At 27.0% G+C, this 72089-nt stretch overlaps 3 protein-coding genes and 1 long non-coding RNA gene across 4 annotated transcripts in view; 1 reads left to right on the top strand and 3 right to left on the bottom strand.

Annotated features, from left to right (window-relative positions):
- Window positions 1-329, bottom strand: part of LOC136075107 (uncharacterized) — a 3468-nt gene extending 3139 nt beyond the window's left edge. The window contains exon 1 of the long non-coding RNA XR_010635684.1: window positions 1-329. This exon is cut by the window's left edge and continues 1367 nt beyond it. This is a non-coding gene — a long non-coding RNA (uncharacterized LOC136075107).
- Window positions 330-22469: 22140 nt separating this feature from the next.
- Window positions 22470-23607, top strand: LOC136071666 (probable oxidoreductase). The gene has a single exon (XM_065787378.1). The coding sequence runs from the start codon at window positions 22522-22524 to the stop codon at window positions 23503-23505; it is 984 nt and encodes a 327-aa protein (XP_065643450.1). The 5' UTR covers window positions 22470-22521; the 3' UTR covers window positions 23506-23607.
- A 16168-nt stretch (window positions 23608-39775) lies between these two features.
- Window positions 39776-41230, bottom strand: LOC136074096 (uncharacterized). Its single transcript, XM_065786395.1, has one exon. The coding sequence runs from the start codon at window positions 41228-41230 to the stop codon at window positions 39776-39778; it is 1455 nt and encodes a 484-aa protein (XP_065642467.1).
- A 26918-nt stretch (window positions 41231-68148) lies between these two features.
- Window positions 68149-69251, bottom strand: LOC136074097 (uncharacterized). Its single transcript, XM_065786396.1, has 2 exons — window positions 69024-69251; window positions 68149-68922 (listed from the first exon to the last, which is right to left on the bottom strand). Exons 1-2 carry the CDS (start codon window positions 69249-69251, stop codon window positions 68149-68151), a joined length of 1002 nt encoding a protein of 333 aa, XP_065642468.1.
- Window positions 69252-72089: the final 2838 nt, after the last annotated feature.

The raw sequence follows: 72089 nt of genomic DNA on the forward strand, positions 1-72089 counted from the left end.
AAATTTTTTAAGAGTACAAAATAAAGGTACTGGCATTACAGAAATGTTAATAAAATAATAATCAACATAATAAAATATGCAAGGAATGAAATGATAGGATTTATAATATATTTGAATTATATTAATTTAGGACTTCATAAAACTAAATAAATTTAAAAGTAGTAATAAATATTTTTATGATACAGTTTCAGTAACTCTTTTAGTACAAAAAAGTACTGTAACTGTATTGGAGATATGCGATACTGCTTTAGCAGAACGATATCTCTTCATACAACTTTTTATGTATTCCTGACTATTTCTTTTCAGTCCAGACACAAACTTTTTACTAACTTTCTCAAGAGAAAACTTTTTTAAAAAGTTTAAAAAGTATAATTTAAGTTAAAAAGTTTTTAACTTAAATTATACTTTCGCAATTTCAGTTTAAGCATGCGCTTTAAAGCAAAGATTTTCGTTTTTCCGTTACATGTTGATATTTGATCAAAATCGGGTACTATATCGTATCTTATTTTGATCAAATATTAAATAATACGTATTTTTGATAAATAAGTGGTATTGAACTCGAATTCGAAACTTAAAACTAAATGCGTATTTTTCTGGTATCAACGGCGGTATATTATACGTGATCAATACTCCGAGTATTTACAATACTAGATATGCCGACTGGGAACTTGGAAAATAATTTTTATTTGCTAATAAAATACCCATTTTTTAAATAAAAATTGCTTTTGAGCCCAATTATCACAAAACATTTTGAATCAATAGACTTTAAAACATGATAATGTAAAAAATTGTCTTTATTTTTTAAATTTTAGTATAAATATTATGACAAGAAGATCATCTAATATAAAGTTAAAATTAAATTATTAGAACAATCAATTTAGCCACAATCAACAATATACTTAAAGTTGTATTTCTGATCAAATTTTAGCTGTAACTACTTAGGGTATTAGTGTCAATTTGAGCAACTGGTAAATTTTTTTACTTTAAATTACTCTTTTCAATGGTTTTTTTAAACCCATTAAAGTTTTCAAGGGGAATAATATTTTGATTAAGTAATAAAAACCTATTCCAGATATGAGGTGCACAATAAGTAATTTTATAATTCCCAAGCTTAGTTTTGCATAAAGGCTCTAAAAGGGTAATATTTGTGCACAACAGTTATTTATACTCTGGGTTTTCTTTATAATGACTATAGAAAATTGAAGGAGTTTTGGCATTTTACTATTATATATAAGACTTAGAACATTATAAATATTTAGATTTGTTTGATACGGGGTTCTTAATAAATTCTTGAATGTGCCTCTGTACTTGTGGAAGGTCTAGACAAATGGCTTGAAGTGCTTGAGTACATGGTTCCAGGAGAGCTGAGTAAAATGAAATGATAATTAGTCCAAACAAAAAAGTTGTTTAGCTGGATGCTAACAACACTTGATGTGCCAATTGACGTGTGTTTCCGTTTGCTTCGTTAGATAACACATCCAACTGGGTAAATATTTGGTCAAAATTATCACAAACACTTGTATGCTCTTATACTTTGCAGTCCATTGAGTCTTGCAGAGAAGAGGAACGTTGGGTATCATTGACCTTCTCTCAGGACTTTCACGGATAAACGCAATAATTGACTCGATAGTACCAATTGTATTGCGAATTTGCGGAAGTGCACTTAGATCATTTACAACCAAATTCAGCAATGTACAAAAGCCGCCTTTGGATATTTCATTCTGATTCTTGATTGGACGCCGTTATCTGTTCCTGCCATGGTTGAGCAATCATTGTATCGTTGACCCAACAAACGATCTAAATTGAGACCTAATGATAAACACTTGCCTAATATAGCGTCGGAAATTGAAGCTGCAGGCACGTCGTTCAGTGGAACAAATCCAAGGAATTCTTCCCGAATCATTTGCTCTTTTGTTGGGTTGATAAAGCGTATTCCAATGAATAATTGTTCTGTCCCTGAAATATTGGCTGTTTCATCAGCTAATACTGAGAATCCAATGGAGTTATTTGCAGCTGACACAATATGATTTACCAGAATCTGTTCGGATATTTTGATCAATTTATTTTTGGTTTGACTTGATGTATATTTTGCATTCTTTGCTGCAGTATCAAGGTGATTTATAATAATTTTATCATCAGCCTCAATTCAAAAGTTCAATTGCTGATGCAATTGAACTTTTGAATTGAGGCTGATCCTTTACTTCCTTCCCTCGCAGAGCCAAGTCATTTGTTCCACACAACAAAATTATTAAAAGGATAGAAAAGAGCTTCTGTTTGTTTGCTTCAATAGAAGCAAACAAACAGAAGTTTTATAGAATCTTCAAGCTGACATACAATTTCCTTGATTGAATTACTTCTCACTGCCATGAAGTTTTCAGCATCTTGTTGAGAACACATATGCCATGACGATGACATGTGATTTCGAGCACATTCGTTAAAATCCTTATATTTTTTAAAGGCTGTAGTAATAAATGCACTTTGAAAACCTCGATGTACTTTTTGTGGGAAAAGAATACAATATATACAAACAGCACTTTTTTGTTTTGAAGAGTACACCAGCCGAGGAGCATATTGAACCAACCATGCATGTCTAAACCGTCACTTTCCAGCTTTATGTTCTGGCACATCTTTTTTGAAATCATAAGTTTCAATGGGCATGAATGGTTCGGTTAGTACTTGAGATCATCATTTATTCCAACTGTCACCTGAATAAAGTCCAACATCGAAAACTGAGTTATCGTTATTATTTTTACATTCTGATGATTTATCATAACTTCTAACGTTTTCTGCATGTTTTCGTTCCATGCATCAACATCTTGTTGCTGTCTTGCATCACGATGGCTTTCACATGGTGCCACTACCGATTAAGGAAGAGTAATGTGCTCCTGTAATTTTTCGGAATCATCTGTAGTTGCAACACGTTTAAAATTGAAGTAATCCAAAATATTACTACTTTGTCGTTTTTTAGACATTTTTTTCAGTATTCTGAAAAAAAAATATTGTAAAAATCTAAATTTAGAACAGTCCACAAAACTAAATAAATTGAAGAAACTTTTTTGCAAAAATTTTTTTATTATATCAATCATATATATTTCTGAATAAAGATTTTACATTCATGGTTGTTCACAATTAGTTAAAAACTAATGTGAAGTTAAAAAACATTAAATGATTTATTAAATACAAATTAGACATGTTCCAATTAACAAAATAAAAATTAAAATAGAGCAGGTTAATGCAAGTTAATCATATTAAATATATATATAACTATAAAAATCAACATTTAGCTAGCAAAAAGCACAAGGTAATAGTATTATTAAAATGAATATAACACAACAAATTGGAAAAAACTAAATTGAAATACAATACAAATAAGAAACATTTTGCTAACAAACAAAAAGACAACAGCATAAAAAAGTAAATAAAACTTTCACATGAAAAAATAACTTAAAAAACTTGATCACTGTATCCAAGTTTATTTGTTTGCGTAAGAACTTTGTTATAGTAAATCGATTTCTTGTTTTTTTATTATTATTATTTCCTTTATTTTCCTTTTTTTTTTTCCTCTCTTCTTTTTGGTTTCTATACTTTTACTTTATCTATTGTTTTTTTCTTTTTATTCCTTTTTTATTTTTCTATTATCTATTTCTATCATATCTTTTTTAAAACTTTTATTCAAACATCTTTTTTTTTAAATATAAAATATGCCTTTATAAAAAAGCTTCCACCATCGTGGAAGCCATTGCATTTGATAGTAATATTTCATTTAAACTGTAGTCATTTAAATTACGGTGAGTAAACTATAAATGGATTAAATTGATGAGATATCGAAATAAAATATTTTAACAGTTAAAAGAAATTTTGTGAATATTAAAAATTGTTATTTTGCTTTTCAAGGAGGAGTTATTTATATATCAGGGGGAGGGGGCAACTGCCCCCCTCTCTTCCTCCTTGCCCTTGCCTGCCGGCTCCCATGATAAGCTCTGTTTTATTCTAAATTGTAACAACTTTTATGTTGTCCTGATATATAAATATAAGCTCTGTTTTATTCTAAATTGTGTATAACTGTTTTGTTATTAATAAATGTATAACTTTTGTAAATTGAAAAAAATTGTATTTGAACAAACAAACATTTCTTTTATAAAAAACATTGACTACATATTCTTCCACATGTTAACTTAAAACATAAAGTACTTATAAGAAGAAAAAAAAGTTATTTGTAAAGTATTGATTTTGTAACTAATTTAAACTTTTCTACGAATACCTAACTTTGCTTTTCAGAAATTAGGTAACCATAGAAACCAAATATAAAAAACCATATAAATGCAATTGCCAAATATAGTGAACAAATCACAAGTAAAAAAACTACCAAAAATACGTTGTAGCTATAAAAAGTTAGGTATCCATAGCAACCAAAATGAAAAGTATCGTTTTCATAGGAATCAAAAACCTCATATTTATCGCAAATTTTGTAAATGTAGCTCTAATAGAAAATCAATAACTTCCTTAAAAAAAGGCTGAGTTGCAGTGCAAAATTATCAATAGTAACTATATGTAATAAATATCCCTATAGTAGCTAAATATAATAAATCTCCCCTTAAAAAAAAGCGCAGACGTTATTTTGGCCAGTATGTGGTTTATGCTTATTGTTAAAGTGATATTTTTTATATTCAGTTGCTAGTTTTTATGTTCAGCCATTTTATATTTTTATATTCAATAGCAATTTTGAGACAAAATTTAGATTCTACCGTGGTACTCATGTGCCAATTATAAATAAATTACTATTTTGTCACAAAATTGACTATCCAATTTGCTCCTATCCTGTGGGAAGGAGCAAATTGTTTCTTATATTATTTATCAAAAAAAAGTTAATGATAATAAAAAGTATTAATGATAATTTATAAAAAAAGTTAATGAAGTTAAAAAAGTTAAAAAGTTAATACTTCATAAAAAGATTTTAATTTTAAAAGTTGTGGTGTTGTTTAAACTTCAATAGGCTTTTTGAATTTATTATATGGTTAGTTATTTTTGTTTAAACGCAGGTAAAATGTTTAAGAAAAATTTTTCTGGTTGCGCTTTCAAGCAGAGAATGTAAGCTAAACGTTCAAACAATAAGAAAATGTATCAATAAATAAAGCTCTCAAAAATAAATAGAGCTCTCAAACGCTCAAAGAAAACGACGCTTCCACTTTGGTGTGAATAAATATTGTGTTTTTGACTTACTTTTATAGTATACACATACCTCATTAAACACTTTTTAGTATACACATGTCTCATTTAACATTTAAAACTAAAAGCTTTTAGGTAACATGAATAATGTTACTGCAATTTCATAAAAAATAGTTAAAGCAGATATCAATAAATAGTTAAAGCAAATATCAATTAAAAACAATTTTTATTTCTTGTTCCTAGTCATAAAAAATAGTTAAAAAATAGTAAAAAAATAATTCTTGCTCCTAGTCATAATAAATTTCTTGCTCCTAATCATAAAAAATAGTTAAAGCAGATACCAATTAAAAACTATTTTTATTTGTTGCTCCTAGACACTCTTGAAGTGGAATTATTTGAAGCTTTAATAATAAACTTCAACCAATTAAAATCAGATACATCGGAGTCCTTAAAAAAACTTAACATTCCAACATTTTCAGCGTAAAGAATGCTAATCTTCTTTTTTTTTTGACTCCTTAAATTAAAATTAACCAACTACCATTACAAAATTTATTCACAAAAAGTAGACTTGTGCATTATTACTCCACTAAAAATATATACAATTGAAAACTAAATATATCATCTTTAAAATCCAGAAGTATAGTAAACATTCTATTGTTTATCAGTGCGTCTGTGAAAGGAACAGGACCATAATATGCGTTTTAAATGATTCTAAAAAACTACATCCCAAAACACTTTTTCTCTATAATAAACAAAATCAATTTATAAATTTCTGGAAAACGTTTTATTCCAACTTTTAGCCATTATTATTCATGCTATTAAAATATTTTTTTGATATTCTTTTTGTTGTTATTACAATTATTATCAGTACTTTTTGTTCGTTTATTTATTTATTTTTTATTATTATAACCTGCAAGTTCTATGTGCTTTAATATATGTTCTTACCGTCCACGTTTTTCAATGTATGTCTTTGCATATTATTACTTACATTACGTCTAAAATTTGGTGCTACTCCTTCATCAGATCAGATTTCTGTATGCGTAACATCATCCTAATAAATCATTAACTTATTATTTTAAAATAATTTATTTCATTGTAGTTATTGTTACTTATTGTTTTTATTACTATAAATTGTATTAATTTTGTTATCTTATAATATTATTATATATGTTATTGTTATATTAAAAATGGTTTACGGAAAAAAATAACTTGTTGTTGTTGTTTTTGTTGATGTTGTATTATGAATGAAGCAGAACAAGAGGTTACAGCTAAAGCTGATACTTAATCACAAAGTATCACGACAAAACACTACAGTTAATAAACTTTGGTTTGTTAGAAGTCCAGCTGGTCTTATTTTTGCTGCAAAAAAGAAAAAAGGGAAACATGTTATAAAATCATAAGAGAAAACTATAAATGCGTCACTACACATACTCTAGTTTTATTTTTAGGTAACTGACGTTACCTTAAAATGATGTTAGAAATAATAGTCTTTACATTCATTTCTGATTTTTACCCAATGATATTATTTACAACCTGATTAAATTATGACAACGGCATGTCTACGTACCTAGACGGCTCTGTAGTCATTAGGTTATTTAGTGCCGTAACCACATTCAGCGGGATGGCCTAATATCTCTTTTGTTTTTTTGTCCACATTGGAAGAAGCCAAGGCTCACCAGCAACAAAGAATATATTGATGAGGTTATGTTTTAAGTCACTTTTTTGAGAAATATTTATAACAGAGATAAAAGGGTGGTTTAGACTCATGGCAAAAAACAGTAATGTTTATAACAGCTTTTACAGAAAATAGTTTATTTAAACGTAAAGTTATTGAACATGAAAGTGATGAGGGTTCTAGCAGTTAGAACGAAATACCAAAAAATTTTGCTGACATTTCACAAGTTTATATCCCAGCAACTTGTAGAATAGAATTTCGAGTATACCTTCGTGAATATGAAGCAAAAATATTTTGGTATATATGCTAAGTTATAAGTCTTCTCAAAAGGTCTTCTTAACACAAATTTTCAAATTGAAAAACAGAAAAATACACTAATGCGGCGTTTGGGATTTAGAAAGCTAAGTTTGAAAACTTTATAATTGGCTAAATGCAGTAGGAGCGTTAGGAGCAGGAGGAGTGGTTATTTTTGACGATCAAACTTATCAAGACCATTGAAAGCAAAATATTTTTGGAGTACAAAATTTGTTTTATAATAAATATTTTTTTAAAGAAATATTTCTAAAAATATTCATAATTTATCAGCATTTTTAATGACATTAAGTAATTAGAGTAACTTATTTCGTCCGTCACTCAATCTCGCCGACTATCATTTATTGATTAAAACTCAGTGAACACACCACGACATCAATACAAAAACGTTTATTTAGACCAGCGAACCAGTCTTTATCAAAATCAAACAACCTTGACCTCAAAAAAAATTAAAGAAATATCTATCAAAGAAATTTTGTTGATTTTTAGTAAACTTTTTGGTTTTTAATTTGCCGATTTCAAGCTTGCAAATCCAAATTAACAAGTATAATAAAGTTAACTTTGTTTGAAATGGTAAGTTATGCTTAAAATTGTTTTCTGCCCAAACTACTCAAAGAAACTCGATCTCGCCCACAGATTGAATATGAGATATTACCTGCACCTAGGATAAGGGTTAGGTTACAAATATTAATATATGGTTTTTACCATATGTTCATATTTGTAGCTTTTATAAACTTTGAACATTTTATTAAACTAATATGACATTTTGTACTATAAAGTTATTTATCTAGGTCCTAGAGGATGTAAAAGTAAGTGTGTTGGAAAAAATGGTTTAAAAAAAGGAGTTTTAAAAAGTTATATTGCAACTTATATTTATGATAATGTATTTCCTTCAACTTCCAATAGTAGTGCACATGACATTTGTCAAATCAAATAGTTACAAACACATAATATTTCTTTAATTTGTATTTATAATACTACTCATTTAAATGATCTGTCAGTCGCTGTTAAGAAAAGGGTCAAAATCATGAAATGGAGTAAAGAAAATATGATGAGTGCAATTAACTATGTTAGATCAAAGTCAAAATTTTTAGTGCGTAAGACAGCTATTTGTACAATTTACCATGTACAAATAGCTGAGAGATGCTTAACGGGAAAATTGCTATTGGAGCAAAGTCAGGAAGAAAACCTACTTTAGCATTTGCTCTGGAAGAAAAGTTATTGATTATGCATGCAACTGGGCAAAGTTTGGGATAACTTTTGAAAAGTCTCACTTCTTAAATTATACCGAGAAACTTGCTAGAAAGCATAAATGAAACTTTAAGAAGAAACATTCAAGCAATTTGCAGTAGTTTTTGAATAAATGCCGGCATGTGCATAGGTTTACTCTGCAACATTCTGAGGGAGCAGCCTCAGTACGTCATCAGCGCATAAATAAAAGTGTCAAACTATTTTAGTGTCTTGAATGGTGTCGTGGTAAAAAATACTTTGTATGGGAAACCAGAATCCATTACACACATCAAATTGGCTTCAAACACTTTGTTGCACAAGGCATTATGAGTCAATTTCCAAAAGTTAGCAGTTGAATTTGCTTCAGCATATGAAAAAGCAATGGCTCAATAAACACCTAGGTTCAGGTTGTAAAGAATTTATCCATTCGATCCTCAGGCTATTCCAAACGATGCATATTTGTGAAAAAACTCAGTTGAGGATATTTTAGCTGATTCAACCTTTTATGAGATTTCAACAACTAACGGAACAAATGAGTCATTGATTAGCATAAATGAAAATGAAAATTTGAAAGTACATGAGAATGCAATAGAAAGAGGTCTACTTATCAACTTGAATGATGTAATGATCCCATTTCCATCATAATTCATACGATTAATGGAAACAGAAATGAAATTTGCTCAGTTTACAAAGTAAAGCTATCTGTTGAAAACGGTTTTGATCTTATTTGCGACAACGGATTTATTTTCTGGTGAGAACTGAAACGTTTAGTTGTAAACAGCATGTCTAAAAATATGTCTGAATATCATCAAATCAAGCATTTGCAAGAGAAATGGAAACTACCAAAGTCAATAATTTCACGGTTGGTTTTAGCTTATTGTGTTTCTGCTAATACTAAAATAAAACAAAAACTTTATCTTAAATTTCAACTAGCAACTTTGATATTCTTATTTTATGTACTTTTTGATATTAAATTCTGAAATAAACTTTACTTACTTGTATTTAAATAGAATTGATAATTAATTTCTGAGGAATTTTAATCATTCACAAAAAATACGTTTTTCAAAAGATAAAAGCTTTATTGTATTTGATATAGAATTTAATGCTTCACTGGATTCTGGAATAATTGGTCTTTTAGAACAAATCGACACGGAAAATGATGGCGCAAATCACTCTTTGTGACCTAGTAACGCTTCTATTTTAGAAACAGAAGTTGTTGTTACAGATAATCACTCCGTACCTATGGTCAGGAATTCACTAGCAAAAAATGAAGATGCTTTGAATAATTATACCAATTATACCAATACGTGAATAATTATACCAATTTTACTAAGCTAAAAGAAAATGAGATATTAGATAGAAATCCATCAAATGCATAATTTTAAAAAAATGCTGTGTAGGTGATGGAGGTCTTGGCATATCCTGTAATTTTTTGTGAAAATAAAAGTGAAAAAACTTGATTTAATGCCAGGAATGCTATAAATGTTACCACTATGCGTATTAGGATTTGGAAGAGGTTCCATCAAACTTTTTTGTTTATCTTACTTGTGAGAACGATTCTGACTAATATGTACTCAATTTTTTGTTAAAAAAAATTTTTGTTTTTTTTGTTTTTAATACATGTTTATTTTACAACTACAAAGTATTTACAAGTAACCAATCACAGATTGGTGGTATTGATATACTAATATAAACCATAAATATAAAGTTCGAAATATACGAAGTAAATAAAATATAGTTGCATACAACTCCGGGACATTATTAAAATAAATATCAATTACACCAATATAATAACGTGTACGTAAAAATAATCCGAGAAATATTAGTCTATATTATTCCAATTAAAGTAAAAAATACAATAAATAAAAAAATGAATCTGCTGATTTTTCGGAGGAATGTTAAGATGTTTCACTATAAGTTTATTTAACACATTTCAATTGTTAGTGTATAAATATGATAAAAACAAAAGTTGTGTAAGATTGATAAAAAGAATTACTTATTAGTAGTTATAGGAAGCTCGCAGAAGACTTAAGTTTGTCTTGTCATCGAGTTCCTTTTTCTGAGACCTGTAGTACACATAAAAAATCAGTTGCATACAAGGTACAAGGTATACAAGGTAATATACAAGGTATATATGTAACACATACACATATATCACATATGTGTATGTGTTACATATATACTTTGTTATTAATATTATTTTTTAAATCGATTTATATTAAAAGTTAAGTTACATTTATTTATTTTTTTATTCAAATTTAAAAAAATTCCTTATAGTTGTTTAATTTGATTAATGTAGTTTTTAGCTTTCTTTTCAGAGAGTGTTCGTTGTTTAAGTTTAATAGTGAAACGTTTCTGGAAACTAATTTGTTAAATAACCACGATATGTAATTGAGAATTTTGAGAGTCTTGTTGTTTCAAAAGGTATCTTAAAGTTGCCCGATGCTCTTTTATTGTATTTATTTATAGTGTTTTTAAAAAGTGTGTTGTGAAATGTTCTTGAAACAGACTTTTTATTCATGTTTATATTTAAACATGAAAAGGATATTTTAAAAAATATTTATTTGAAATATATTTAGTGAATTGATTTGATTTGTTAAATTTGTTTTTGTTGTATACTAGTCTTGAAGCGTGTTTTTGACGTAAGTAAAGTGGTTCTCATTTAAATTTGTGGGTACTGCCCCATGCTATATTGGCATACATGAGATAAGTTTGTATCGTCGGCAAACATTATAGTTTTAAAGATATTAGAGGAGTTTGGAAGATCGTTTATATAAATAAGAAACAAAAGAGGAGCAAGAATGGAACCTTGGGGAACACCACATCTTGTTTTTAGTAAATTTGATTTGCTTTTTCTGTCTATAATAACACACTGTTGTCAGTTATTAAGGTAGTTTTTAAACCAATTTAAAGCTTGATTTTTTATTTTTGTTAGTAAAATCTCATGGTTGACGGTGTCAAATGCTTTTGACAAATCAATAAAGATCCCTAATGTGAATTTTTTCTTTAAATGATCTACTTATCCTATTTGAGAGGTCAAGGATTACATACTCAGTTGAGTGTAGCTTTTGAAAACCAAATTGATCTTTATTGATAATTTCGTTAGTTTTTAAATATTAATTTAATCTATTATAGATTATTCGTTCTAGAAGTTTTGAGAATACCGAAAGGATTTAGATTGGTCTATAATTGTTTAAAGATTAAGTTTCTCCTGATTTATAGATTGGTATAATTTTAGAGATATTTAGTTTATCAGGTACAATACCTGTTGTAACTGATGAATTAAATACTTGGTAAATTGGATTACGTATCTCCTCAAAAATATCTGACACTACTTTGCAAGAGATATCATCGATTTCTGAGGACTTAATTTTAAGTGATTCAATAGCTATTTCAAGTTCGTCTTGATTTGTCTCATTTAAATTTAAAGAGCAGTGTGAGCCTGTTAAGTAACTTTTAAATGTATTATTTGGGCATTGAATTTTTGATGCAAGATCAGCATGTTGGAAAAGTAGTTATTAAATTGTTGTTTGATTCACTTTCATTAATTATTAGTCTAGAAGACATTTTGTTAAAGTTAGATTTAGTTCTACCATTTATTTCCTTCATAATGCCCCATGTCGTTTTTGAGTCTATATTAAATTTTTTTATTTGATTAGGATTATATAAAATTTTATGTTGTTTTTTTTATTTTTTCAAATAGGTTTTTAAATTGCTTGCAGAGAGACAGTTTCGCCTCGCTTCTATTTTTATTCTATAAGTATTTTACGTAGAGTTTTTGTTTTGAGGATTTTCTTATTTCTTTTGTTATCCATGGACAATTTAAATATTTTGTTTTTATTTCTTTTTCTTGAATTGGAAAACTTTTATTATATTGTAAGATAAATAAATTTATAAAGTTAATGTACGCAGAGTTTGTGTTTCCTAGGTTACATTCTTGGTAGAAGTTTTGCCATTTTGTTGCCAATACCAAGTCCATAAATTTTTTAGTAGACGTTTAATCGATAATTCTTTTATAACATAACATTTTTGAATGATTAATTTTTGTGGAATTTTGTGACAAAAAGGAGCATATTGGAAAGTGATCTGAGATATCTGTTTTTATTATTCCTGATTTTAGAGAAGGATCTTGTATTGAATTTGTTAAAATATTGTCAATAGCAGTAATAGATTTAGAAGTTACCCTGGTTTGTTGATAATGGGGAAGATATTAAGTTGAAACATGTCGTCAAAAATTTTTTAGTAATTGCATGCTTGTTGTTCATTAAAATATTTATGTTTATATTTCCAATAATGAATAACTTTTTCTGCTCTCTATTTTTTGTAATTATATGTTTCATATAATTCAAGAATTTACAATTATCACAATCAGGTGGTCTGTAGCACGTAGAAACTAGAAAGTTATCTGAGACAGTGTTAATAACTTCCATTGTAAGGACCTCATTATCGTCATCAGAGTTTGAAAGATCATTTCTTATCCTAATGTTTAGATCATTTTGTATATAAATCACAATTTTTTCCTCATCTTTTGCTAGCTGATCTCTCTTTAAAAAATATATTAGTGTTTGGAATTTTGAGATCAGAGTTTGTTTCTGCTGCATCATCAGAGCAACATGTCTCTGGAAGGCAGATCATACTGAAAATATGTTTGCATTCAAGGAGAAATTTTTTTGATTTGTCTATATAAATATTTAAAATATATTTAAATATATTTAAATTTTATATATTTAAAATTTTGTATATCAAAATATGCAGAATCGGAGAACTTTTCGTTTAAAAAGCTACAGTCGTCATAATGATTGTGTGGTAAAGATTTATTAGCAGTTTCAAAAATATTCAAACGCAGTTTTTCAAAGTCTATTGTTTCATTAGCCATAATGATTTAAAAAAATTAAAACTTGATATTTTTTAAAATCTTTAAAGCTGTTTATTTTTTTAAATCTGTACAATCAATTTTATCAAATTTAATAATGGCGTACTTACCAGCTTTACGAAGTCGTTTAACTTCCTCCCATAGCTTCTTTCGATGTTCTATTGTTTCTTTCGCGCAGTCTGCGATTATATATAGGTCAGTCTCTCTTAATTTTTTTGTGTTGTTAAGAACTTTTGTTTCATCTAAACAATTCAGCAGTTTGAAGATTATTGTTCTTAGTAACTAATCATTTCTTGCATTTCCAATTCAATGGGGTCTTTCAATTTTAATTTCGTCAGATATGTTAAGTTTATTTTTAATTATATCTTTTACCGAGTTTTTACAATCATCCCAGCTTTCACCTTCTTTTTCCTTTACGTCATCAATCCTTAAACTGTTTCTGCGTGAGCGGTTTTTTTAGCCCTCTGTTTTTTTTACTACTTAATTTATATCATACCCCAAAACTTGTTGTGACTTTTTCCTTTTTTTACTTATATTTTCTTCCTTAAAGTTCAAGCTCTCTTTAATTTCGTAAATTTCTCTTTCAATGATAGCATCTTTTGAACTGCTTTCTTTTGCTTCATATTCAAGTTGTTTTTTTGTTTTTTTATTTACACTTTGCCGATAAAAAAAAAATTTACAGTCGTAACTTATAAAAAAATAATTACATGACCGGGGCTAGAAGAAGACAAATTTAGTCTTATCATTAAGTTTGTCGAGTCGTTCTGCGAGAATTTTTAAGTTTACACTTATTATAAAGTTTTGTTCTTGTTCTTTTAATAGTTTGCTTGTTTCTGATAGTATAAAAGTTTTTTGTTCTTCAAGCTTTGTTGTTATCAACTTTTCGATATTTTTTAACGTTAAATCCATATTTTAATTTTTTAATAAGATTGATTTAAAAAATGTTCGTTCACAAACACGTCCGTTCACGAAAAAGATATATATGATATCCAAACTACCTATATTCTTTTTATATCTAATACTTCTATTAATATATTTCTTTCTAAAGTTATTTGTTTCTAAAGTTGGTGTGTGTATTATCTTAATAAAATATATCTTCAAATATATTACTAAATATTACTTTTTAAATGACGTACTTATTGATTATGATTTATTAGAACATATACTTTCGAGTTCGTTTAAATTTTTACTTGTGAGTTAATATTTTGCATCGATTACTTTATTTCGTTTTTATTTTACCTTAAGTCTATGTAAAGTCATTATAAAGTCTGTATAAAGTCTATATTAAGTCTATATTATTCAATGCTAAGTTTATATGTATGTGAAAGTAAATGTTTAACTAAGATATTTTATTTATCTTAATTATGACTAATCATTATTATTGGCATTTACAATAAATTTTCATTAAAACTCATGTTGACTTCTTAATAGTTCATTTTTATATTGCTGATTACAAAATGAATTTAAAATAAGGTATATACAACTGCATCAGACGTCACACAAGTAAAAGCAGTCATCCATTTAATGTAAGTTCGCATCGCCCAAGCAGTGAAATGTCACACATTTAAAGTATTATAGCGCATTTTTATTCCTAGCTAATGAAATGTTCGATATACATTACATAAAATTTTTTTGTAATCGTATTTTATATTTGCTCCATATTTGGCTTCTTGTGTATTTCCGTTTTAAAAATTTTATTTTTTTGAACACCCCTGATAAATATAAAGGCCTCGACTATGGCAAAGTGGCTTCGGCAAATTCTTGGTTTCGGTACATCACTACTAATAGGCACAACAAAAAAGATAAAAGTTCTTTACATTTACACAACAAAAAAGATAAAAAATTCATTCAAAAGTGCTCAATTAAGAGAAAACGTAGAAAGATATGTCATTCATATTCATATATTCAAAGTAGTTTCTAATGCTATTACATAAATTAATGAATGTTTCAAAATATTGAAACATTCATTAATTTAATTTAAGTATTAGAAACTACTTTGGCATAATTTGGCCATACAGACACAAAACATTTATTAAATTCTTCCACATTCTCTCATTTATCAAATAAAACGCCATTATTAAGTACAACTGAGGCAAAAAGTGAAGCGAAAACTTTGCTGCCAGTATTGTATTAAATATCTTGTATTAAAAATCAACTGCGTCTTAAATATCTAGTATTAAAAATCAAACTTGTGAAATAGATTTTTATTGCTTGTATTAAATATCTTGTATTAAAAATCAAACTTGTGAAATAGATTTTTATTGCTTGTATTAAATATCTTGTATTAAAAATCAAACTTGTGAAGTAGATGCTTTTTGCTTTTTCTTGAGGCGGGTAAAAAGTTTAGCGATTTGATTTAAGTAGAAACTAGATTAAATAGACAACCCCACCTCAAATTAAATAAAAATGGAAAAAAACATCATCATTTTTCCCTTTTTTTTTAAGTAATTAAAGTTATTAAAAATAGTAATACTGTTGACGTCAACTTTTCTTGACCTCCCCTACCCTTTGTCAATAATTGAACTGGTGAGAAGAAGAACAGTACTAGTCCATTTTTTGTTATTTGTACTTTTTTTCAAAATTTCATTTAACTTATGTTGAATTCTCTGTGTACTACAAAAATAATAATACACCTTTTTCAAGATGTAATTGCGAACTTGAAAGTTGTAATTAAGAAACGTAAGATGTAATTTAGAAGATAAAGTCGTAATTGAGAAACGTAAGGTGTAATTTAGAACACGAAAGTTGTAAAGAAGAGTTTGTAAGATGTAATTGAGAAGATAAAAGTTGTAACTGAGAAAAGTATAAAGAATACAAATTCCTTTGTATTTTGAATTTTGTAGTCCTAATATACTTTGTAATTTAAGATTGTAAATAATAATATAATATCAATAAATTATAATAAGTCATGGAAAAGCATTTGAGGTTTAGTTAACTGGAATAATCCTATTGGGTGTCAATTAAAACTTTCTTTTATGTTTGTTTGTGAAAAATTTAATTGAGATTTCAGATAAATAATAAATAAAACACAAATAATTTATGTACTTAAAAATCTAAAATTTAAATTTAAAAAATATTATATATCTTAAAAGTTATTGCAATATCCAGTTAAGCACCAACATGGACGACTTCCATATTTAAAATCGCTGCGTAATGCGTGGTCGTGTGTTGTACAGCGCGTGTACAATCTCCTCTCATTATAATATATTTTGCCACAGTAACAATTCTTACTAAATACTGAATTCGTTGTTCCATAATCCCAGCACAAAATTCAGGTGAAATGCGATTAACATTTTCAACGCTTATTTTTATTTTGAACTTGATAGCTACCACTGGGTTTAACATTGGGCTCTAGGGTCCTAATCGTAACAACCGAGCCGGTGAATTTTCAAACACCCTTTCCGAACGAGCGTGACATGGAGTATTGTCTAATATGACCACCAAATCCTCTAAACGATTTCTGGAGGTAACTTACTAGTTAAACCAAGCCTACATCCACTCGTTACAAAAATGTTCTTTAAATGATCCTCTTCCAGTTTCCATCATGACGAAGTTTTTTTATTGATATAGTTGCAACCAAACGTATGTTTGCAACTTTTAAAGAAGGTATTTTTGTTATTGCTCTTTTCCCCTGTTTGGCACGACCTTGCCTTTTTGTACAAAAAATATTATAATTTGTTTCATCTAACCAAACTATCTGATGACGATTTGGTATCTGTTTGCTATTATTCCTAACACATTTAGGTCTTTTTCGTTTGTTTTCATTATTATTTATGGTCGCAGGCTACTTGTGCACCTTTTTAAATGAAAATAGTCTTCCTTCGAGGTAATTGGCAATTGGGGTTGTGCTGACGCTAATATTAAATTGTCTTCATATCAATGTTTTAATGGCCACCAATGTCAACTGACTGGCAGTTTCAATCCATGTAAGTGTTTCTTCGATTTGATTATCAGTTGTTTTTTTTGGTTTAAAACCACCTCTTACAATAAAATTTAAGTTTCCGCTGTGGACCCATTTGTATGCTGGCTTATATTTGACACGTAAAGTTTGCGAAAGAGTCACCCAATTGCCGTTTCGCTTAACACATTCAATTGCTCTTTTTCTATCATTCGATGAAGATAAAAGATAATTTTTTCTTTTAACTTGTTTAGTTGTATGTATTTCATGTCAACAAATTGGACAACGTGGTTCTGGTTGTTCCAGAAGTGATTGTAAACAAGTTTGATAAAATAAATGTTTGCACGAATTCAATTTAATGACAGACTTTCTATTCATAGTGTATTGAAAAATACGATCTTTCAATTCAATTACTGTATTACTGTACTGCTGGAGCATACGAATGCCAAATTTGATATTATCAACTTATTAAAATGCATGTTCAAGATGATCTTTCATAATGACTTTTAAACTAACATTGAATTCGCAATTACAAATAATGTATTCTCGTTTACATAATACAATTTCTGAATTAAAACTTTTGTTTTTCAAATTACATATTGCGATTTCTTGTTTACGTGTTGGGTTTCTCTGTTACTTTTTAAAATTTTGTAATTACATGTTGTGTTTCTTAACCACATATTGCGACTTCTAAATTACATGTTGTATTTCTCAATTATATATTACCTTTCTTAATTACAACTTTCAAGTTCTCAATAACATCTTGAAAAGGTGTTATATGAGTAATTGGCAATTATAGTTTGAGTAATTGGTAATTGTTTCTTTAGAATTCGTACACCGTATAGTTGGTCTTGGTAATATATGATCTTGATAAATTACTTCCGTAGAGGAGTTTTAAACTAGCGCAACAAAATAAAAGTTTTGGATTCAATATATTTTTAAATAAAAATTGAAAGCTTTAATTTTCAAGAACGTTTTTGGCTGATAATTTAACTTAAAATAATTAACTCAAATTAGACTCGTAAAAAAGCGAAGATTGTTTTCTGCAAAAGTTTCTTGTCAAAAACAGACTGCCAAATATCTTGGTTAATAATGCTGCAGTTTTGGTGTGTCTTATATCTTTTACTAAAAATGGATTTGAGACTAAATTTTGTGTTAATTATCTAGGGCATTTTGTTTTGATTAGACTTTTACCCGCGTTGAAAGAGGGCGCAAAACTTATGAGTAATAAATTTAGACTAATCAATGTCAGTTCAACAGGGCATGCGTTTCAGAACGTTGATTTTAATGACATTCATTTCACAAAAGGTGGGCAGTATGAAAACGTTATATCATATGGACAATCAAAAATATTCAATTGTTTGCTTTAATTGGCATTGACAAAAAGATTTTTAAAAGAAGGCATTGCTTCAAAATTCAGTTATGCCTGGATTTATAATGACCAACATTTGGAGACATACAAGTAAAGAGTTACTAATTGAAAATGGACTGATCGATGTCAACAGTAAATCGTTGATAAAAATGAAATCAATAGAGACGGGAGCTTCAACCTCAGTTTGGGCTGCAGTTCCTTTAGAGTTAGAAGGAAAATCTGGACTGTATTTAGAGATAATAGATAGTATTGGCAAGGAAGAATTAGATATCGAAAAGGTACGGGCAGAAATTTTTGGCTATGCACCAAATATTATGGATAATACAGCAGCTGATAAACTTTGGAACATTTCAGAAGAGCTATTGAAAAAAAACCCATTTAACAGCATTGGTTTTGTCTGATAGCCTTCATTTATATTCAATTTTTTTTATAATTAGAAGTAAAAAGTAGATAAAAGGTAATGTTTCATTTTGTTCCTTTTTTTAATGTTTTTCTTTCAAGAAATGTTTAATTTTTATTCATATGAAGCTTGAAATAAAATTTAAGTCCATTTAAAATCTATTCTAAAAATGATTTAAAATAGTTTGTAATAAGCGGTCTAACTCAAGCTAAATCTTTGATGCAACTCAAAGTTAATAGTAATATAACTTATCAATAAATGAAAAAGCTTATTTGAATTTGTTTGAAAAGATATTATCTAAAGTTTTTTGACCTTTTCAACCTGAATCAAACATTTAAGTTGAGAAGTTTGAAATCTTTAGGGGGAGGGGGGTCTTAAACTTAGTAGCCGTGGCTAGTAAGTTTAAGTCCCCCACCCTCAACTATTTCAATAGCAGTTGAGCAGCTGCACATAGGGGTACATTTATAACAAAACGGCTTAAAGTTACTTTTAGCTTTTTTTTCAAATTATAGTTTAAAACAGTATTTTATCAAAATTATTTTAAAAAATTTCAGAAAAAAATAGTTTTATGAAGTTTAATCAAAGTTTGCCAATTATTGTTAAGTTTTTTCATTCCTCATTTTTATTTATATTTTTTCACTATTGCTTTTAGCCAGGGGTTCAAAATATTTTAATTGAAATAGATTTTAGCGGTGTCAGTATCTGTAATATTTTTAAATTTAAGGTATTAAAACCATATATATATATATATATATATCTATCTATATATATATATATATATATATATATATATATATATATATATATATATATATATATATATATATATATATATATATATATATATATATATATATATATATATGTATATATATATATGTATATATATATATATATATATATATATATATATATTTTCTTCTGAACATTTTATTACAACCTCAGAGAAATAATTATATAGGACCAATGTGGTGTGATCATGTAATTTTTGAAGTTGAATTTCAACTGTAACTTCGGTAACTTGTATCAATTCCTCCTAGCAAACATTGTTTTTGTCAATTTGCAATGGACCATTGTTGTAGTAGATTTGCAGGTATTTTGATTGATTAATTGGAGTTTCGCTTATCGGTTACTTTGTAGACCATTAGAGGCACCCACTACTAGTGCCCAGCCAATAATTTTACAAAATGTGAAATAATGATTAGTCATCGACTGGAATTAAATGACCTACTATTATAGGTTTGTGCATTATATTAAATTTATTATCATTTATATAAAAAGAAGTTTCTCATTTTTAATATGTAAACGGATTAAGTTGTCGGAACCACCCTCCAAATATGTGTCCGATACCACCCGATCATACCTCATTCACAAATACTAGTTTAAAAACCATTGAAAAAAAGCATTAAACGAAGTTTTTTTTAAATACCTATTGCAATTAAAAAACTAGGTATATTAATATGTGAACCAAATATGATGATACATTGTCCTCCTGGTGGTGGGAAACAATATCTTGTCAGTAATAATCTTAAATGACTCATGAAATTTTTGAAAGAATCACATTTTTTTGAGCTTTAAGAAATCTAAAAAGACTGGTTTTCAGTCCGTTAAGCAGGTTAGCATTGCTGGAGTCGTAATGAATAAAACATTCACGTGATTTTTACAAAATTTCGAACATAAATCATGTGCAGTGTCTTTGGGTATTTTAGAAAAACAAAATGTGATTGAAAAAAGGTTTGTGATGAATGATGATGAAATGAAGGCTTAAAATAAAACTTTATTTATATAAAACTCGATTTAAGAAAAAAAACGCAGCTTCAGAGAGTTTGTTTAAATTTGTACTTGCGAGTTAAATATTTAAATATTTTAAATATGTTAATATTTTATTTTGAATTAAGTATTAGGTTTATATTAGTTTTATGTTAAGTTTTTATTTATGTGAATATTTAGCCAAGCTATTTTGTCTACTTTAGTTATAGTTAACTCTCTGAAGCTTTGTATATCGATACTTCCAAATAGTTTACAGTAAAACAAATGTTGACTTTTCAATAGTTCATTTTTATATTGCGGATTATGAAATAGATTTAAAAAAAGGCATACAACTGCATCAGGCGTCACACAAGTTATCATTTAATGTTTACCTTAGAAAAAAAGAATTATGAATGATTATAAAACGATTCTAATCCATTGTAATATTCTCAACGGCACCCAATACAAAACAAAAAAACTTGATTAATTTATAATTTTACTTATTTACTAAACATAACCTTGGTATTACGTAACATAAGTTTCACGTAACATAACATAAATAATACGTAACATAAGTATTACTTATGTTAAGTAATTAATGCCTATGTTGTTTATTTTGATGTGATTTTGAATATAGAAAAACGTTAAATATTTTAAATTGTTCTTATTTATTATAAAATATGGCAAAAATAGAGATACAATTGGAAGTAAATTAGATTCGTAGCTGTAATAAAATGGCAGGTTTTTTTCACATAAAAATAATTTGTTGTTAGTGCTAACTACAAAATTTTGTTCAAAATGATACGAATCGAATTCAGTTTACTAACTTAAATTATGTATAATAAAAATTACAAATTTCAAATCTACATAATTGTAAAAAAATAATAACTAGTTTTAGCAAACAACCTTTCACATAAAAAAATATTTATGAATATCAAAATAAGGTTTATCAAAGAGAGTGTTCAAGCTATAAAAGGTTTCGTAGAGGAGTTTCAAGCAAGAGTGTCAAAAATGTTCGTTAAATTAATTAAATTTAACGTGGCAAACTCCATATTTTCTTGATCAGCGTACGATGTATGCCGGCACAAAACAGACAATATAAAAATGATTAAAATTGTCAAAATGCGATAAAAAACGTTTGAAAATATTATTTTCAACTTTTTCTTTTTTATTATTTTTTTATACTATTATTTGTTGCCTAAAATATATAATGTATATAATATATAAAGTATATGTTTTTTATTGTTGTTGTTTTTATTAATATTGCTTTTGTTCTAGTCGTTGACGATGATGTTGATGTCATTATAATGATGATATTGTCATTACAATGATGTCGTTGTCATTGATACTATTGTTGATGCCGTTGTCGTTGGTTTTATTAGCATTAAATTAACATGTGGCCTATAATAGTTGTTTCCTTATTTATATCAAAATCACTAACAGTTTATGTAAATATTTCTTTGTGTGCAATAAAATACCTATGATAAACCTATGGTGGATCCCACCAGGAGTCCAAGAGAAAAAGCGTAATAAAAGACGTAATAATAGAGAAAAAGCGTAATAAAAGTAGAAAAACAAAATAATTTATTGACTGACAAAAGCAATTTTACTAAGGAGTTGGTGGGAGGAGGGTGTGTTCCACACTCCCAAAGAAGATGATTTTTTTTTGGGAAGCCAATCAGGACTTTTAAAAGACTCACCTCCTTCCATCATTTTTTTTTACTTTTTTTACATTTTTTAAATTTGTTTTTTGTAAAATTATTTAACTTAAACTCTTGTAATATTATTTAAGAAAATTTTTTTTTTAATTTTAGTTTATCAAGTAATAAAAAATAAAACTTGAACAATGAGTAGCAAGTTTGGAGAAAACTCAACTGCCATGGAGGTTGTGGAAGACATTCGTTTGAAAGGTTATGAGGTAGTTGTTACTGGTGGAAATTCTGGAATTGGTGTTGAAACTCTGAGAGCGTTAGCAAAAGCTGGTGCTAGATGTATTCTTTGTACAAGAGATTTGGAAAAAGGACACCAAGTTGCTAAAGAACTAATTGCTTCTACGGGGAACGATCAGATCGAAGTGGAGCTACTTGAATTGGAATCGTTAGAAAGTGTAGATTGTTTTGTGCAAAGATTTTTTGTTAAAAACCGACCGTTAAATATCTTGGTTAATAATGCTGGAGTTTTGGCGTGTCCCATATCTTTTACTAAAAATGGATTTGAGACTCAATTTAGTGTTTATTATCTGGGGCATTATGCTTTGACCATTGGACTACTACCGGCGTTAAAAGAGGGCGCTAAACTTATGGGTAATAAATCTAGAGTTATCAATGTCAGTTCATCTGCTCATGCGTTTCAGAACGTTGATTTCAATGATATTCATTTTACAAAAGGTAGGAAGTATGAAGCAACTATATCATATGGACAATCAAAAACATGCAATTGTTTGTTTTCATTGGCCTTGACAAAAAGATTTTTTAACGAAGGTATTGCTTCAAATTCAGTTATGCCTGGATTAATAATGACCAACATATTTAGACATGCAACTAAAGAGTCAATGATTGAAAAGGGATTGATTGATGCAAACGGTAGATATTTGAGAAAAATGAAATCAATAGAGGCGGGAGCCTCAACCTCAGTTTGGGCTGCAGTATCTCCAGAATTAGAAGGAAAATCTGGACTGTATTTGGAGAATTGCTCAATTGGCAAGAAAGAACTAGATATTGAAAAGATAGCTGCAGACTTTTTTGGTTATGCACCGTATATTATGGATGATGAAGCTGCTGACAAACTTTGGAAAATTTCAGAAGAGCTTCTAAGAAAACGATCCATTTAACATGACGGCTTTGTTTTATTTAGCTTTTATTTATATTCAAATTTTGTTTTAGAATTCAGAATGTAGATCAAAAATAAATTTTGTTCAATTTAATTTTTTTTTGTTAGCATTTTTTATTTTTAAAAATATTTAATTGTATTACTTATTAAATCTAAAACAAAATTTAACTATTTTCAAAATCTAATTAAAAATGATTTAAAAAAGTAATAATACGAAGTCTGACGAATAGACATGTAACAATTAGAGATAGTAAATTATTTGTCAACAAAAAAAAATTTTGTTTGAATTTGTTTGAGAAGGTATTGTTTAAAGTTTTGCAAGCTTTTCAACCTGAATAAAGATTTAGGTTGTACGCAGAGGTACATTTATAACAAAACCGCTCAAAGTTACTTTTAGCTTTTTTTTGAATTTTTTAGTTTAAAAAATGTTCTATCAAAATTAAAGGTTTACGGTAAAAAAATTTTAAAGTAATTTTTTATTAAGAAGTTTAATCAAAATTTGCTATTTATTGTTAAGGTTTTATCCTCATTTTCATTTATGTTTTTTGACTATTGCTTTTAGCTTGGGGTAAAGGTAGACTATTTCTGATAATTATACTGATTGCATCTTGAAAAATGCAAAGTTTTTTTTGCGATTTTAATCTACTTATGTATGCATATGAACTTAATACTTCTGTAGCAGTCAACTTAATACTTCTGTATTGCAATCGATACGAGAAAATATTTTAATTAATTTTGTACTGCGGAAAATTTTTGTTTTAGGCTTCAGCTGCCTTTTCAGATGCGTACCAATAGGGAGAACTGAATTAACTATTACAATGGAAATATGCCCCCAAACGTATGAGTTATTACAAATTCTGATTGAAATTAATTTTATCTGTGCCATTAGTAATAGGATGTAACACTGTTTTAGGAACATCAAGTGGTAACTCTATATGTTTTTAAATGGTTTTTGTACTTTCTCTTTATAATCAGAGTGAGTTTGAAACTTTTTCAGAGACATTTTAGGTGCTAAATAAAAAACCTAGTAGACAAAGGAATCGCATGAACCATTGTTTGAAAAATAGAGAGTCAAAATAATAACAGAAATAAGGGTGTTTCTGTATTAATTTATTTCTCTAAATCTCGTTTTTTTTCCTGTTTTATTTCCTCAATTGTTATGTCTTTTTTTTCACTAATAAAACGTATTTTTATGGATTTGCAATACCTTGAAAAAGAGATGGCTGACTTTTGTTATATATTATTTTCCAGTTCACTTCTAACAATTAGTTAGTCAAAAGTCAAAACAGAGAAACTAAAGAACTTTAAAAAATTTTTGTTTTAATGTCGGTATTATTTTTAAGTTTTGTTGCAAACCATCCCAAGCCTTTTATGGTATCAAAACCATAGTTTTTTTTCTAAACACTTTTCTGTAACCTTTGAGAAATAATTATATTTCCCCAATGTGGTGTAATCATGTAATGGTTGCAGTTGAATTTTAGCTGTAGTTTTGGTAACTTATACTAGTTTTTTATGAGTGTAAATTTTTTTTTTTACATTAATGAGTAACAGGGAAAGATACTTTTTGGTAAATTTGTACTTTAAAAACAGTGCAAGTGCCTTTTTCAAGTTTAAATTTTATGACCGTTACTTCTTTTAAAGCAGAACTACATAGGAGAAATCTGGAAGCATCTTAAGAGTTGTGAAAACCACTTTCATATAGTGGAACAGTTGATATATATTACAATTATATCCTTTAACATCATTAGGCCTCCGAGGAATCGAAATTTGTGTTTTCTTAGTGACAAAGTAAGTTATTATTTTTAAAGCTCATAAGTTTTAAAGTATCTGATTCAATATGTCTATCATACAATCCATAAGTTTTTTACTTCATTAAACAAAACCATTGCAAAATAAGTTGATACTAAAAATAAAACGATTGCTTTCTATTAGCAAGTAGGGGTAACTTAACACAGCATTTGTGGGGGGCCCTAAAACTGTGGAATAGTACTTCACTCTGTCATAAACAATTTTAAAAATCATTTCTTTTAATATTTTTAGATAATTTTAAAAAGATTTTTGTAAATATGATACATGGAGATCCCAATTTCAATACAAAGCCGTTATTTATTAAGGCTTAAGAATGGCTTAAAACAATATAATATTATTTGGTCTTCTGAAATATGATTTAAACAATTGGATGCATCATTTCGGTTAAAAATAATAATTTTTTTAAATTTCAAATAAATATCTGCCTTTTCTCTATGTTTCATACTTTTTATTTACTTTTTTAATGTTGCATGTAGTGTGTATCAAGGTACCCCACGGGTGGAGTACCTTGATGAACAAGAAGTGTTCAAGACGTTTAAAAGACATGTTAAAACTTATATTATAAAATACGTCTTTTGTTAAAAATTTTGTTAAAATGTAACAAAAAGTAATTTTAACTTTAAGTTTTTTTAGTATACCCTTGAGACAACTTTTTTACTTTTACTTTTACAAGTCTTACAAGTTATATTTTGATAATTTATAGATTTTATTTTGTGGCTATGAGTTTATCTTAAAGCATTTTAAAAAAATTGTTACGAAGCAAAAACCGAAAGTGTGTCAGGGTGCCCCACTCTCCACTATATATTGGTATTTCTTGTTCTAAGGGTGTAGTAGTATTTTTTTATTACTTAAACTACATCAGTGTTTTCTAATATGCTTTGACTTACTATGTTGCCAACTTATTAACAGGTACCTGCTCACCAGATCCTTAAACTTTTTGCTTTTAATTTATTTACTAAGCTCTGAATGTATTATGCATAATAACAAGAGAACTATGTAAACAATATATTTCAAAGTATAGTGTATACTTTCCTTTCTAATAATTAAAATTTTACATTTTAAAACTGTGCAATACAAAAACAATAGCATAAATAATAAATGTCACTATAAAAGTGTTGAAAACAATGACCTGCAGTTCATTACGGCGTTCCGTCTAAAATTGAAAAAAAGAAAGGAAGAGGGCAGTTTTTTGTGTGACGTTACCTAATGAAGAAGTTGTTTCTAGTTTTGAGCTTGAAAAATTATAATGTTAAAAAGAGTTTATTGATACTTTAACTTTTATGCAGTTTTGTTATACAAATACTCTTATGTGAGCTGTGTGGGGAAAGTAAAGTTATAAACAAACTAATGCATATGCTTATGCACGGTATGGAATTTGAATTTTTCAACAAAATTAGTGATGACATTGCTTCTGCCTATACTTTTTGAACAATTTTATTTAAACATATATATGACTTAAATAAAAGTTAAGTATTAAGTTATTAAACACATATTAGCAAGGTTTTAAGCAACTATAGTTGATTTGAAAGCCCAGTTTATTAATGACTAGTTTAAAAATTAAAATCCCATTATGAACAAGAAGTGTTCAAGACGTTTAAAAGACGTGTTTAAACTTATATTCTAAAATACGTCTTTTGCGCATTGGGATTAGACACTTATATGTTCTATATTTTTATATTTAACAAAGTTTAAGACGATTACTTAACAAAGTTATTTTTTTATGAAAAATTCTGCAATACGTTTTTCAATCTTGCTCAACCCTGATTGGATAAGACTTGGATGAGGTCAAACGCAAATTAAGTTATAAAGAGTTCTGTAAGATAAAGATTTCAAGAGTTTTAGATTTAAGACTTAACGCAAAACTACGTGTTATAGTTTATTTAATTATTTAATAAACATAACTTTTACATATAATAAAAATAATAAAAGATAAAATGTTTACAATCAACTAAAAATTTAATGAAAAATATTTTTTACTTTTATACCTAGCTTTATTAAAATTTAATAAAAAATAGAAACTAATTAATAGAAACTACTTAAAAACTAAGAAATGGTGTGTTTTACAGAATACAGAACCGTCTTTAACAACACGAACATTAGGCGTAACTATGCGCACTATTCATTAGCGTATTAATATTTAGATAAAAACATTTTATTTACTTTCATACCTAGAAGAAAGTGCTGACTGCACGGTAATTCTGCAAACTTTTTATTGTCCTGCGTTGTTATTTTAATTCTTTATATTTTATATATTTAATGCTATGTCATGCAATTTTTTGCTTTTATGTTTAATTGCCATTTTTCTCAATGAACCCCCCCTCCTCTACACCCCTCCCATCCTCCCTACACTAAAATTTCCCTGAATGTGTAGTTCTAAAGCAATCAATAAACTCATTTTATATGAATGAAACTAAATCAAAATCAAATATTTTTTTTATAATACAACGATGATAAAAAAAATTATAATGCAGAATAGTGCCAAAACAGTATTTTCGTAAAGAATTCGGTGAGTATTTGAAATTTAATATAATATAATAAAAATTTTATTATAGGTTATGAATTAATTAAATTATGAAGTTACAGCTTTTTTTTATTAAAACCATTGTAATATGTAACCATTGTAATTTATATGTGTGTGTGTACAGTCTATAAAGTTAAGTGTGTTGATTTAAACTAGTTCTATGTTATATGTTATAAGTTTTATATTTTAGTTATATGTTGACTAAAGCTATCTTGTAAAAATCAACTTGATATAAGGTTTTTAAAACAAAAAATTAAATAGGGAAGAGTGGGGCACTATGATACCTGGGGCACCATAAAACATTGTAATTGTGGAGGCATCTTAAGAGTTGTGAAAACCACTTTTATATAGCAAAACAGTTACTACATAGCAAACTCTTCATGCAGGTCCATGCATAGTTATTATTGGATCAAGATTTGCACCACTGACCGCGCCAGTGGTGCTAACCATGTACCAATGATTTCCAAGATCATTTTACAATTGGCATCACTGTGCCAATTTTTCCGACCTTGCCAATTTTTCGCCAGTCTTAACCATGTTCGCAATAATAAAAAGTACACAGTTGTGCACGCGTACCTTTTTTTTAAGTTTGCTTTATACATATCGTCAGTTTCCTTATAATTTATGAAGATTTAACTACAGGTTATTAAATATATTTTCGGTAAGCAGTCGTATTTGTATGATATAAATAATGAAGGAGGATTATAATAAAAAAAAGATAGAGTTATAGTTAATATAACCAACTGTACTAAATATTATTTTTATCTTAACTATATTACTAAAAATAGAATTTTCAAAATATAATAAAAATAAAACAATTATAAAAAAAATAAAATACAATCTTTATAGTATTATTTTAACTATTAATTTAAGTTATTTTATAATATTTTCATGGTATATATTTAATTATAATGTATTTTAATTACATAAACAAACAAAATGCATTGCGTTACTGCAGTTGCTCTCCCCCTCCCCCTCCCCCCTCACTCCCTTCCTTTCTATTATTATTTATTATGATAGACACTTTTATGCTGATTAAGAATTGTATAAAAACATAGGTCTGAAAATCATCAAAAAGTGCTCTAATTTAATGTTGAAGTTTAAAAAAATACACTAAAAATGCTGATATCTTTTCCATATTCGGTTATTATTACTGATGTACGGGATTGGAGATTTGGAAATCCGACCGGAACCGGATTTGCCAGAATTGTTAATAAAATTCCAGCCGGAATTCCGGCCAGAATTTTATTAACAATTCTAAATTTTGTGGCACGCTTTTTACAGTATTTTTAAGAGTGGCATAGTATGAATATGTTTTGCTGCGTTGTTTTTTTAGAAATTTGTATCAACATAGATTTTTTAAATACTAGAATAGTTTATCTTTAATTCTGCATAAAATCTTTTTTGTAAAATTTTGGTTAAAATAAATTTATTGTTGTTTAAAACTTCCTTTTGTTTGTGCAGCAGGTATGTATTAAAGAAATGCTGAGACATTTTTCTAATATATTTAGACTTCTGAAAAAACCTTTTTTCTTGCTACCTGCCAAATTTTATGAAAAAAAAGCTCACCCAGACACCTTACTAACTCAACCAAAAAAGTTGACAATCTTTGACTTAAGTTCAGCTGTACACCCGGGTAGCCGGGGAGGGCGTATCATAATAAACGTTGAACATTAATAATGTTTAAATGTATATTATTATATAAAACAGCATTGAATAGTATGTGTAAAGTATATAAGATATAAAAAATATTTAAAAAGTTTCCATTAAAAAAAATTAAAGTTTTCTTTAAAAAAAATCTAGGTTTTGAATATATTAAAGGGTGTTATAGACGCTCTTTTAACACCCCTTATACGTTTTTGATACCAAGATTTCTGAATTGTGATAAAAATTGACAAAGTTATGACAAGTTAAGAAAAACTCTAAATTTGGACACCGTTTCTTCAACAAATCCATTTACCAAAAGTTCGACATTTAAAATGCTGTAACTTTTTTGTAGAATTATTCCATTTTAATAATTTTTTCACCTTTAGAATACTGTAATAAAGCACTTTCCAATGATATATAACAATCTAGTTTAGTTATTTGATTATTTTAAAAATTGTATGTCACATACAGCACTAAATGTAAAATGTGTTAATTATGAACATTATTCCTACCTATATGAATAAGGAAATATGATCCAATTTTAATAATCTGATACTAACACTTAATCTTTCTAGTTAAATCTTCCTTATTTTTCTCAGGCTATTACGGCTCAAAGTGTTCCAACCAGTACACGAACCTTGTTTGTGTACAACATTATACAAACAAAAGCTTCATTCACTACAAAACAACTAACTATTTTTAAAGTTTTTATTATAATTATTAAAAGAGTTTTAAGTGTCATGTACGATACTTGTAATTTTTAAGTTAATGCTAAAATGTAACTATAGTTACAGATTTACACACAAATTAACAATAAAAATTGTCATAAAAAGTTAATTAAAAAAGTATTAAAAAAAACACCCGTTTATTTGATACATTAATTTATTAATGTGTCAAATAAACGGTATACAGGGGCGGATCTAGGATTTATTTGTCCTTTGGCGAAATTTTTTTGTGCAAATTTCAAACCTCCCTCCCCCTACCCTAATCAGTCTCACAACCCCATCCCTATAGCTAAGAATTTTTACTTGCTATTTTAATCCTTTTAGCACAACTTCTGTCAGGTGCCAAAAAAACACTCCCTACCAATCATCAGTTGTGAATTTTTTCCCATCTACCCTGCTCGTATTCATATTTTAAAAAAATTCTCACTTCACCTTATTTTTATGACCTCCCTCCCTATTTACTTTGCACGCTAGAGTTTTATGACTGAGTCAAATTTTTTAAAATTATGTATGTTAAAAATCCCTACTAAATTGAGGTCATTATTTTTGCATAAAAATATCAATAAATTAAAATTGAAATTATACCTATATCTCATATTTGATATCTGAACACAAATGGTACAGTCAAATTTCTGTTTATTGAGTATAAACTAAACTCAGAATATTTGCTGATGCTCCACCTCCACAATATAAAGACTGAAAGAGTATCTGTCTGGAAGGTATTTGTTTAAATTACATGAACCCCGTCAAAGTTCCTTCCTATGCATGTGTACGATATTTTATGCAGAACGAATGAAGGCAAATGACAGAAAAATACACCATTAATTAGCAAACTGCTTTTCCCTGCACATTTTTATTCCTTGATTACATATAAAATATAACATTTTAAGGCGAAGTGTAGAAGTGAATCTAGGCTTTTTGAGCCCAGTGCTGTTTTACATAAAGAAGCCTCTTTCCATGATAAATCAAAAAAATTTATTTCCAGATTTTTTTTAAAAAACATATTTTTTTATGAACAGTTACATGATTTGATCTAAAATAAATTCAAGTAATACAAACAAAACATTTAAAAACAAACTTTACAATCCTTTAGATTTTTTTTTTCAATAAATAAAGGTAACTTGCAGGTAACACATTACGAATAACTGAACCAATAAAAAACACAACTCTTAAACGGTGCTTAAAACTTCTAAATTTTGGCACCAACCATAAACTGTATAAATTTAAATAAAATAAGGCTGATTAATAAGAAATAAATATAACTGACAGTTATTTTAAGGCATCAAGCTTTAGGCAACATCAATCAGTTGTATTTATTCTGGAGAAAGCGTAACTTATATCATAATTGACATCATACAAAACCTATATTTAAAAATAATATGTTTACATATAAAAACATCACAACAGCAATATTAAAAAGCTATGCTAGCAGCTTGTACTTTACTAAGATAAGCATATGTTTTTAAAATAACATTATAAAAACGTATGCATGTCTTGGTAAATAACAAACTGCGAGCGCAGTTTTTTTATATAGCTGCTGTGATGTATATGCATATATTTTTTATATTGTTATATATATTTTATATTTTATTAATATATAAAAAATATATATCTATATAAAAAATATATTTATGTTTACATATACAAACATTATCACAAAACTATGCTAGCAGTTTGTAATTCACTAAGCCAAGCATATATTGTTATGTTACAAAAAGAGAAAACAAAATATTATTTACTTTTTGCAGTTTCATAAAACTGCAGATAAAGCAACAAGTTACCTTCACTGAACATAATTGTTGCTTTATTGCATAATAGCATAAAGTAAATAAATCATTATAAACAGTTAATAGCTTAACAAGTTTATCCCATTTCGAGCTTTTATTGTTTGCTTCTGAAAACAAATTTTGTTTAAGATAAATGCAGGGTTTTTTTTACAGAAAGCATACAGAAATTACTTCATAAGACAACATCTTGAAAATTTCATTTAATAAAACTACATCGCTTTGCTCGAAATCCATTCGTACATATTAACAAATGCCAGACATCATAAATAAGGCACTTTAAGAACTTTACCTATGCTAACTGCAAAACATTGAGTAATTCATCGACTTATTTATCTACTTTTTTCAAGTCGCACAATTAGTTTCCAGACTTTTTGTCTAGATCCAGATCAGATTAGGTGGATTGACCTCTTAGTTTCATACTAATTTTTGGCATAATTCAACTTTCGTTAGTTAAAGTGATTAAAAATACACACCTCGTACGGGATTAGATTAGGCAAAACTTATTTCACCTAATGCATGAAAAAGCCACTTGCCTAATCAAAGTTTGTAACTCTCCCGCGCTTATCGTAGTTAAGTTACTCTTCAGCATTGCCAAAACTATGAATAATAAAAAATGCCCGTTTGAACCATAAAGTAGAAAGTAATTTATTAAATCTTAATTTACATCTTAATTGATATATAATATTTCTCCTTTGGAGGTCGCCTAATATGCCGTACCTTAGATCCGCCCCTGGTATCTACATTATGATATTGTTTAAATTAAATTTAAAATATTATATGCATTAAATTATTATTTAAAATAAATCTAAAATAAAATTCAAGTGCAGTCTACTCTTATTACTATCAAAACTTGATCAACTCGGTTATGACAATATTTCCGCTTTTTTCTGAGTTCTAGGCAAATGCGGTAGTGGTGTAGTGGTAAAGCGCTCGCTGTATAAGCGAGAGGTTCCGAGTTTGATCCCCACCACGTCCCTGGTAGTAGCGCGCTCAACTTGTTTCTCCGCGCAGCGGCCTTGTTCGTCGAGGTTCGTGTTTCGGATTTATAGAGTTGAGAGAGGGTTATAACCACTATTAAGTAGCCTCCTCATCTGTAGTGGCCTTCTTCGCCTTGAGGAGGTTAATAAAAAAAAAAAAAAAAAAAAAAAAAAAAAAACTCAAACACTATTTATCAATTTTTCAAAGTTTCATTACATTGCTTGTAAAATGATTTGGAAAAGTTTCACAATTACACCTTTAATGCTATTGTTGGCGTTGAAAAGGTTATACATATTTACTATTTTTTTACACTTTTAAACTTATTTTTTAAGATGATTTACTGCAATAGGTGTTAGTAATAACAAAATGCTACTAAATATATTGGTCTGAGTAATATTTAATAGGAAAAAAAGTTTCACTAGTCTGTTAACTGTCCCCGTTATTATGTTGACATTTAAAAATTTTTTCTGATAACTGTACATTTTAAAATTTCAAAACCACAACGGTGTCGTGGTTTTGAAAATGCGAAACGTTTCTGGTGGAACTTTTTTTTTTCTAACAATTTATTTTTGCTACAATATGATCAAGATCAAAAGTTGGATAATTATTTTTTTTTTTTTTTTTATTTTTTTTTAAATGTGGCGCCCCATAACTAAAGAACTCGCGCATGGAATAAGTACTGACAGGTTTTAGAGTAAAAGTACGTTAGAACTTTTACTCTAAAACGACTCAGGATAAATTATTTTTCCTTATATACACAAAACACAAAATAGTAAGTACATACAGCTCGTATATATTTAAAAATAAACTTTATAATTAATTAAAGTTTATAAATCATTAGAAGAAAATAGTTGTTTTTTAAAAGCTCCAATGTTTATTGAATATTTATGAATGATTTTTAATTTTTTTTTTAAATGCTCTAAAATGTTATGTTTCTGAACATAATAAAGTCAAATACCCCGCTAAGTTAAATGGCTTTGTATATACAATTTATATATGTACAAAATAGTATATGGTTAAGTATCCGTAATATAATTACGGATCTTGCATTATGCTTATATCAGAGGTGCTTTTACAAAGGGGGTAGGGATGGTTCAACCCCCCTCCCTCCATAAGGAAGGTAATAGTCAGTTTTTTTACGAATTAAGTAGGCTAGTCGGTTATTTGACACAATTCAGAGGGGCAAATTTTAGTTTTTAAGACCTTTTTTTTAAAAAAAAAAAACGCTAGTTGGTACATTTCACCCCTCCCCCCATCCCTTCCGCCTTATTTTATTCGTAGAATCGCCTCTGCTTATAGATCTATGTTTATTTGATTTCATTCTTATATATTGTTAGTTGAGACCTAGTTGAGAACTTAAAAAAATATATGATAAATATATTTCTTTTCTATACATCATATTTTAAAAGTACACAAAAACTGATATTTTGTTCATTTCAATTTTACAGTTTAGTTGTTACATTGTTGTTGTAAAATAAATTCTTAAAAACAGTTGCCTATCTGGAACGCCAACAGAACTAACCCTTTAATTTGTTAGGTACTTTACGAGATGGAAGTTTTTAATAATGATAAAAAATTGTAGAATACCAAAAGCTTTGAATAATATAAAAATGAACAAAAAAACATATTTTTACGTACTTTTGAAAAAATCCAGACAAACTTCAATTTATATATTTTAAAATGTTTTATAATTTTATAATCCTACCTACTATTTAGTAAATTTATTCCTCTACAATAATCCATAGTTCTTTTTTTTCAGAACCTAATAAAACACGTCTAAAAGATCGAATAATCAAGAGGCACTCCGTAAACAAGTATACGTTTTTTTGGATTTGCACCTAAAAGAAAAAACAATATAGTTATGGTTAATTATTTTCGCATTGAAAACATCCACATATCAACCATGTACTGTACCGAAATAAGATCAATATAGGACCAGAACGAAAAGTTAGAAGTGCTCAGAATGCAAAAAAAATGCCTATCAAAAAATAAAATGACTGAAAAAAGCGAATTATAAGAAAGACATTGTTTCGCAGCGTAGCTAAGCCAAAGATTCAATATTTCCCAGCAGTATATATACAAAATTATCAACAAAAAGACCACAAATCAATATCGGAAAAAAAAATAATCGTAAAAAAGAACATTGGCTTAGAAAACAGCAGTGCGCCTTTGGAGCCAAAATTGGTTGCATTTTTCAGGAAAATAATTTATTATAACTGACGACAAATGGTAATTTCCTTTGTACAACACAGAGATTTCTGGTAACGCTGGATAGTATATTACTGATGCCAATGCAACTCCTAATGAGGTCAAGATCAAAAGTAAAAGCAAACATGAGCCACAATTATTAGTTTGCCCATAATAATTATTGGTATTAGTTTTAATTATTAGCCTATTCTGAGAAAGGAGTCTCACAGCATTACATTGCAACTTCGGATAAAGCAGTCAATAAGGATGTGTGCACTTCCAAATGCCTGGTTGAATTAAAAAAGTTTATCAATGAGGTTATTTAAAGCAACGATATAGTGTTCTAGCCTCATCTAGCCACCGCATACAATTCAGACATAGTACAAGTTTAACTAAAGACGAACATATCGATTTTGTGCATTGAGATATGAACCCTGCTTATATGCACAAATTGCGTCAAATCGAGGATTTAGAATTGAAATTAAAAGATTGGTGAATAAAAAAAATTTGATCAAAATTGCGTACATAGGCTTGGGGAGAGCATCTTTATAAGAGTTTCCTCCAACTTTATGAAAATTTTCGTTAATAACCTTTATAAGAGTTTCCGCAAGCTTTATAAAAATTTCCGCCAACTATGAAATTGCATAGAGTTGTGTATTAAAAAAAATTGATCAAAATTGCGTACATAGGCTTGGGGAGAGCACCTCTATAAGAGTTGATCGTGTTCGGCGAAATGGACTGATAAAAAAATAATATTTTTTTATTTTGTTAAATATGTTATTATAATATTATTTATGTTCGAAGATTGTCCGGATTTTTAGTTGTAACATGTTAATAAATAAACAAGCAACCTCCCAACCATATACTTTTTCTCTATTTTTAGGTCTCAACTAGCTAATATATAATAATAAAATCACCATGTCAAAGTATTGGCATTGGTCTAATTTCAAGTTTGAAAATGGGTTTGACACCATTTGGTCAATAATTCTAAAAGAGTTTGTCTAACTTTTCAATCCAATATCTTGAAATCAAATTAACTTTATAATAAAGATTAAGTGTAATCTTTTTGTATGAGTAGCTACAGCATATTAAAAAAATACAAAAAAGCCTAAAATAGTCTTACTAAAGAGCTCTGTCTGATTCTTACAGATGGCGGTTCCTAATTATATATATACATATTATATATATATGTATATATATATTATAAATGTAATATTCATTTTTGAAATGTGTGTTACCATAGAACCATAGAAGCATTTAAACATGGAAGTACTAAAGATTATCTTTAGTAAGTCAACATTTCACTGTCAATTATATTTTTTAAATTAGTTACTATTAAATTGGGCTTAAAAAAAACAACCGAAGAAACTTTTTTAATACGTAATTATTTTATAATCTCTTTTTAATTTATTAAACGTTTAAGTTATTAGAATAAATAAACTGAAAAGTTTAAAAGTGTTTGACACGCTTCTGTTAGCAACAGTTTTGCTTAAGATTTATGTGAATTCTATATAAATGAGCTTGTTTGTAACTCAACTTAACCTTTTCGTAACGAGTGACCCGTATGGTGGTTCATAAATTTGTTTCTAAATGACGAGTGACCCGCATGGCGGTTCATAAACAATTGTGAACCGCCATGCGGTTATAATATTTCAAATCATCTATGGCTATTGGGGAAATCTTTTTACTTATCTTTGAAATGTGAAAATTTCTAAAGTTAATGCTTCAAACCGTTTGTTAATTGCATTTATAGGTTGCTCAAAAATCAATTTTAAAAAATGACAAAAATAGATAATAAATATACTGTCATAAATGAGATCCTTGATTTTTTTTCAATGATAGTGATGAAAATTTTTTTCGTTTGATCACCACTATAAATGTCTCATTTATTTAATATCAAAAACTGTTTACGTAATATGTTTACGTATTTCTTCTTTACTTGTTTAAGGTTACATAGAGAAACTATATATTTTTGTTAATTTCAACATCTTATATTTTGATCACGTTACTAAGATAATAAAAAAATTTTTTAAGTTTTTTAATTTACTGAAAGGAAATTCTTTGCCAAAAAAAACAAGGTTTTTTTTGCAAAATTCTGACTTGTAGTTTTCATTTTATACTCTTTTAATTGATCATGATCCTAGATCGTTATTTTACGCCAGTCATATAACTGTTTTTAACTCAGTCGCGAAAGGGTTAAACCACACGGCTCTTAAAACTACCTTATAATTATTTTGTTATGTTTACTTTAAAACTAATTGAATTTTATTTTAGATTTCATAAAAAGTCTAATAAAAATCTTAACATTCTCATATTTATCTAACTTTTACAATAAAGTTTACAATCTTTTTTATAAAATAAGTTTGGCATAAATATGTAGCCTACAACACAGCTGTCCATTTTTATTTGAAACCGATATTAAAGACTTTTTTTATTGTTGTACCTTTTTTGATATATTTTAGATATTTTATAAATGTTATAAGCTTTTATTTAAACATCGAAAACTTTTCATTAATTTTTTGATATTTGAAATACTTTATCATTTCATAAAACTCTTTTGATTGAATAACTTGAAGACGTCAGACACATCTTCAAGATAAATAATAAAACATGTTGAGTAAAATCGTAGCAAAAGATCTGCAAAAAAAGGAAGCAATAAAAAAACTAAAACATTGCTATTAGGACATTTTATAATTTGAAGTCAATATTAAATACTTAAGTAAGTCATTGTAAAAGCGTTTTATTTTATGCCTAATAACAACAAAATTACACAGATAATATAGTTCAAATCATTGAGTAAATTTTCCTCTTAATACATTAAACATAACATTGTTTAAACTTAAGGATCTGACAAACAGGCACCGGTTGAGAAGTTGGCGAATGCAACCAGAGTAAGTCAGCGCACATTAGAAAACATATTTTTAGTGTCGTTGACTAATGAAGCAACTATTTCTAGTTTCTAGCTTGAAACATAATAATGTTAATAAAAGTTTCACGCCAGCTTGATATTTTAACTTTTGAGCAGTTTTTTTATACAAATACTTTAATGTGAGTTGTGTAGGGTAAGTAAAGCTATAAACAAAGTAATCATATGCATGGTATTGATTTTAGATCAGTCTTTAACAAAATTACTGCTAACATTAATTCTGGCTATATCTTGCAAACAATTTTTTTTTAAATTTATCTTTATAACTATAATAACAATTAAGTTATCAAATACATACTAATAATACTTTAGGCAACTATCGTTGATTTAAAAGCCTAGTTTATTATTGACTAGTTTAAAAGTATACATCTCAGTTGGCACAAGACGTATTTAATACGTTTAAACCACATGTTAAAACGTATTTTCTAAAATACGTCTTATGCTTATTGGAAATGGACGTTTATATTATATATATTTATATGTAGCAAATTAAAGATGATTACGTAACAAAGATATTTTTTTATGTGTAAGAGTACAATTTTTTTTCAATCTTGTATAACCCTAATTGGGTAAGGTCAAACACAAGTTATAAATAGTACTGTGAGATCGAGGTTTTAAAAGACTTTTTAAGATTTACAACTCAGGATAAAACTACATGTCTTAGTTTGTTTATTTATTTAATAAACATAACAAAGTATGAAAGTTTAAAAAATTATAAAGGTTTAATAAATAAAAGATAAAATAATTACACTTATCTAAAAGTTAAATAAAAAAATTTTGTTTGCATACAGAAATACACATACACACCTTCATACACTCACATAGACTTAATCTATGTGAGTGTATGTAAATGTCCTATTGTATTGTTATACAGACACTTACATAGACTTAGTCAATGTGATTGTATGTATAACAATACAATAGGACAATACAATGTTTGTATTGTTCTGTAACATTAATAATATATATATATATATATATATATATATATATATATATATATATATATATATATATATATATATATATATATATATATATATATATATATATATATATGTATGTATATATTTATATATTAATAAGAAAACTTCAAACAATATGAATTCTCTTTATACAAATAATAATTTATTTTGAGAAATTTTCAGTGGGTTATGAATACCAGCATCATCAGCTCGTAAAATATTACAAAATTTTTTGAACGTTAAAACACAGTTTAATAAAAAAAAAAAAAATTTAACTGACGTCAGCAGTTGAATGGCTTCTTTTCTCGTTACGCAAGAATATAAAAATGGAGTCCAAAATTTAGTTTTAACAAATTGCCCATTATCGAGATTTATTCCGCCATTCGATGGGAAACATTGGTGCCTCTGTTTTTCGAGTGCTTCTCGTACTTTACGGTCGATTTTTTTTGTTTCAACTTTAAGAGTTTTAATTTTCTCCGAATTTATTTTTTCAGAGCAAAACTTGCTATGTGTTGCAATTGCTGACTGATGATGTTTGCCATCATTTAAACTTTTTTGGTGTTGTTGAATTCTTGTTTTAATTTGTAATTTTGTTTCTCCTACATATTTTTTCGAGCAATTGCATTCAACTAAATATGTACCAGGCTGGCTATTTAGGGGCAATCTAGATTTGTTTTTACATGTTAATATTGTTCTTAAATTAGGATTTGATTTAAAATCTACTCTTTAGCCAACTTTTCTAAATTTTATCCTTAACTTTAGTGATAGTGAAGGTATCCACGGTAATGATACTGTTGGGAAAGCATTGTTCTCGGATTGAATTTCATTGTTCTTTACGTAGCGTTTTTTCCTAATTTGATTTGCAATACTTTTTAGTTGGCTTTCGGTGAACCCATTTTCATTAAAAACTTGAATAAGAAAGTTTATCTCATTTTTTAAATGTGTAACACTGCATATGGAGTATGCCCTGTGAACATAACCTTTGGATATTGCGCATAAAATTTTGGGGTCGTGATTCGAGTGCGGTTTTATTTGAATATTTGTAATGGCTTCTTTTCTGTAGACTTTAAACTCATACTTACCTTTGCTGTTATTTATTATTGTTATATTTAGGAAATTCAGAGTTTTGTTATGGTTTTCTGTCTCAATTGTGTATTGTATTGCAGGGTGTTGTTTATTTAAAATTATTTTGAATTTCTCTGCTTCTTGGATGTTTGAAAATCTAGCATGGCTATCATCGACGTATCTTAGATAGGATTTTAAGTCAAGAGGAGGATTCTTTGCAATTTTGAAGGCATTTTCTTCGTGATGTTGCAGAAAAGATTCTGCCAATACAACCATGAATGAAAGACCAATAGGACCAGAATTCTCCAATTCATGGATCTCGTTGTTCCACAAAAAATAGCAACGATGTAAACAAAGCTCTATAAGTGTTTTTGTTTCTGATATAGTAAGCTTGGTAGAACATCTGTAGGAATCATCTTTATTTAATTGATCTATAAGAATTAAAGTAGCTTCTTTAAGTGGAATTGATGGATAAAGGTTTATTACATCGAATGAAACTTGAACTTCGTTTTCGTCTACATTCCATGAGTCTGCTTTGTTAATAAAATCAAAAGAATTTTTCAAACGTGTTTTATTTTTATTTAAGATAGGTTGTATTGCTTTAACTAAGTAGTTAGATATTCCATAATTAGGTGTGCCGATAGTTGATACAACTATTCTCATAGGGTAAGCTTTTTCAGGCTTATTAGCCTTAATTAGACCATACATACGAGGTGGGATTGGATCACTTGGATATATACTGTCATATTCTGTTTTTGAAAATCTTTGTTTTTTATTAAGTTGTGAGATATAGGTTTTAATTTTTATAGCATAACTAGAAGTAGGATCTTCACTTAAAACCTTTGTTTGACCAATTTGATCGCGAATTCTTTCTAAAGCCTTTTCGTGTTCAATTCTCACAAACCCATTACCCTTATCAAACAGATATATATCGACAAGTTTGTTTTCCTTAATTTCCTTAAGAGCTTTTCTTTGCTCTCTTGTTAAGTTTTGACTAATTTTTTTACCCATTTTAAGCTCTTTTAAAACATTTTTTCTCAAATCCTGCGCATTTTCAATTCTGTTGTTGTTTTCTTGCTTTAAAGAAAACGACTCTGTTGTGGCGATAATATCCATATAAGGGATATGTTTTAAAGAAGGTACAAAGTTTGGACCAAGATTAAGAAGATCATTTTGGTTATTATGTATATATATATATATATATATATATATATATATATATATATATATATATATATATATATATATATATATATACATATACATATATATATATATATGTATATATATATGTATATATATATATATATATATATTGCTGTTGTATGATCTAGTATTAAAAATGCTAAACTCTTGATTGTTGTAAAGTGCTCAATATTTAAGAAAAAATATATTTTTTCAAAAACAGAGCGTTTTATAATTAAATTTTAGAAAAAACAACTTTTAATGGAACTTAAAGTTTCATGCCTATCGTCAATCATCAGCCATGAAGTACCATTGAGTACCATGAAGTACTTCATGGCTGATGATTGCCGATAGGCATGAAACTTTAAGTTCCATTAAAAGTTGTTTTTTCTAAAATTTAATTATATATATATATATATATATATATATATATATATATATATATATATATATATATATATATATATATATATATATATATATAAATTAGTAAAAAACACTTATCTAACTTTCATCTTCTACTTGAAGTTTCACCATTGCTGGATCATCAGGAAGAGTATATACACACACACACATATATATATATATATATATATATATATATATATATATGTATATATATATATGTATATATATATATATATATATATATATATATATATATTTTTGAAACGTCCTGTACAATATCAAATCAATTTTTTTTTTATTTATTTATTTATTTTTTTATTTTTTTTTTCAGCTTGCTGCGGCCATATGCTACTTTTACAGTATAGTTTATCAATTTATATAAATTGGTTCTTATTCTGCAGGTGCTTTTAGTGTTGCATTATAAAGCTAAAATTTAATTTAATTTGAGCATTAAATTATATTATTTTCCTTGGACAAAATTAAAAATTTTAAAATTTGCATCAGAGGGTACCTTAATGTGTACGCTGTCACCCCATATAGTTAGTGCTCTTGGGTCAGCTAGGTTGGGTTTATCAGTATCCGTGCTAATTGTAGACATCAAAGTCAGCCAAAACAGTTTAATTAGTTTTGAATGCATATAAAGTAAAAAAAAAATTAGTACAACGAAAGCACAAATTTAAAAAAAGCATTAAAATGTGTGTTTATTTTTATATTTATTTTTATGTTTTATATTTTTTTTGTTATCCAATGTTATTTTTTATTTTATTATTTCTTTTTTTTTTTTTGAATAATCATTAAAAAATCTTGCAGCGGACTATACGTACATTCACTAAAACAGTTTGAGCATTCAAAGAAGTGTACATACATAGACTTAAAAGCATATATTGAAACTGAATTTGCAACGAGTGTCGCTATATATAGCGACACTCGATGCAAATTCAGTCGGCATATCTAGATATGCCGACTAGGTATAGACTCAAGGTTTATTTCAAAAGAAGATTAGTTGAACTCTTTTGAAGTTTTTGTTACACAGCGGGCACGCATCGTCCTTGGTACGTCTGTCAGACGTCTGTCGGATGTCTGTCGGACGTCTTACGGTCGTCTTATGGTCGTCTAGATGTCTGTAAGTCGTCCAATGAACGTCCCCAAGACGACGCATTATCAATGGGTATATTGATAAGTTTTTTTAAACATTCAATATATACTTGTTTTGAAGACATGCTAGGTTTCAAATTTTTCTATGAACATGCCTAAATTCATTAAATTAATTATCATATTCAAACTATCACCAAATTATTAAATACATAATTATATGCAAAAGCCTATTTTGACCACCTCATATAGTAAACATAAATTAAAATTTTTCATAAGTTTTTGCATCCCAGACACAAAAATTAGAGACACAATAACGATCTGAGCTGAAGATTTTAATAAAAGAAATAATGTCAATGCTTTATTCGATTAAATAACTAAGCTCTTTAACAACATTAAGTATGTTAACAGAGGCCTTAAAAGTATTTATTGTTTTTACCAAGATAGATTAATTTTTGATTGTTTAAATTTACTTGCACTAAAAAAGCTAAGCTTGTTCCACCTTAGTACTTAGTATTTTTGTTTTGAGTTGTTTGTTCAGTATTTTGTCATCAAGACGTTAGTTTTTGTTCTTTAACAATTATTGTATGTAAATGGATGTTTTCCATTTACATATAATAATTGTTTTAACAATTTAAATTGTCTTTCTCTAGCATTTAAATATGATGTCTATGAATTATGTTGATAACTTTATTTTTTTTAATTGAACCGGTAAAACTTTATCACCGATAACAAACTTTTATTTAATACTCTAGCTTTAGCTCAGTTCAATATTTAAAACATTTTAAAAGAAACAAAAAGTAAAATAAAGTTAGAAGATTTGTTGAGATATAGATAATTTTTAACTTTATTATTATATAATTATTACTTATTAATTTATTATTAACATTTTAGATTTTTCATTTCAAACATTGAACAAAGTATAGAGATTGATTAAAAATCACCAATAAATCAAAAATAAAGAAATGCTCAAAAATTTACCAGCTATCATTGACTGAAGTATTAAGATAAATCATAAAAGTTTCTTGTATATAATAAATATAAATGCCATTAAAAAAAAAAACTTAACAAATAATTTGGTTGTAAAATTTTTCAGTATTGTAAGTTTTTACCATTAAAACAGTATATAAAATAAAAACGTGAAAAGTTTCAGTTATACTATCTATATTATCAAAACTTATGTATATTATCAAAGAGCTACTTATCTATATTATTAAAGCTTATCTTTTATTACTTATCTATATTATCTATATTATCAATAAAAACCACGGCAAAAGAGCATTTAAAATGAAGTTCACGTTTTCTTTCTTACCGATATCATAAACTTGCCCAGAGGTGGCATTAAAACAAGGATCTCTAGCTTCTGAGGCAAACACGCTAGCCACTGCTCTATTAACCGTTAAAATATTTAAAACCATTTCATAAAACTATTTTTATAAGTGTGAATGCGTGTTTGCGTGTTTGCATGTGTGTTTGTGTTTGTGTGTTATTGAATACACATTACAAGTATTTAAAACTATAATATCTGTTAATAAATTATTGAACCAATCACACACAAATAATTGTTTGTTTAATATAATAGTTTATACATATTGTTGTGTATATATATATATATATATATATATATATATATATATATATATATATATATATATATATATATATATATATATATATATATATATATAATATGATAAAATATAATATAATATAACATAATATAATATAGTATAATAGCGCTGAACACTTCAAAAGTGATGAGTGCAAACTGCGTAGAGTTTATACTTTAAGGTGGCTACCCACTAATAACAGTCTAAAAAAAAAAAAAATTTTCTTTCTATTTTTTGGAAGTTTTAACCTTTATAAACAATAAAATATATGACAATGGAAGAAAATTTATAAGTTTGCCCTCATTTTGTTCCTTAAAAAGGGGCAAACATCCAAAAGTTCCTTAGCAACGGCCTTAGTGACAGTTAGAACTTTTTTCCTCCAGAACTAATATGCACTTTTTCTCCATATTTTTACTATACCTTTAACCAAGTTCTTATCTACACAGTTAAGTTATTCCCGAGCTAAGTGACATTAGTCAAAAGTATTAAAATCAGACCATATTTGAATTTGGAGCATTTTATTTTCGAAATTTTTTTTCCAATGCGTTTTTCTCCATTTAAAGATTTTCTACCTTCTAACAAAGATATCTTTGGTTTTGTTCAATATTTTTGTTTGAAATTTTTTACAGAGGTAAAACTTAGTTAAAAGAATTTGATGAGCCAAAAATATATATATTATGGTATCCCATTCAAATTAAAATTTGGGTCAATGGGGTCATTTTTTTGTCATTGGTCATTTTTTGGTCATTGGTCATTGGTCATTTTTTGGTCATTTGGTCAAAGTTGGGTAATTTTTTAGGGATTTATACTAAATTGTAAATTTCAGAGAATTAAATAAAAGTATCAGTTTTATTTTTGACTCAGCACACAGTTCATATAAGAAGCAAGGTTTTTGAAAAGTTTCACTTAACTTGGAAAACTCTGCAACTAGTTATCCTTGTTAGAAAATATGCTATTTTTGAGTTAATGAAAAAATGTTTAAATATAAAGGGAAAAAAATTTTTATTTAAATAGTGGGTAGCCACCTTAACAGTTGTAATACACAAAAATAATAAAAGTTAGTATTCAAAAATCCAACTTATTTTTGAATTGGTTGAATTGGTGCAAACTGCATTTATTGTGTCTTGTTTAAGTTTGTTCCAGTCATTTACCACTCTATTGCTGAAAAAACTTATTTAATATTTCCAGTACATTGTCTTCTTAGTTTACTATTGTGGCCTCTAGTTTTATAGACTTTGCTAGCATTTTGGGTTTTATGAGAAAATCTATGATATCGTATCCTTCAAATACTTAAACATTTGTATCATATCACCTCTTCTTTTATTCTCCAGAGATAGTAAAAACAATTTTTTTAATCTCTCTTCATAGCTATATCCTCTTAACTTTCTATTCTAACGGGTGATGCGGAAGTAATCGGACAAATCCTAATTTCATTATTTGATCATAATAATTAGTTTTCGTGGTTTTATCCGTACGCATAAACGTTCTATAAAATATAAACTTTATTATTTGAAACACAATTAATTAAAATGAGATTAAATGCAGCTGAACGAGAATCTTTTCAAAAGCGACTAAAAATGTTTTTTGTAAATAAACCTAATATTAAAAAAAAAAAAAAATCGTAAATCATTTTGGAAAGGAAGGATTTGCTCGAAGTACAATATATGATAACCTAAAAAGACTTGAAACTGTTCCATCGCTTTCTGATAGAAAGCACCCTGGTCGTCCGACATTCTGGACTAGAGAAAAGAAAGCCGAATTAACGAGACTTGTCAACAATCGAAAAGGGGTCAGTCAGAAAAAAATAGGTATTAAATTCGGTGTAAATCAATCGACAATTGGTCGTCAGTTAAAAAAAATGAATATTAAATATAGAAAACGTGAAAAGACTCCAAAATACACTATAGAACAACAAATAAAGGCAAAAAAAAGAAGCAGGAAACTAGTTATAAACTCTATAACACAAAATCGCTTCTAGTCATCGATGAAGAAAAATAATTTTTTTGTTTTGCAGGGGACAACATGCCTGGAAATTCTGGATACTACACAAACAACAAAAAGACATGCCCAGAAACTGTTCGTTTTATAGGAAAAGAGAAATTTCCAAAAATTTATTAATGTGGGTAGCCATATCTGACCGTGGTATGTCCGAGCCATTGTTTCGCACTTCCAAGGCTGTAGCGATCAATTCATCAATTCTATATTAATGAATGTTTAGAAAAACGACTTCTTCCATTTATTCACAATTATCATGGAGACTTTAACTATTTATTTTGGCCAGATTTAGCAAGTTATCATTATTCTAAAGATTCTCTAAATTGGATGGACCAATATGTCTATTACGTTGATAAAGAATCCAATCCCCCAAATGTGCTTCAAGCACGACCAATTAAAATTTTTTAGGACATTTGGCACAGACGGTTTACGAGGGAGATTGAGCAAGCTTCAACAGAGCAAGTTTTGATTGATCGCATTAAACTAAAACTACAAGAAATTGATTTAAACTTTTTACAGTCGCATATGAAAGGCGTCAAAGCAAAAATGAGATCAATTGCAGATGGTGGTATTTTTTATATAAAAAATAATATATTTTTATTAAAAGATAAATGCTTTATTCAAAAAAAATATAATAGTAGTTTGTTTTTTTTATTTATGAATAAGTTAATGACGTTTTTATTTTGTCCGAGAACTTCCGCATCACCCGTTAGTAGCTCTCTGTTGAACACTCTCAAGTTTATCTTTATCATACTGCCTATAAAGATTCCAGATGGAAGCTGCATATTCTAAGTTTGGACGAACTAAAGCTATAAACAAGAGTTTCGTTATTTTTTCATCTAAGAATTTGAAAGTATGTTTGATCTGACCAAGCTTTTGATTTCCTTTATTTACTGCTTTATATACATGGTGTTTCCATCCTAAATCTTCAGAAACGTACACACCTATTTTTTTTTCTAAACTTGAGTACACTATAACTGTATTGTTCATTGAAAATTTGCGATGGTTATTTCCAATTACCATAATATTACATTTCTGCTGGTTGAACTTTATCAACCACTCATTAGATCATACCATTATTCCGTCTATATCTTGTTGAAGTTCAATTATATCTTTATCATTTTTAATTGCTCTAAGGATTTTTGTGTCATCAGTAAAGAGTTTACAGCTTGATTTTGTTTCATTGTAGATTGCATTAATATAGGCTACATATAATGGTCCTAGAACTGATACTTGTGGTTATCCACTCACAACTTTTTTCCATTCAGATGTATTATCTTATATCACCACTCTTTGAAGTCTGTTTTAAAAATCCTTGGCACCAATCAAATAATTTTGATTTAAAACCAAGAGCATTTAGTTTTAACAATAATCTTTCATGATCAACCGAATCAAACGCTTTGGCAAAATCTAAAAACAAAACGATCACATCCCAACAATTGTCTATTGAATTTGTGATGAAATATAGAGACTCTAATAGGTTCGTCACACAACTTTTATTATTAAAAATCCATGTTGGTTTTTATTGATAAGCTTGTTATCTTCTAAATATTTCATCATTTTATCCTTAACTATTCTTTCTTTGACTTTACAAACTACAGATGTTAAAGGTACAGGTCTATAGTTGCTAGGGTCTAACTTGTTACCGTTTTTAAACAGCGGAATGATATTAGCTCATGACCATAACTTTGGGAGTTTACTTGCTTCAAAGGATTTATTAAACATTAATGATTGGGGTTTGGCTAAAGCATATTTGCACTCCTTTAAAACTTTTGGGTGAACATTTTCCATTCCAGTTGCTTTATTAGTATCCAATTTGCTTAAGTATTCCTCTGCAACGGAGACATTAAAATCTCGGTTCCTACAGAAAGTTTGTGTTTCTATATCTATGATTGGAACAGATGAATTTTGCGGTTTGATGAATACTTATGCAAAATACCCATTTAATTTATTTGCAATTACCTTTAAATCTGTTACAATACTACCGTTTTTTAGTTGGATTGCTCTTATATTCTCTTTGACTTTAGTTTTATTATTTATATATGCATAAACTTTCTTGGGGTTAGATTTCGAATTTAAAGCAAGACCATATTCAAAATATTTGATTTTCTGATTAACCTTTTTTTTAATGTCCTGTTTATGTCTTTGTATTTTGCAAGTAAATGAATGTCTCTGAATTTCTTCCCTCTGCATTTCAACCATATTTTTCTTTTCTCTTTTGACGACGCTTTCAATTCTTTATTTATTCAGGAATGTTTTGTGTTAGTTTGAATATTTCCCACTATAATGATCGGAATAAAAAGTTTACATCCATCTTCGTAACGGCTTAGCCATTTTTTTGTAACATTTGTTTGTTTCTAAACCTTTAAATTCATTATTTCAGTTTATAATTTTTGAAATAGTTATTTAATTCATAGAATTTCCCTCGATTGTAAATGAACTTGTCTTTTTTAAACACACTGTTATCAATACACTTTTCTGTATGACTGTAGTTAAATCTAATAATGTGATGACCATGTTTAATACCTACCAATGATAAAAGGTTTACCAGTTTATTAACTCTCTTTTATTTTTAGATAAAATCAAACCAAGTACATTCATTTCATCTCCTATGTTATTTTGAAAGGTTGATTCAATCACATTCTAATGCATGAAGCAATTATTTAAACACTCTAAAAGTATTTTTGCTTTGTTATCAGACTCGCAAGTTAGTTTGCCATAATAATCCTCCGTCCACCTAATTGCTTTGAAATTAAAATCCCCACAAATAAGGATTCCAAAATGTTTATTTGATAGTTTCTTTGAATGAGCAAATTTAATAACACTTTGTGATGTTGATACAGTTACTTATATTTTGTTGCTCTTTTCGGTTCTGTAGATACTACTACATAATATTTTTTTATTTCCTAATTCAATAACACACCAGATTTTTTCTCTATTAGGGTTTTTTAAACATTTTTCTGATATTTCATAAGCCTTTATATTGTTTTATATATATATACGTACTCCTCCACCTCTACCAACATCTCTGTCTTTTCTAAATAAGGTTTATCCATTGATATTAATTACTGATACATTATTCCACCAAGTTTCACAAATCATGACTACATTAGTTTTGTTTGAGTTAATAACTTTGATTACTTCATCGAAGTTATTTTTTAATGAAGTTGCATTCAAGTATACGTTATTTCACTGAGTTTAGATCTTAATCTTGATGTTGCTTCAAATATTTTGTTGGTTTTTAATTTCAATTTTCTGCAACATATCGTTTCTGATAACGTATTGAAATGTCGAACTTTTATCTTCTTCTAGTTTATTTAATCAATTTTTTCACCAAGTAGCAATTTAAGGCTAGCTCTTTCTCTATACGTTAGATCTGGATTGGTAATTAATTTATTTTTATATGCTTCGACTTTATTTAATTCTCTAGCAACACTTAAAAATTGTTACTGATATGATAAATTAACTAGCTCAATAACTAGTGGTCATGGTTTATTTTTATCTCTACTGTTTAATCTAAAATGTGTAGCAATATTCAATTTTTCTAATCCAATAGACTCTTCACCAATACTTACATCGTCATCTTCATCATTTCTTTTTCGGCTCGACTCGTTTAATCCAAGCACTAGTATAATTTTTTCTATTTTTACTTTTTCTTTTTGTTCAGCTGAGATTGAATTAATTATTCTCGTTCCTGATTCACTGATAGGAAGTGCTCGTTCGCTTGTTTTCTTAATAAGAGTACTAAATAGTGGTTTGTTGTTATTCTGTATTACTATTTTTAACTATTTTTTTAATCTTTCATTTTCCTTTTCCAATTTATTAATACGCCCGAGTAATTCCTCCTTAAGTACTTCCATAGCAGTATTAATTGCTTGAGTTGTATCTTTTGATACTTCCATTATTATTCATATATATATATATATATATATATATATATATATATATATATATATATATATATATATATATATATATATATATATATATATACATTCAATATAAATTCAAACCCAAAATGGTTACCTTAAAAGTGTGGGTAAAAGTCTTTTGTTGTAGATTGAACTTTATGAAAATTTATTTCAAAAAGAAATATATGTATATATTTTGTGTGGTTATTTAGAAGCCATTGTCCTTAAACAAATTGTTATTTTTATGACATGTTTTTAAACATTTTGAAACTTGTATGACATATTATTTTCAAATCAAAAGATTAAAATATTTAAACTTACTAAAGGTAAATCGATACTAAGGTAAAAAAATACTAAAGGTAAATCGATTCTGGGTATCGTTTAACTTGAGATATACAGTCATCCAGAGAAATAAAGAGAAATATAGTCATTCATTTATTTGATTATTTTATAAATCAGATAAGAACCTGTCTGACTTTGGTGAAACAGCTTGATTTTTTATGTAGCAAGATGTCTTTGCCAATCTGGATGTAAAATAGCTCCATTTTTGTTAATTTTTACCTAATGGTCTAATTTTTTTCCCCAAGTTCTCAATAATCTCCGAAATTCTGAAAAATTTAATTGTAAATAACTTTAAAAATTAATTAGAAACTTTTATATTTTATTTTTGCATTAAGGTATTTTAACGTGGAATAATTTTATCCTTACCATACAATTTCTTCACTTTTTATGGACAATTAGGTTCTTACAAGCTTTTGGGCACCAATAGAGTCAGTTACTCTAACCAGGTGTTGTGACTTTTATGTCATTCCTGTTTCGACTGGAATTAGAATATTTCATGCCGGAATACCGGAACTTTTTTTTACCTTTTTTTAAAGACATTTGTCACAGACTGTGTATATTAAATAAGAAAACCATTGTCTTACAAGACAATGAGGACCTATAGGTAAACCTAGGTAAAAAACTATAAAGTTCTTAACAAACACAATGTAATTTTATTTGCGGCAATCAATTATGGTAAGTATTTCTAAAAGTTTATGAATATTGTGGTGCATCTAGTTGCTATCCATTTTTGGACAACAAACTAGCTCTTTTTCATTAAAATGGTTACCTGCCTCTGAGAAATAGTGTTATTTCAAATGATACTTAAATTTGAAATAATTAAAAAAATGTTACTTAAGATTACATTTTAACCTAAATAGAAAAACAGAAAACGAAAAAATAATTTTTAATATAAATATTATGCAGGTCAAAATTTTCAACAAATAAGTTATAAGAAATAAAAAAAACAAAATATAAGGTTTAAATAAAAGAAGAATCAAATTAATGAAATAGGTTATTCATATATATATATACATATATATATATATATATATATATATATATATATATATATATATATATATATATATATATATATATATATATATATATATATATATATATATATATATATATATATATGTATATATATATATATATATATATATATATATATATATATATATATATATATATATATATATATATATATATGTATATATATATATATATATATATATATATATATATATATATATATATATATATATATATATATATATATATATATATATATATATATATATATATATATATACAAAATCTGCCATATATAGCTGAGGTGCAGATTATTCTCATTCCAAAAGAAATTTATTTAATAAATACTTTCTGTAACTCCCCGTTAACCAAAAAAATATAGTAATTTTTTTATTTTTATTTTTAGTTATAATGATTTATAACTTCCTGTAAAATATTTTTTTCTATAAATTGTAACTCTTTCTATAAAAAGTAACTCTTTCTGATGATCCAACAATGGTAAAACTTAATATTGAAGAAAAAAGTTAGATAAGTGTTTTTTACTAATTTATTATTTCTCTAATTTGCATATATATTTATATATATATATATATATATATATATATATATATATATATATATATATATTATATATATATATATATATATATATATATATATATATAATTATACATAATATATAATTATATATTATATTAATATTATATATATATATATATATATATATAAATCTATCTATAATTATATATATATATATAAATATATATGTATATATATATGTATATAAATAAATATATATATGTACATATATATACATATATATATATATATATATATATATATATATATATATATATATATATATATATATATATATATGTATAAATCTATCTCTATATATATATATAAATATATAAATATATATGTATATATATGTGTATATAAATATATATATATATATATATGTATATATATATACATATATATATGTATATATATATACATATATATATGTATATATATATATATATATATATATATATATATATATATATATATATATATATATATATATATATACATATACAGATATCCCAGCAATGACAATAAAAAGTGAATTGCTGAAAATTGTAACTTTAAATCATTCAAAAACCAAATTTTACAGCAGGACTGGAATCACATAAACTGTAATGATTACATAAACATTATTTATAAAACATTTTGTAAAACTTTCTTTAAAATCTGTGACGCTAATTTGCCAATAGGTGAAATAAATCTCAAGGCCAAAGACATATTATCTCCTTGTCACAAAGACATATTATCTCCTTGTCACAAAGACATATTATCTCCTTTGATAACTAAGAGACTAAAAAAGTCTTCAAAACTAAAACAAAAGTTGTATATTAAATACTTAAAACAAAATCCAAAAAACATAAACAAAATTACAAAAACTACAAAAATCTGTTTGAAAAACTTCGCATAAAATGGTAAAAAAAATTATTATTATAAATTGCTTACTCAGCACAAACATAACTTAAAACGCGTCTGGGAATCAATGAAAGAAATTACAGGAAAACAAAAAGTGATTTTAACCTCTCTTCCACTTGCAATAAAAGTTGGAAATAAAATAACTAAAGATACTAATAAAATTGCAACTGAATTTCCACAATAGCAGCAAATTTATCAAACAAAATCCCTTTAACAAATTATAAATTAACAGATGAACTTCAAACGTCAAACTTCTTACATTTTACAAATCTAACGCTTGAAGAACTTGATGCAGTTTTTAGATCTTTAAAAAAAAAAATCAGTAGAACTTGACGGTATTAATGGAAATATTGTGATAGACTCTTATGACTTTATGAAAGATATTCTTTACAAAATCTTTCAATCATTTATTAAACAAGGTTCTTTCCCAGACTCTCTGAAAATAACGAAAGTAATTCGTATTCTTAAGACAGGAAACCCAACCAATATAACAAATTACAGAACTATTTCTTTTCGTCCAGTTTTTTCAAAAGTATTAGAAAAAATAATGTATAACAGATTGTACAAATACCTATTTACCAATAAACTCCTTTATGAAAATCAGTGCGGTTTTAAAAAAAATAACTCAAGCGAACATGCTATTCTTAAATCAACACGTTGTATTAACGAATCTTTTAAAAATCAAAAATTTATACTTGGTGTTTTCATTGACTTATTAAAAGCTTTTGACATGGTCGATCATAATACTTTGCTTAAAAAACTTAAATGTTATTACAAAAAGCAGGTAAAACTCTGGCTTGGTTCAAAATGTGTCTCTCCAACCGAAAGCTTTGTTTTTAACAAAGATTCCCTACCACAAACATTAATGAACATAACATATGGTGTTCCAAAAGAATCTATACTTGAACCACTTCTTTTCATTATATATATAAATGATCTTAACAAAGCATCCAACATAAAGACTAAAACTTTTGAAGACGACGCAAACTTGTTTCAGTCACATGAATATATATACATACTTTATAATAATATGAACAGAGAAATTTTTTAAAAAATTTTATATTGGTTCAACAAAAATAGGATATCTTTAAATATTGAAAAAAAAAGGTTACTTTTTCATCCAAACTATAAAAAACGGGAACTGCCATCAATGTCATCCTTAAAAGAGAAAAAGTGAAAAAATTTTTAGGAGTTTTTATTGAAGAAATTCTGTCTTAGAAATTATACATCAATAATATTTCTAATAAACTTGCAAATAACATTGGAATTCTATTTAAATCTAGAGGTATTTTAAACAAAAAGTAATTAACATAATTGTATTACTCTTTATTCACTGTAGTATCAATTATGCAAATATTATATGGCGAAGTACACATAAAATTAAACTTAAATCTCTTTATCTGCATCATAAATATGCAGCTCGCATAATAAATTTTAAAAATTGTTTTTCGAACTCTGAACCGCTTTTTAAGGAAATGAACGCCTTAAATGTTTATCAACTAAATGTATTTAATGTTTTGTGTTTTATGTACAAATGTAAAGAACTTATGTCCTCCGATGTTTTTGTTAACCTTGACAAAATTAATCCCAAAAATAAATATAATCTGCGTAATAATAGTATTTTAGAAAAAACCTTTTTGCAATAAGAAACAAGCTCAATTTTGTATATCTTACTCTGGAATGAAATAGTTCGACATAATTTTGTTTTTTCATCTAAATTGACTGAGTTGACTAAACTGACTAAATTGACCTGAATTGACCTAAAATATTTTTGATTTTTTTTGATTTTTTAAAAAATATTTTCAGTTGCTATACAGCATATTAATTTGTGATTTTTTATATTGAGTTTCACTTCTGAAGTTAGTAGAGTATTAAATCTATGATGTATTTAGTGATTGTATAATTCGGTTATTTATTTTATATAGTATACAGATGCTTTTATTGTAGAATAAAATAGAGTTTTGTTAAGGGCTTCACGATAAGGTCAATATGATCTTCTTGCTTCTTCATTACGATCTTCTTGCTCGTATAATATTATAAATCTTTGTGTAAATAAATACTATACGGCAAATATAAATAAAAAAAATAAAAAAACTGTTTGTAAATGTTGTTAGTTATCAAGATTTGTAGCTAGCTATGTAAACCTGCTAACTATGTATGTAAACCTGCTAACTATGTATGTAAACCTGCTAACTAGCTATGTAAACCTGCTAACTATGTATGTAAACCTGCTAACTAGCTATGTAAACCTGCTAACTAGCTATGTAAATTCTTAGTAGCTATGTAAACCTGCTAACTAGCTATGTAGATTCTTAGTAAATATTCATTTTCATGACGGCACTCAAATATAAATAAAGATTGTTTATTAAGATGTTCATCAGGTTTCGAATAAGAAATAATTGCGAGTTTTTTCATATAGGCAAATGGTGACACATTTTTGAAGTGTTTGAATTAGGGAGAAGGGATTTTAAAATAAACTAGGCAAAAGTTAAACTTGCTTTTTAAGTCCTAAACAAAGCTAGATGGGGCCTTTGCCATCCGATATAATTTGTTCTTGAAGTACGATTTATGGTTGTAATATCTTGTTTTCCACTTACCTTTTGTTAATCTGGTATAAACTTTTTTGGCTGATTTTTAGCGGTGAAAATGCATTTGCATATCACGGTTGTAAATCTATGTTCCATTCATCAGGCAATTTAGCTTATTTCTGCAGTTGCATTCTCGTTGATTACCATCAACCCTTGGAAAAAGAATTTTTGGATTATGGCTTTTTATGTTTTTTAAATGTGCATCTGTAGCTGACTTTCACTGTGATTTGATTAAGTATTTTGAATAGTTTTTGTGTTTTCGGAAAAATTTTTATCAAGCAGTTTTAAGAAAGTTTTTGCAACATTTGTAGAGTCGTTTTTATAAAAGGGAGGATTAAACCATATGATATTTTGTTTTCTATTTCTTTTGCTTGGTTTTAGCTTGAAAGCGGTCAAGTTCACCATCAAGCAAAAACCAACCAAAAGAAATAGAAAACGAAATGTCATTTTGTTTAACCCTCTCTTTAATAAGAACGTCTATACAAATGTTGCAAAAACTTTCTTAAAACTGCTTCAAAAATTTTTTTCCAAAAACACATAAACTATTCAAACAATTATAACAATAAAAATGTTTGCTTCTCAGATTGCTTTGGTTATTTCTATGAAAGCAAGACACTGCTCTTCAATTTTTATATATACACCAGCAGCATACTATTGAACAGCATATTTTTTTTACTGAAGGTTCATAATTGTAAAACTGAGAAACACCGTTTTAAACCAATGTTGCATCTTGTAAAGCTTGCGGAAATAGCGAAATTGGAAGTAAAACTACTTTTCTACGATGGGAACATAAAAAATGTGTTTCATCAAAAAAAAAATTAAATAATAGTCTAAAGTGGTAAACAAATCTAAAAAAAGATAAATAATAATGTTCAAGTAAAAATCTACAAAAACCTGCCATCCTAATAACAAAGACATTATTTGGTAATAAAAAAAAACACAATTGAACATCAATCTTACTCGGTTTCTTATCTTTAAAATTGAATTTTATACCAATCTTACTTGGTTCCTTATCTTTAAAATTGAATCTTACATCAATCTTACTTGGTTCCTTATTTTAAAAAAAATTCTATTTAACTGTTTAAAACTATTTAAAAGGAAAAAAACAAAAAAATCATAATGCATTATGTAAAGCAATATACAATGTAATTACTTAAGAATATATATGATATATAAACCTCTACAATTTATATCATTAGTTTAACAACTTGTTTACCATTGAGGTCAAAGATTATTAAACAAAAATTAAAATGACTTATTATTATTATTCAAAATATCAATTTTTAAAATGAATTTCTATAACAATTTAAGTTGGGATTTATTGAAATCCATATTTATTTGGCAATGTCAGTCAGTATATTTTATCTATAGTAATAAAAAATTGGAAGCATTTAAAAACAAATTTAAAAATCTAAATATATATTCAGGTATCTTAAAAAGAAGCATAACACAACATTCTTTTGACAACTTGTAACGGAATTATTTATACTTTTTTCTATACCTTATTATTTTATCTAAGAGAAAGTATAGATATAGACACAGAGAAATATAAAATATAATGAAATATACGCAAATTTATGTAAATACACTTACATGTCCACAGATGACATTCTTATTTTATTTAAACAAAAGGAAGCAGACTATAAGAATTAAAAAAATACAAATAACCAACAACAAATAAACATTTATTTAAATTTTTATTGTAAAATAAACAATGAATAACATTAGTTCTTCTTGAAACTTAAAATTTATCGGCTCTAATTTGCCTGCAGACCTTGCTCGAAAGTCCACGTGAAATTTAGAAACGCGTATAGAAAAGCCTAGAAACTATTTTCTAAACGAAAGTGAAATGACACTACTACTACTCAGCGTAGTTAAGGAGTGATCCCACTGATCTCAAAATATAACTGGATAGCGTATGCGGCAAATTTTTTGAAGCCAGTTTTGGCCTCCCAAGATGGCGACGGTTTCGGTTGATTACAAATAAAGAAATTTTTGTTACGAACTTATATGTCATTTACATATATAAATATTATGAAATGTACATGTCTCAAATATAATTTTTGGTTTTACATAACAATAGTTTTAAAAAAAAGGCAATATTACATATTTACGTAAATTTCTCTATTGTTTAACAAAATATATTCTAAACAATAAGTTTGTATAATTATTATTATTAATAAAGCAAGATATTATAATAATATCTTGCTTTTTTAAAGATAAATAAATGTTATTAAATAAGATAAAAATTTTTAGTTTTTTTTAATTAAGAATTAGTTTATTTAACATTAGTAAGAACAAATAAGGAACTAGTAGTTATACAGTTTAACAATTTCCAAACAACTTTCGAATAATTATTTTAAGTTTGAAAAACTGAAATAATTTTATTCATATTTTGTTTATTTTTCATTTAACTACTTTCTTTTAATTTTAGTTTTACTATAAATTATTTGTTTAATATTGTTTATAATACAATTTATGCACCTTTTAGTTCTTAACTACCCAATGCTGTGTGCTAGAAGGTTAATAACATAACTGCATGGTAGGCAGCTAAATATCTTTTAAAAATAAACTATTATGAAATTAGTTTTTCAAATAGATATCACAAATTTACAAATGCTGCATGAACTATTAGCTGAGCTCTGTGAGTACACACAACTCAGGGGTTCCTTCTAGAACTTTTATTTAGTTATTTGTGTCTTATATTATTATTATTATATATATATATATATATATATATATATATATATATATATATATATATATATATATATATATATATATATATATGTATATATATATATATATACATATTTATTTTTCTAGTTAATTTGGCAGCCAAACTGCCAAATGAGCCAAAAAACAAGGAAAAAATATTGTTATCACTTATAGTTGAGTCAAACATGAAGAGCTAGATCAATTATTATTTTCAAGAAATCGACTGATCTAAAAGCAGCACTTGCTAATGCATTTTGAATTCCAATTTCATTTGGAAAGAGGCAATCTATTAAAACAACCAATTAATTTGGAAACACCTTTCTGTTTCTTTGCATATAACACTTATGGTTGGTTTAATCAAACCTCCTATGTCTTTGAATTTTAAAAAGCTATTTTGTTTTAAATGAAAAGGGAGTACTAGTGCATTCTGACATTTAATGAGGATATTTTTTTTTTAAGTCATTTTATCTACGTATCCAGCGATATATGGGATCAAAGTTTTTTTGTATTCAAATAGATTGTTGCAGTTTGGAATATCTGGATTATCGTGATCACTAACTGTTGGTTCTCTCTCCAACAAATCATATTTTCTTATTAATTCAATTTCAGTAAAAGATATTTTAGAACTAAAATCACCAAAAGAATCGTCTAAAACATATATATGAGTTTTATCTCTGATGCTGCAGTTTTCATTTAAAATTAAACGGTACTTTGCATAAAAAGTTATTTATATGTGAATTGTTGGCAATTGATATTGCTGTTAAACATATCTGCAGATCTCACAGCACCAAAAAAGAGCTCTAGATGGTTTTGACTGAGCTTATATGATAATAAATAATTTAATGGTGAACCTTCTTTTTCAGCCCAGTCAAGAAATACCTTGAGCAGATTTAATTGCTGCCAAATATCCAATGAAATGTTTTTCGATTATACAAGATCAATGTTTTTCAATTATACAAGATCATTTGTGTAGCAGTAATCTCTTTAAGACTAATGATATTCTTTAGCAAATCATTTTCTTGAATTTAATGTCATATAATCAATCTATTATGCAAACAAACTTAACAACATATTTATAAAATTATTTAACAGCTATTTACAGTTCATTAATATAAAAAAGTCAGCAAGCTGTAATATATAACCATAATACTTAACAGCAGGTAAGCAGGATATTTAATTAAAGTTAAGGAGATATTTCAGAGAGGAGGAAATGCTTTGAACATTTCTATATAAAGATATAAATAAATTTTTTTCAAACAAATGTATTTTTATATACATTTGTTTCTTCAATTGTATTGAGTGATTATCCTTCAAACTATAAGAAACTATTATTTACTTTTTATTTGTTTTAAAAGTTGTTATAAATAACTAAAATTCAGACCTGGGTTTTTTTTACCAGTATAAGTGACACTTAATAATATTTTATTCAAATAGGTTATGCAATAATAGAATTCAAGTATAATATAATTCTAGAAGGAACCCCTAAGTTTTTGTATACTCACAGCACTCAGTTAACAATTCATGTAGAATTTGTACAAAATGGCATCTTGCTACAAAAAATAGAGAATATAGTAGTAGAGAATATAGAGGGTAGAAACGATTGTCGTTAATCATACTGTTATGTTATTAACCTTCTAGCATACAGCATTGGGAACTAAAAACTATAAGACTTATAGTTTTTAGTTCCCAATACTTATACATAAGACTTAACTAAATTTGTAAATGCCATTTAATAATAAATTCAATTATACAAAAAAATAATTTCTATTTTTCTCTAATATTTATAAAATTCATTTGTTTTCTTTTATTTTTAACAAATTCATAAGCTTATTTAATTATTTTTTTTTGTAATTTGATATAGCCATTTAAAATGTATATCGGTTTCACCGCTAGGCACTAAAATCGCCGCCATCTTGGGAGGCCAATTTTAGCTTCAACTTTTTTCGGAAAAAAACAATAGAACCAGCTATCCAGTTATATTTTGAGATCAGTGGAGTGATCCGAACGATTTGTATTTATTAAAAACAAAAGTTTATATTTTAAAACTTCAATTTTTTGTGTTTTCCGCATATTTTCGACTATTACTGTTATATATTTTTAAAAAGTAGAACTTTATCTTTTCTTATATAATTTACTTTTTTTTTATAAATCTTTATTTAACAGAAGCATCAAGCAAAACTAAACTACCACTAAAATACATTAAACGCAACAGGGCAGCGTCATAAAAACAACTGAAACAGATGTGTTAAGTATTAACATTTCAAAAATATCTTTTCAAAAGTAAAAAGACATAATAGCATAATCAATTTATGACGAAAAACATCTTATTTTATGTTTCTGTAAACAGTAAAATCTTTAAAACCGAAGTTTTCACATTAGTTTTCACTCATAGCAATTTACTACCATAATCTCTTTATAGTTGTTTGAATAAATTACTAAAAAAAATCGATTCAGCTTTCATATAACTTCTGCCCCATAGAATTAAGCTAAAACTTCAAACTCGTAGATAACAAAATCACCGAATATTTGTAAACGAAATAAAACAACGAGCTTCGTGATTTTTTTTTTTAAATAAACCAATCAAAACGCACACAGAATAAAACGGCATTTTTTGAAAACGAAAGGTCATTAGCGCTATATTTTTTTTTTGATCTCTCCTTAAGTACAATGAGTAAAATATATATATATATATATATATATATATATATATATATATATATGTGTGTATATATATATATATATATATATGTGTATATATATATATATATATATATATATATATATATAATATGTGTGTATATATATATATATATATATATATATGTGTGTGTATATATATATATATATATATATATATATATATATATATATATATATATATATATATATATATATATATATTTAAAAAATGATTTATTGTATGTCTGATTAGAATTCGTTAAACTATTAAAAATATAAGCTAAATTTATTTTTGACACAAGTTTGAAACAAAAATGATAAAAAATTTCAAAGATTTTTTATTTGAAACCCTTGCATCTTAATATTTGTATCATCATAATTTAAAAAAAAATTGGTCTGTATAATATCTTAAAACGCAATTCATTTAAAACAGAATTAGTCGAATATATTTTAAGTTGTAATATCTAATATCCAAATTACATCAAATTAAGTTAAATGAATTAGTACCAAGCGTCCCTATTTGCCACACAAATAAGATTAAACTCAAATACAAGGTATGCTTTTTTTCTACTTTATGATATTATATTTTAGACTGGCGAATTTGTCCATTTCGCTTACTTAATTTAGTACAAAATAAGTTATGTTATAACGAATTTAATATCAAATTAAGTAAGCTACATGACCAAATTATAAGTTCTAGCAGAACTTATTCTTGATTCTTGAGCAATAATTATGTCTGTAGAACTTTTGCATACATTATTGCTCAAGAGTCGATTAGATAAAAACCAAAAGTAGATTTTCTTCTATTATTTGGTTTTTATCAATAATGTTAAAGAATTTATTTAAGATAATATCAATAAACAAATGTGTTATGTTATTTATTATTGATTTATGTAAATATTATTATTATATACTTTATCTTTTTGTAATATATGACATCTTGGTCTTGTGCTATACTTATTAAAAAAGGTTAATACTTATTTATTTCATTTTTTTATATTCTTTAAATATTATATGATTAAAATATATATTTGAATTGTATTTATGAAATTATTATTGTATATATTATATGACTTTTATTACTATTGTTATTATGTACAATATAAAACAGGTTGTTACCGCGGATTTGTTCAATGTTTTCCCCACAAAAAGATGATTATGATGCTATTGTATTTGAAACTGCATTAAACTTATCTTTCAATGTTGACAACCTTCCAATATGTAAAGCAAGTTTCTCTCAAATATAGCATTGCTTTTTTAAAAATTGTTTCATGATTTAGATCAAAGAATTAGCAACACCAAAAAATCTTGTTGCCAAAACAGTTAGCGACTCACCATGTAAGACTTGTGTTAAAAATATGTGATTTAAGATAATTATTTAATAATCATATTATTATTTAAGTTTTTATTTGTTTCTTTTTAGCTAAATTTGGTGTCGCTAGCTATTATTGGAGAAAATATCGTTTTATTCATTAGATAAAGTTTGATGCATGCTCTTACCCAGTTTCCTTCTTTATGTTTCAATCATGTATATTTTAGGTGACCTCGTCCAGGTTACAATTTTACTTGATTGAAGCATGAAAGTTACGTTGCCAAAGTATTGTGTATTTTGGCACTTTTTTTATTCTCAATAAAAACCTATGATTAGAAACTTGGAAATATATTCTTTATTTTATTTACTATTTTTTTATAATTTAGTTTCAGGGATTATTTTTTTTGGGATATTCCCGGAACACTGGATATTTTTCTGAAATTTATCTTTTTCCAAATATCCGAAAAGTTTTCCATGCAAGTTAAAGTATATATTATTGTCATCAACTTGGCTAAATGCATAATTAAGGGAAAAATTAGGGGGAAAATATTCTGAATTTTTTCAGGATATTTTCCGCAAACAATTTTCCAAATTTTTTAAATATAATGATTATATGAAATATGTAGTTTATATATTCATTATTGTAATTACTTTTTATTATACATTGTAGTTTTATAATAATAAAAAAAGTATCAGGGTACAAGATATCTTATAACATCGCAATGCATTTTTGACAAAAATAAAATGTTACATATATAATATTTTATCTAAACATATTATATTATTTTATATCTAAGTTTTAACAATTTAGGTTTAATAAATATATTACAAAGCTTAGTTCAAAATCGTATGACGTTATGTCAGATAATTCTCATATTGAAACATGCAAAAGATCAAACCCTAAGACAAGGTATACTTCTTTTCTACCCTATTATATAATATTTGTCTGTCAAATTTGTCGATGTAATTAATTTATTAATAAATAAGTTATTATAACTTATTTAATATTAAACTACATGACAAATTATAATTTCTGTATAAAATATTATTGACTAGGAAGATCCAATGGTATTTTTATGTTATTGCCTAGGAATATCATTCTGTAGTAAGACACAATAACCTTTTAACTTTTAAAGTTTGAGAAAATTCACTTTTCCCTCTCTTTTGTGATCGCACCCTGTGGCAAGAATTTAATTTAGTTCATATCTTGTTGGAGAATGCAACTTGATTCTGAGTTGAATTTTTAGCACTCGGTATTTATTGGTGACCTAATTTGACAATACTTTATTATACATACTTTTAGTTTTATACCTAATATGTTATATATAATTAGGGGTAGATGAGGCTCCTTAGCCGTGGTGAATGTTTCCACAGCAAAAAGAGCCTCAAGGTGAAAATCTCACCATGGGTAGGAAAATCATGATATAAAATCCCCACTATAATGTTGTGTGGTTATGTGGTAACTATAAAATTTTTAAAAATTGTTATAATTTTTCTGTGTGCATTCTAAAATTACATTTAATGTTCAAAACTTTGTAGATTACTCATTTAAAGCAACTTCGTGGGCTGTCACCTTTGCATCTAGTGAGTTAATGTATGAACAAGTTAATGCAGAAACAAGTGCAAATATAAGAAGATGGAAAACAAAGAAAACAAGTTATTTAATCAGATGTTATCACATAAGGTGAGTACAGGTCTTTTTCTAATCACGCGCATCAGTTATTAACTTTATATATAGATATATATTTATCTATAGACAGATATTAAATATAGATATAAAGATAAACAATATTTTTTTAGACTTGTATTTTTTATTTTGTAATTCTTTTTTTTATTTATCTGTCGACTCTTTTGTTATGTCTTCTTTTTTTAAATTCTTATTTATTTTTTAGCAATAAGAGTATAAAATTAGAAGGCAAATGACTTTTTTTATTTTTCTACATTGTATGTAGTACTGTTTTCTTAAAATTATTTAATGATTTAGATAAAAGAAAACAACTAGAAAATCTTGTTGCCAAAATGGTTGGCAACTTACCAAGTAAGATTTGTTTTAAAAGTTTGTGATTTAAGATAATTAATAAATAATCATATTATTATTTAAGATTTTATTCGTTTCTTTTCAGCTAAATTTGATTCATTATATAAAGTTTGATGCGTACTCTTATAGGAGAAAGTATCGACTGATACGTTAGATTATGTTTGAAGCGTGCTTTAATGGGATAATATATCGACTGATTCGTTAGATTAACTTTGAAGTGCGCTTTTTGTGGATCGAAGCGTGCCCTTCGTTAGTTCCAGATCTATGACTTTGTACTTATTACTTATTGGATATAAGGAGGATATTTTAACAAAAGTGCAGCTTTTATTACAAATTCTAAATGTTTATGTCAAGAACTAATATACTGACTAATAAAACGATGTAATTTAATAACTATTAAATACTTCCTATTTTTTTCTTTACACGAATCCAAACACTTCGTTTTTATTAAGCATAATTATTACTTAAATATTACGTGCCAAAATTAACGTAAAAAGTACGTGTTTTAGACAGTTCGTGGGCACCAAAAAGTTACCTAAATATCACGTGCCAAAAGTAACGTGAAAAACACGTCCATAAATCACGTAAATTGGTCATTTCATGGGGACCAAAAAGTCACCTAAATGTCACGAGCCAAAATAACGTGAAATTCACGTCTTTGTCACGTCGCTGTGCCTACTGGGTAGTATGACTTTCGATAGTGGATCAGTACTTAACAAAAAAATGAATTGGTTTCCGCTTGCAGGCACTGGAAACATTTTTTACTAGCTTACTTTATTACACGTATATTTGACGTCAGATGCTTTTGCAACGCTGTTATTTTTAAAACGGTTTCTATTTTATATTTTTGAATATAGTGTCTAGATATTAAATTTTATTTTTTTGTTCATATATATATATATATATATATATATATATATATATATATATATATATATATATATATATATATATATATATATATATATATATATATATATATATGTATATATATGTATATATATATATATATATATATATATATATATATATATATATATATATATATATATATATATAAATGTAAATGTATATGTAAATGTAAATGTATATGTATATATATATATATATATATATATATATATATATATATATATATATATATATATATATATATATATATAAAATGTATATATATAAATATATATTTATATATATAAATATATATATATATGTATATTGATATATACATTAATTATATATATATATATAAATAAATATATATATATATAAATGTATATATATATATATATTTATATATATATATATATAATTATATATAAATATATATATACATATATATATATATATATATGTATATATATATATATATATATATATATATATATATATATATATTATATATATATATATATATATATATATATATATATATATATATATATATATACATATATATTAGTAGAAAATCACTTAACTAAATTTTTTTCCATTTGACACTGTGTTTCATCAACAAAGACTTATCAAAAATGAATGATCAAATTAATAAAATTTTAAATTTATACTAAAAATTAAATTACAGGAAGGTGCAAATGTCTTAACTACTGTAAATTTTTACACATTTGTGGAGTTTGCTGACACTAAAGATTGCTTATGATTGGCAAAACGTTTTGCCAATCATAAGCAATCTTTCAAGAATAAAAAGTATTTAAAAGACACCATGCTGTCAAAATATATATGGGAATTAAAAGAAAAAAATATTGATGATTTTATACTGAATTGGTCTATCCTTAAAACAGCGCCTGCATATAACAATATTTCCAAAAATCGCATACTATGCCTACAATAAAAATTTGAAATAATTACACATGCAAATCAAGAATGCTTATTAAACAAAAGATCGGAATTAATTTCTAAATGAAGGCACGAAATTAAGTTTCTCCTAAAAAACTATAAAATAAATGAGTTCAAATAATATTTACATTAACTACCCTTTTTAAAAAAACATTTTAAAAAAATAGCATAAGTAATCATTTCTAAAGAATTCTTTTTATAATAGTGTCAGCAAATTCCACAAATGTGTGAAAATTTACAGTAGTTAAGACATTTGCAACTTCCTGTAATTTAATTTTTGGTATAAATTGAAGTTTTATTAATTTGATCATTCATTTCTGATGAATCTTGTTGATGAAACACAGTGTCAAATGGAAAAAAATTTAGTTAAGTGATTTTCAACTAAAATATAATTGCTCTGTTCTTTTAAGAACATTGAGCACTCTATTGTGTAGAATACTCTTTAAAGTTGTTTAAATATATATGTATATATATATATATCTAAATCAACTAGTATATATAGTTTTAAGTCAACTCTGTTGACTAAGTTTTGTTGTTTTCAAAGCACAAATTACACAACTTGTGTTTTCAAAACAGTAAAACCAAAGCTCAATGTCATGTAAAAAGCGTCCTGCATCTAATCAGAGACAAAATATCTATAAGTATCTAATGATTTATAATTATCCCTAGCCTAAAGAAAAAACATTCTTGGACATTTTATAAAAAAATTATAAACATCAAGGCATTGAACTGATGGCCATTCAGTTAGGGTTTTTTTTTTTTTTTGTTTTGCTATTTTTGTTCTTTATTAAAATATTTATTACAATTTAAAGAAACAAAACTTTATTACAATAGTAAAAATATTAATAGTTAACAAGTCAAGATATCGTTAAGAAATAAATAATAAAAATAAATAAAAAGAACGCGGATACTCAAAGAAGACCATCAGGTCTTGTCACAGAGAAACCGCTAATTGCTTGCGGATAGAAAACAAACAAAAAAATAAAAAAGAATATACATTAAATACATACATAAACTAATATAGATAAGGGATTTTCAAAAAATTTTAAAATTTAAAAGTAGATTAGTATATTTTTAGTTAAAAAAATGATTTTTTCAAGATTTTGTTTAAAAGAATCAAAATTACATTCTTGAGAAAAATCTTTAGAAGTATTTAGAACTATACTATTCCATAAAAATGGTCCGCGAAATGAAATAAAAAATTTTCCAAAATTAGTTTAAGAAAATTATTGGGTTATCTTTGCAAGTATTTTCCGGAACTTTTATTGACTATGGTTGATTTCATGAATAGTAAGTTTGTTCATATACAATCTGCGATGTTAAAATGTTACTTCTTAAACCAATCAAAAACCGACATTTCTTTTTTTTAAACTTTCTAATTTACTTTTTCTTTACGGATTCTTCTGCTTTATTTACTCATCTAATCATTTATTTTCCACCATCGCAGATGGTGGAAAATTTATGATTAGTTGATCATTTATTAAAAAAATTCTGGAGCGCAAACAATTCGTGCCATAGAAATTTTTTATAATCAGGTGACGTTCCGATTGCGAGGATTTTAAACGTTTAATTATTAAAAAAAGAAAATTTAACCATGAGCGAGACTTGGTTTTTTCAAACCGAGACGAGACCGAGACGAGAAGTTAGTACTTCTGGTGAGACCGAAAACGAGACGAGACGAGAAATTTAACAATTTTGAAAACAAATATATTAAAATCCAAGTAAAAAAAATGTAAACGTGGTTTTGACAAATATACACAAATGACATTTGTCAAATGTTAACAACTTTTTCAAATGTTAATTCAGAAATTTTTTGCCAAACTTTTCCAACAAGACAATGTTTTCTCTGATTAAGATGATTTGTTTTACTTTTTCTGGGTGTAAGTTGTGTCTGGATGATCGGACGACATTTCCACCTGAGCTAAAAACTCTCTCTGATTTATTTGAACTTGCTGGAATAGCTAAAATTTGTCTAGCTAATGAAGAGAGTTCAGGCAGTGTATTCGAATGCAATTTCCACCAATCAAGAATCGGAAAGTCTTTTTTGGCATCAGGGAGATATTCATACTGGCACATTTCGCTCAAAATAGGATTCAGTTCAGATGTTGGCTCTTGTGTTTCATGTCTGACGTTTAACTTGCGCTTCAGTTTTGAATTAGGGGACAAATCCGCTGAAAGGACTCTGGCAATAGGTTGGCACTCAGCATTATCCTTAACCTGTGAAGCTAACCATTCTTTTGTTATTTGAAATTTTTCGAAGAGCTTCAACTGAAGTCCCTTTAAAGCAGGATTTAAGTAGTTTGCTGCATCACTCAATAAGTTTCCAATGTGACGAAGAGGAAATCTTTTCTCAATGCAGCTTTTCGATTTTTGTGCATACAAGACACCGTAGCCATTTTTTCCATCCGTCTCAATAAATTGATCAATTTTGTCATGGATTAAATAAAGAGAATCGGCGACAGTGTTAACTGTTGGAATAGACTCAGCCGACCACGTTTCTGTTGCTTCTTTAAGTGGTGCCAAAGTTTCTACTGCTCCCTCGATTGATTTCCACTGTGATGCACTGATGGTCTTTGAAGAAAAAATATCTTCATTTGCACATAAGCTGATAATTGCACTCTTTAGATGTACGACAGAAGCCATGCAAGTTCACTATTCCATCTTGTGTCAACAGATTGGCGTAATTGTCTAAAATTGATTTCTTGAGCGTCTGATTCTGATTCAAGCAACTCAGCTGCAACTGTTGACTGGTGAGTTAAAGAAGCCAAATCCTTGCATGTTTGCAACGCATCATCCATTCCAGCAGTCATTCGAAATGAGTCTCGAACTGCACATTGCAAAATATGATTGTTGCACAAGTATTGGTCAAGGCGCTTTGACAATTTGACTGCAAGTTTCATGTTTCTTGCCTGGTCGTTTACGCAGTACAGTGGCAAATCAGCAGGCAAATTTAGTTCTTCTAAGTAAGAATCTAGCTTTCCTTCAATTAAGATACCTGTGTGTCGGCCTGGGAACTGTTGGACATGGGGTGTCCAGTGATGAAGTCTCCAATTTTCGTCAATAGCATGAAAAGTCCAAGAGATGTAGCTGTCCTAAGCTCAAGAAGTCCAAAGGTCAGAAGTAAATGCAGCACTTTTTAGATTTGGCGTAATCTCCGTTATTATGCTCATCATTCCAGCTTGAACTTCTCTTGACCGAATTGAAAGCTTCTTAGGAGGAGGAAGAAGAGAGTCTTCAGTTTTTTCAGAATACTCAACGTAATCTTGGCTGTGTTTTTTTTCGAGGTGACGATGAAGTCCGCTTGTGTTTCCATCTTTTGTTTTCAAAGACTTTTTGCACGCCTTGCATTCAGCACCGTCACTTGTTTTTTGAAAATATCTCCAGATTTTGTTTTTTCTTGGTGACATTTTTGATCGTAGAAATGAGGCAAGAATATTTCTTTTCAATATGAACAGTATGTGTCCGGTTGAATTCCACTGGTAAACTAATGAAATTAAGTTAATTTGCTGATCATCTAGACCTGTTGTACTTTTTACATATTTAAAAAATAATAGGCTATCATATAAAAATAATTTTTACAATCTTAGCATAATAATATTAAGTATTTTTCAATAAAAAGTGTTACACTTTTTTTGTTTTCGGGCTAAGCATTAAGTATCAACAGCCATCAAAAGAAGCACTTCCCAGCAATCCATATTAAAATGTTTTGCACCACATCAACTTAAATTGCACATATCGTAAGACAAATTTTTAGTAGACTTGAATTAACGGGCGATGGTTGAAGGTCTTTCGATTGACTAGTTTGTATATGAGTGACACCTAACCAAATTCTATTAATTTAGCATTTGTAAATTTTTATTGATATGATTAAATAAAAAATAAAAAATAAAAAAAAAGAACTTATTGTGCAACCATGTTTTTGGGGGATCTGGGAAGATTTAAGTGATGTCATGCAAATGGCGCGAGTTTTCACTATTCGTTCTTAGCCTGGGATGATCTCTGCAAGTGAGTTCCTTGAATTCGATAAAGTGGACTAGGTAAGAAAAACAGTGGCTTAACCAAAATTTTTAAAATAAAGTGATCAATGGTGAAAACGCGCATCAAGAAAATATTTGTTACTAATAATACTAAATAAATAAGAACTCAATTAAATCTCCTAATTAGAAATGACAAACCTATTAGATAGAATATTTTTAAGGCAAGAGATAAAAAGTTTTCAATATAAATGCTAAACTTATCCTAGAACTATAAATCTTTCAGGCAAGTTTTACTAATTAGAAATGACAATCTTATCAGATAAAATACTTTTAAAGTTAGTGATAAAAAATGTTCAGAAAATAAATGCCAAACTTAGGCAGTTTACGAAAAAACTCTAGACTAAGTTCAAACTCTAGGCACAGGAAAATAAAATCTTGAAAAGAAAACAAATAGAGACATCATCAAAATAAATGCCAAACGTATTGAACGTATTAAACGTAGGATTGTTCAGGAAAACAAAATCTCGATATAAAATCTATTGGAGAGGTGCACAACCCAAACCCTCAGTCACCGTATGTTTTGCAACCTGCAGAACCATCCAAAACAGATTGACATTACCAAAATCACATGACACATATTTTGAATTGTAACCGGGATATTGGCAGGATCTATTTTTATTTCGGGCAAGATTTACTTATTAGAAATGTCAAACTTATCAGATAAAGTACTTTTAAGGTAAGAGATAAAAAGCTTTCAGTAAATAAATGCCAAACTTATCCTAGCCTAGTTCAGTAAAACAAAATTTTATATAAAAACAAATGGAGATCTGCCTAACTCAAACCCTCAGTCACTGAATGTTCTGAAACCTCTAGTAACAATCATTACGGACTGATAGTATTAAAATCATATAGCACAAGTTTTAATTTGTAACCAGGATAACCAGAGGAACTATTTCCATTTCAGGCAAAGTTTACAAATTAGAAATGTCAAATTTCTCAGATAAATTACTTTTAAGGCAAGACATAACAAATGTTTAGAAAATAAATGTCAAACTTATTCTAGGCTAATTTAGAAAAACAAAAATTTTTTTATATAAAAAAAAATGGAGACCTGTCCAAACCCAAATCCTAAGTCGTTGCATGTTATGAAATATATGTTACTACCAACCTATCTCTATTTTATTAACGTTTTCAAAAATCTTATAAAAAATTATTTTCAATAGATTATATACTTATTTAAGGAGAAAAAATTTTTTTGATTAGATATACAATTTAAAGCGGAGATAAATATAAAAATTTTTTATAAAAGTAATGCCAATTCTATTCTATGCTTGTTCAGGAAAACAAAGTATTTTTATAAAAAAACAAATGGAAACCTGCTTAAAGCCAAACCCTCAGTTGCTGCATGAACCCTGTAGTAACAGCCATTATGGAATGCCATCATTAAAATTGCATGAAACAAATTTTAATTTTTAACTAGGAACTATTTCCATTTCAGGCAAGATTTACTAATTAGAAATTGCTAAAAAAAATCAGTTAAAACAGCCATTACATAATGATATAACTTTAGTCACGTGACACAAATTATGAAATTAAAACCAGGATAACAGCAGGAATTATTCAATTTAGGCAAGACTCACTAACTAAAAATGTCAAACTTATCCTATAAACTACGTGAAGGCAAGAGAAAATAATTTTTCAGAAGAAAAATGTCAATCTTGTTCTTGGCTTTATATAAAACATAAAATAAACAACGCTTTA

Source organism: Hydra vulgaris, chromosome 01 (genome assembly GCF_038396675.1).
Source record: "Hydra vulgaris chromosome 01, alternate assembly HydraT2T_AEP".
Classification (NCBI taxonomy): Eukaryota; Metazoa; Cnidaria; class Hydrozoa; order Anthoathecata; family Hydridae; genus Hydra; species Hydra vulgaris.

Coding starts and splice junctions, on each gene's coding strand:
- LOC136074096 (XM_065786395.1), bottom strand. CDS start 41,230: ATGGATATTATCGCCACAACAGAGTCGTTTTCTTTAAAGCAAGAAAAC.
- LOC136074097 (XM_065786396.1), bottom strand. CDS start 69,251: ATGAAACTTGCAGTCAAATTGTCAAAGCGCCTTGACCAATACTTGTGC. Junction 68,923..69,023: donor TTAGACAATTACGCCAATCT/GTTGACACAAGA, acceptor TTTTCTTCAAAG/ACCATCAGTGCATCACAGTG.
- LOC136071666 (XM_065787378.1), top strand. CDS start 22,522: ATGAGTAGCAAGTTTGGAGAAAACTCAACTGCCATGGAGGTTGTGGAA.